Source organism: Hemiscyllium ocellatum, unplaced genomic scaffold, assembly GCF_020745735.1.
Source record: "Hemiscyllium ocellatum isolate sHemOce1 unplaced genomic scaffold, sHemOce1.pat.X.cur. scaffold_506_pat_ctg1, whole genome shotgun sequence".
In the NCBI taxonomy this organism is placed as follows: domain Eukaryota; kingdom Metazoa; phylum Chordata; class Chondrichthyes; order Orectolobiformes; family Hemiscylliidae; genus Hemiscyllium; species Hemiscyllium ocellatum.
The window spans coordinates 236,809-301,207 of record NW_026869089.1 but is presented as its reverse complement, the minus strand read 5'-3'; the positions used below and the strand labels follow the sequence as shown (position 1 = coordinate 301,207).

General features: G+C 43.1%; 1 long non-coding RNA gene across 2 annotated transcripts; it reads left to right on the top strand.

Moving 5' to 3' along the window:
- Positions 1-14,387: 14,387 nt before the first annotated feature.
- Positions 14,388-26,980, top strand: LOC132813871 (uncharacterized). Of its 2 annotated transcripts, none has more exons than XR_009644194.1 (2): positions 14,388-15,454; positions 25,626-26,980. It is a non-coding gene; the product is annotated as an uncharacterized LOC132813871 (long non-coding RNA). The 2 variants fall into 2 exon arrangements; XR_009644193.1 differs by having other exon boundaries at positions 14,388-16,925.
- Positions 26,981-64,399: the final 37,419 nt, after the last annotated feature.

The following is a 64,399-nucleotide window of genomic DNA, read 5'->3' as shown; positions in this document are numbered from 1 at the left end:
AAGCCAGCTTCTGTCTGAAATAATTACCTCCCTGACTTTTGTAAATCTTTTTCCTCACGCCTCAAAATATCCCTCAGTTTTGAATCCCCAACGCTCGGGAAAAGACATCAGCCCTTTAGCTTATCTGTAACCCTCATCATTTTATAAACCTCTGCAAAGTTACCCCTCCATCTCATACTCTCCAGTGAAAAATGTCCCAGCCTATTCAGCCTCTCCTTATAGCTCAATCCCTCCATTTCCAGCAACATCCAGGTTAACTCTTCTGAACCCTCTCCAGCTTAGTAATATCAAGATCAATAATATCAAAGTGAATAGTCAAGGTATTTGCTAAGGGTACGGGGGAGTCCAAAACTAGAGGACATAGGCTTAAGCTGAGAGGGTAACATTTAAAAGTGACCTAAGGGCAGCTTTTTCACCCAGAGGGTGGTGTGCCTATGGAATGAGCGGCAGGATGACCAGACTGGACACAGTATTCCAGGAGAGGTCTCACCAATGTCCTGTACAGCCACAACATGACGTCCCAATTCCGATACTCAAAGGTCTGACCTATGAAGACAAGTGTGTTAAACTCCTTCTTAGCCACTTTCTATATCAGATGCAAATTTTAAAGAATTAAACCTGACAGCCTAGGTTTCTGTACTACAACACCACCAAAAGACCCTACTTTTAATTGTATAGGTCCTGTTCTTGTTTGATTTACCAAATCCAATGCCTGGCATTAATCCAGACTATCCTCCATCTGCCACCCCTCAGCCCAGTGTGTGATATGACTGCCACCCCCCCCCCCCCCTTCAATTTAAAATGCCCACCCCTCTCCAGGAGGCCTGCACACTCCGGCCTTGATTTTCACAAAGACCCTGAGCTTGGGTTGCCTTGTGTGGTTAGAGGGAGGAGGGACAGATTGCAGACACAGTCAGTGGGGAGGAGAGGCTGGACAGTAATCAGCGGCCTGGTATCATTTCATGTTTTAGGAAGAGGGCAGACACACGTTAGAGGTGGGTAAGATTGATCGGTGTTTTGGGGTCAGAAATTAATCCCTTCCTTCGCCTCTGGTGTTCAGTAATAAACATCTATTTGAGACCCTTCATTGGGCAGAGTGTTTCTGCGGGATTTCTTTCCCTAATATTGCAGACTACAGATAATAGCGATTAAAGATGTTCATAGTTAATTTCAATATTCAGCAAGTACACTCAATATCCTACAGTTGAGACAAATATCTTGCATTTGTTTAATAATACAAAGTGTTTTTTGTAATTCAGTAATAGTAACCTGATTATAATCAATCCACACTGAGCTGGAAGCGGGCACTAAAATATGACCCAAAATCTGGTATGGTAGTATAGTGGGCAGTGTCCGTGTCTCTGAGCCAGAGCTCTGGATTGATTCCAATTCCTGAACTTGTGTGGTAGTGTTCCTAGCTCTGGATGAGAAGGTCTGGATTGAAGTCCTGCCTGTTGCAGAGGTATGTCACAGTATGACAGAACAGGCTGATGGACAAACACACAGGAGAATAATGTTACAGCTTTATGGGTATTGCCGAGTGGTGCTCGTGTCCCTACCTCTGGGCACAAAGGTCTAGGTGTAAATCCCACAGAAGTGTCTCCTAATATATCTGAACAAACTGATTAAACTGGTTTAGAATGTGACTTGATGGAGAAGAAGAGGTGTCAGTGTTGCATTTCAGAATTTAGGCCCGGGATGACTGAAAGTACAGCCATTCGTGTTGATTGAAGTCACATTTCGCAGCAGGAAAGGTTTATAAAATCAGAACGGTCATGGATAGGTTGAGTAGTCAGGGTTTTTCCCCGGTTAGGGGCGTCCAAAACTCGACGGCATTGGTGGAAAGTGAGAGGGAAAGGTTTTGATGAGGCCTAAAGGGCATCTTTTCACATAGAGGGTGGTGTGCGTATGGAATGAGCTGCCAGAGAAGTGGTGGAGGCTGGGTACAACTACATCATGTAAAAGGCATCTGGATGCTGACAGACCTGCGAGCTTTTCCAGCAATTTCTGTATTTCTTTTAAAAATGCATTCATTTTAACACACGTATTCTGAATAAATTAGACATTTTTATTTTTTAATGAAGCAGGAACATAAAAACATATCTTCAAATCGACCAAGACCATTTTCTGCTCAGGGTATGGCTCTGTGTATGACAGCAGCAATGATGCAACGACATGGAGCAGGGAATGTGATGGAGACATAGTTTGGACAATGTACATGGGATAATATCTGGACAAAGTTCTTTCAAGTAAAAATTGGCGAGTGTGTGTGTGAGTGTGTGTGTGTTATAGAAAGGGAAATATTGATTATATATTTGCAATACAAAAATAGTTTGCCATTCATCTTTCCACCATAGTTGGAGTAACATTGCTCTGGATCATAAACGTGCTATTTGAGCAGATAAAGATACTAGCCTGACTTGTTCCTAAAACTGACCCTGACCCAGTCTGAGACCGATATCATCGGCTATATCACCGACCTGGTTACATTTAACATTTGTTGTGAGCAGTGAGGAGTGGGACTAGAAAAGGAAACAGTGACCCAAAAAGCCGGGGAACTATAGACCGGTGAGCCTGATGTCAGTGGTGGGTAAGTTGTTGGAGGGGATTCTGGGGATAGCATTTACATACATTTGGGAAGGTAAGGGCTGATCAGGGTAGACAACGTGGCTTTCTGCATGGGAAATCATGTCTCATTAATTTGGTTGAGTTTTTTTGAAGAGATGACAAAGAAGATTGATGAAGGCAGTTTGGTTGACATTGTCTATGTGGACTTCAGCAAGGTGTTCTTTTAAAGAACAAAGAGCAAAGAAAATCTTACAGCCCAGGAACAGGCCCTTCGCCCTCCAAGCCTGAGCCGATCCAAATGTACTGTTTAAATCTGTCGGTCAATTCCTAAGCATCTGTATCCCTCTGCTCCCCACCTACTCCTCTGCTCCCACCTACTCATGCATCTGTCTAGACGCACCTTAAATGAATCTGCCGTGCCTGCCTCTACCACCTCTGCTAGCAACACGTTCCAAACGCCCCCCGCCCTCTGTGTAAAGTACTTACCGTGTGTATCCCCCTTAAACTGTCTACCTCTCACTTTGAAAGCACAACCTCTCGTTATTGAATCCTTCACCCTGGGAAAAAGCTTGTCTCTGTCCACCCTGTCTATAACCTTCATGATTTTGCAAACCTCAATAAGTTCCCCCCCAATCTTCTTTTACTAGTGAAAATAAACCTACCTACTCAGCCTCTCTTCATAGCTAGTATTTCATTCTGATTGGTAGACAGATTAGTAAGGTTCGGTCACATGGGATACAGAGGAAGCTAGTCACAATTGGCTTGAAGGAAGAGGGGTATTTTTCAGACTGGAGGCTTGTGAGCAGCAGTGTGCTGTAAGAATCAGGACTGAGTTCACTGCATTTCATCATTTATGTCAAGGATTTAGATGTGATATTGGGGCCATAGTTAGTAAGTTTACAGACGACATCAGAATGGTGGTGTAGTAGATTATCTCAGAGTACAACAAGACCACAAATAGATGGGACAAAGGGGCAAGGAGTGACAGATGAAGTTTTATTTAGATAAAGACGAGGTTTTGTATTTTGGGAAGGCAAATCAGGGCAGAAGTTATACACTTAATGGTCAGGTCCTGGGGAGTGTTGTGGAACAAAGGGACATAGGGCTGCAGGTACATTGTTCCTTGAAAGTGGAGTCGAATGCAGACAGTGCGGTACAGAACACATTTGGCACATTTGCCTTAATCAGTCAGAGCATTGAGTATAGGAGTTGTGGTGGCATGTTGTATCTGTACAGGATGTTGGTGAGGCCACTTTAAGAATACTACGTACAACTCGGTTTTCTGCAGAAATGACTTACACAGATGTCCCAGGACTGGAGGTTTGAGCTTTAGGGAGAGGTTGATTAGGTTGGGTGTTTCCCCCTGGAGTGTCAGAGGTTGAGGGGTCACATTATAGAGGTTTATAAAACCATCAGGGGCATGGATATTCTGAACAGCCATGCTCTGCTCCCCAGGATAGGGGAGTCCAGAACAGGAGAGTATAGGTTGGAGGGGAGAGGGGGAATGATTTAGAAGGACTGAAGATAAATGTTTCACACACAGAGTGGTGTGTGTTCAGAAAGTGCTGTCAGAGGAAGTGGTGAAGGCGGTTACAATCGCACATTTAAAAAGTATCTGAAAGACGAGGGATATCGGCCAAATGCTGGCAAATGGAACTGGATCAGATTTGATATCTGATCGGAGTGAACAGATTGGACTAACGGGTCTGTTTCCATTCTGCATGACACTTTGATTCTATCAGAGGAACGACGAATAATTCTGAATGGACCTTTCAAGTGGGAATCCTCTTCACTGGAAGTTTATCGTGCCTCTATGTTCACATTGATTGAAAGCTGCATTAGGTAAATATTTGACAGAGAAGTGAGTCATGGATAATGGGACACAGACAGGAAAGTGGGGCTGAGACCCCAACCTGATCAGCCACAATCTTAGTGCCTGGTGGAGAATTTTCAAAGTATCTAATGACTCACTCCTGTCCCTCAATCCGTGTTCCTGTGTTCCATTCAGCCCATTAAACCTGTTAGGCAGGAGCATTTAGAGGCTACTTACTTCTATAACCTGGTGCACAGAAACAGAGGAGATCATTCGGCCCTTCAAGACTGTCCCACACGCTTTGATGTGATTTGAGAAATGTAATTGTAAAACCCAGGCTGGGTATGAAAGAGGCCCCTCATCTCTCTTTACAGAGCTTCCCCTCTCTGAAACTTGTGCTCCATTTGTGGTCATGTTGTAGACCCAAATTCACTATGAATATAGCCGCCATACCTCACCCAGCGATGGCTCACAAAATCCTCTGTCTCCCTGACGGCAACATTCAAAAACAGAACATTCATGAAAATAACACCCACTAACTTTCCAATAACAGAATGTGAGAACATCAGACACAGGGGCAGGTCGTCACTCCCCAAGCCTGCCTTGCCCTTCACTAAGATCATGACTGATCTGTTCTCGGTCTGAAATCCTCTTTCATACCCAATTCCTCATCGCCCTCACTCTCTGACAGGTCAATATCCATCTACCTCCTCTTCAAATACTTTCAGTCATCGGCTCCCCGAACACTCTTGAGAAGAGAAATCTTGATATTCAATGCCACCTGTTTGAAGAAACCCCTTGCTGCTCCTATACCATGGCCTATTGATATGAACAAAAGAGGTTGACACAAGGGGTCAGGTAAAAATGACTGGCCCTGATATCAAGGCTTCTGTTGACATCAAGGAGCTTAACAAATCTGAACTTAATGGGAATCAGAGTAAACTCTCCAGTGTTTGGAGTCAAACATGGCACAAAGGAAGATGTTCATCATCTCAGTCCTGGGTCACCTCTGTGGGAGATCCTCAGGGTAGCTTCCTCTTCACAAACATCTTCAGCTGCTTCATCAATGTCTCCCCGCCCCCACCCTCCCCACCATAAGATCAGAAGTGGGGATGGTCACTGAAGATTCCACAATGTTCAGAACATTTTATCCCCCGTCAGCTCCTGAACTGGTCTGTGTCCATGTGCAGCAAGACCAGACTCCATTGAGGTGTGTGCTGTTAACGTGTCTGTAACATTCATGTAACAGCACTGCCTGACACTGCACATTGCCACAGTAAAACAAGAGTTCATTCCGCACCTCACACTGGTTTCACAGGGATATGAGGAAGTCGTTCAGCCCATTGACACTATTGGAGAAGAACAGGGACAGCCCATTCAGTGCCTCCAGCCTATTACTCAGGAAGAGAAGGATTCTAGTGTGATGGGCCACACCAGTTCCCTTGAAAATATTTGAAGGCAGTAGCCTAGATTCTAATGTTTTCTTATTTTAAAGGAAATGTAAAGTGTCTGTTCCAGATGCAATGTGACAGGTCAAACTACTCGGTGGTGAGCAAAGTACATTTATTTAAACACGAAAGATGAAATAAAACCAAAGAAAGAGAAATTTAGAATAACATAATTCTATTGGACAGCTTAACAGAATAATAGAACTAGGAACTATTACTAATGAACTAGTCCAACATAGAAAATTCCAATAACCACAAAAGGAAAATGCAGGAATAGAAAACAGCATCTAGAGAAAATTCAGAGAGTGTAGCAGCCAGGAGACATTCTGTGAAACTTCCAACTCTGTGGAGACCCCTATGTTACTGAGAAACCAAAACCCAGTGATCCTAATCTGTGAGAGCTGGCCACACCCATTCACTGCATTAAAATAAACCTAAGGCCTCCCTCGCTGTTTACTCAAGTGGTCTTAACTAGCCAGCTTCGTAACGATCGTTCAATATCTCTCTTGAAAGAAACCAGGATAAAAAAGCCTATTAAAGCTACAGCATCATCACACTTGTCAACACATCGAGCTGTCATACAGGAACCAGGGGCAACCCAATCAGGCCCTTGGCCTTGTCCAGTCGAACGAGGAAGAAGCCAGTCAGTCCCTTGAGTCACTTACACAGGATCAATAGGAGGCCATTCCCACCTCAATGCACTTACACAGGGGCAGAATGAGGTAATTGATGCTGATTCCTGATGAATGTCTTATGCCCAAAACGTCGGTTCTCCTGCTTCTCGGATGCTGCCTGACCTGCTGTACGTTTCCAACAATCGACTCTCTACTCTGATCTCCAGTATCGGCAGTCTGAGGTGTCTCCTAATTGATGCTCCAACATGATAAACAATTGAAGCAGAGGCTGCATAGACAGACTGCTCCACGTTGTTCCTCATGGCTCTGTTGCTCATGATACACATGTGGGACTTAACTTGGTTTTCTCGCGGTGAGGAGGGAAGCCATATGTGTGAAGTCTCAAGAAGGCACCTTCCATCTCCGAGAAGCCAGCCTGGTGTTCTCTGTGTAGAGCGGAAGCTGATGGGAATGGCTACCTGTTTCAGATGGAAGGTATTGTGGCTGCTGTTGGGGATTGTGAGTAACCTGACGTTCAGAACAGGTTCACACGTCGACTACACAATAACGTGGGGAGAGTTAATGTAGGTATATAAACTATTAGGAAATACACGTTGGACTGATGGATGGACTCTCTAAGTTCAAATAATGCTGATCTTGTTCATGTTGATCTTGTCCAGTGCACGTCCTGTTCAGTGTAACCTGTAATGCCTTACTCTGTCCTAGTCTATTTCCACCCTATGATCTGTCTGGCCATGCTTACTATAATCTGCCTCCACTGCTCATAAATAAAGTGTTTCCTTGTACTGAGGTACACGTGGCAATAAATCAAACCAATCAATCCTGGGTAAAGTATGAATTTCTCTCCCTGTCAATGTCTGTTTGGAAATAAGTGATCGCTGCCACTCTTCGTGTTTCAGCATCACTATTTTTTAATCTCTCACAGTTCTACAGATTAAACACTCAGCCTCTTCGCTCTATTCTATGATACCATCCCCCGTGTCTGTGGTAAGGAGATCATTCCTTACAAAGGTGATCAAATCTGTAGAGAGTGCCCCAAATACTCTCTCAGCAAGGCTCTACAACAGCAGGAAGATGGCTTTACTTATGTACTCGAATCATCTTACAATGAAGGACAGTATACCATTGACTGCACCCCTTACTTACACAGGGTTTGATTCGGAGCAGTCAGCATAGACTTGTGAGTGGGAGATCATGCTTCCAAATTTGTTAGAGTTCTTTGATGAAGTGACCAGGAAGGTTGATGAGGACAGAGCAGTAGACGTAGTCTCTATGGATTTCAGTCAGGCCTTTGATAAGGTCCCACACGGCAGGCTGCTCTGGAAGGTTATATCGCATGGAATGCTGGGGGAACAGGCCAATTGGATGCACAGTTGGCTTGATGGTAGGAAGCAGAGGGTTTAGTGGAAGGATGATAGTCAGACTGGAGGCTGGGTCCATTGCTGTTTGTTATCTATGATTTGGTTGAGAATGTACAAGGTATGATTAGTTAGTTTGCAGATGGCACTAAAATAAGTGGGAGCATGATCAGTGAGGAAGTTTATCAGAAATTGCAGCAGGATTTTAATCAGGTGGGGAAGCGGGCCGAGAAATGGAAAATGGAATGTGTGAGGTCTTGCCTTTTGGAAACTTAAATCAATGTAGGAGTTTCATGTTGAATGGGAGGGCCTTAAGGTGTGTCGTGGGAAGAATGACCATTGGGTTCAGGTGCACGGTTCTCTGCGAGTGGAGTCACAGGTAGACAGGGCAGCGAGGAAGTCTTTTGGCACACTGGCCTTCATCAGGCAGGACATTGAGTATAGAAGTTGGGAATTTATGTTGCAATTACACAGGACTTTGGTAAGGCCGCACTTGGAGTATTGTGATCAGTTTTGTCACCTTGTTATCGGGAGGATATTATTAAATAGAAAGAGTGCATAAGAAGTTTATAAGGATGTTGTCAGGACCCAGTGGTCTGAGTTATAGGGAGAGGTTGAACAAACTAGGACATTTTGTTTAGAGTGTAGGAGACTGAGGGGGGACCTTATAGAGCTGTATAAGATCATGAGGGATATGGATAGGGTGAATGCTCTCAGCTTTTTTCCAAGGTTTAGAGAATCGAGAATAGAGGGGATGAGTTTAAGGTTAGAGGGGAAGGAATAAAAGAGAAACTGAGGGGCCACTTCTTTACACAGAGGCTGGTACGTGGATGAGCTGCAAGCAGATGTAGTTGAGGGGGTACATTAACAACATTTCAAAAGCATTTGGATAAATATGTGGATAGGAAAGGACTAGAAGGATATGAGCCAACTGCAGGGAAATGGGGTGAGCGTGGATGGACATTTACAAGGTGGAGTCGCACCCCTCTGTTAATTAAAACCAAACACCCAGAAAAGCTCCCCTCACCTTGTAATCTGTTAAAATATGAGCGACACAGATCTCCTACATTCCACTATTTTTTTAAAAAAAACAGCCAGTCAGTTTCTTAACTTTAATAGCGAATACTAAACAACAACTATTCACAAATACAAGCCCCTCTGTTTCTTAACTACTTACTATCTGACTCCAACTCTGTAAAAATATGTTATTCCAACAACCCACACGTTAAACATTACAATCTCAAGACCACACAGTCTCCATCTTCCACGCTGTCTTCACTCTTCCAGCTGCTGATCTCCCTGGGTCATTTTTCTTACTGCAAGTAGGTTTTACATGAACATGTATCTTTGATAGAGAGTGTTTGAGTTGGCCAGTTAGCACTCCTGCTCTACAGCAGATACACTGCTGTTGGATTGCAGTGGCTCTCCCTCTAGTGCTCAAAATGCTGGGTTTATACACTCCCCATGATACAACAATTCTCATAATGTGATTGCTTTCCAGGTTCCAAACAATAATATTCAAATTCCATTGGCTTCTGGTATCCGGAGCGTTATTCAAACCCTTGCTTGTATTTGAATTGTTGTCAAAGTAGCAACCAAAACTCAGGATTGTCATTGTTGTCTACAACCATCTGCGACAATTTGTCATGTAACCATTCAAATGTTGTCAGGCCAGTACGAAATTCAATCATTCTTTTTCTATAATTGAAATTTTGTATTTTTTTTCTGGTGGATATTGAGTTTTTTGGACAAGTAGCCAATTAGCCACTCAATTCCATCATTAACTTTCTGTGTCAACACATCTCCACCCCTATATCCCAAGCATCATGCACAATTTTCAAAGGGTTTCAAAATATTTGGTGTAGCTAAATCTGGTGCGGGGTGATTAAACCTGCTTTAACATTCTCAAATACCTCCTGGCATTGTTCTGTCCACCACATTCTGTGACCTTCTTTCATAAATCCATCAGTGGTGCCAATACGCTGCTGAAGTTTGCAACAAACTTCCGATAGAATCCACTCAGTTGCAAAAATCGAACACCTCTTTCTTCGAGGATGGTCGTGGAAATTCCTCAAAGCCCTTTATCTTTGTGTTGCATTGGATCAACCTTCCATGTCCAATGTAATGTCCCAAGAACATCACCTCTGCCTTCGCGAATTCTGTTTTCTTTAAGTTTATTACCAGGTTTACTTCTTGTAATCCTTCAACATGCTCTGCCAAATGTCACATGTGGGCTTTCAATCACTTGCTGAAGATCACTACATCATACAGATAAGTTGCACAATTTGTTCATCTGGCCACAACTCTGTTCCTGAGTCTTAAATGTGGCTGGAGCATTATTCATTCACATGACATTCTGTAACATTTTTGTCATATTCGGTATCTTTACCAGATAGTTTAACTGACTCAACACTTTTTTAATTTGAAAGGGGCCACTAAACCTGGCTTTGAAGGGATTTCCTACCACTGGTGGCAATACTAATACGTCATCCCCACGGGAAATCGTTAAAGTTTCAGTGTTTTTATCTGCCACTTGCTTCACTCTACACTGTGCCCTTTTCAGGTGCTGTTTAGCTGACTCACCTACTTCATCCAATCTCTCCCTCACCTCAGATAAATAATCCAAGTGTGAGATCTCCGACTTTGGTCCTGTCAATTTATATTTCATTCATTTCAAAGGGCCTCTCACTTCATGTACGAATATTAACTCAAAGGAAGGAAAATGAGTAGATATATTTGGGGCATCTCTATGGCAAGCAATATAATGAGACGCCTTTATTCCAATAATTCGGGTAATTCTAACAGTACGCTATTAATATTGTCTTCAGCATCTGATGCCAACTTTCCAAGGCTCCCTGGGATTCGGGATTGGACGCACTTGATTCAAACTGCTGTATGCCAAAACTATCCATCAAACAGCTGAGCGGTAAAATGAGACCCTTGGTCTGACTGAATCACACACCGTAGCCCACAGTGAGTAAAGATAGCTCCCAACTCCTCTGCCTCCCTTTTTGCCTTCACACCCCAAAATGGAATTATCCCTGGAAATCGGGAAGACACGTCCATTATGATCAGCGGATGTTGGTTTCCACTTTTATTTCAGAAAGGGGAGCTCCACAATTAATCATAACCCACATGAAAGGTGTATTCGAATACAGGGTTTGGCAACAAAGGTGCTGGTTTATACTGCCTGGGACTTACCTACCATTTGGCAGGTATGAAATGTACAACAAAAAATAACCACGTCCTTGTGCATTCCAGCCACTAGAGATGCTTTAGCCTGAGTCTTCCGTACATCAACTCCTTTGGCTTTTATCTTTCGGTTTTCCTTCCTGTTGGAACTTATGAGAGTGGGATCTTGTTACTACACAGTCTGGAAAAATCCCTGGGTATTTTTCTTTTAATTCCCCAGTTCCCTAGTCTTACTTTGGCTTCTCCACCACAAGGGCTGCCTCTCCCACCTTGGATCCTGCTAAATCATTCCCAAGAACAAACTGTATTCCTGGAACTGACACTCTATCGTTCACTCTCGCTGTTACTTCCCCAACCTTGATTTGGCACTCCAACCTGATGTTACACAGGGAATGCTTAATTTCTGTCCCCATTCCACAAGTTATCACGCTGTTGAGTAACATGCCAGAAAGAGTGAAAATACTTTCATCTCTTACTATTAGAGGGGGAGGGAAAGTGAGGACTGCAGATGCTGGAGATCAGAGTTGAAAAGTGTGGGGCTGGAAAAGCACAGCAGGCCGGCAGCATCCGAGAGGCAGGGGAGTTGACATTTCAGGCATACGTCCTTCAGCAGAAAAGTGGGGGGTAAGGGAGAGGGAAAGCGGCTGAGAATTACATTGGAGGGTAGGGGTGGAGCTGGGTGGAAGGGAGCTTGAAAGGCGATCAGTAGATGCAGGTGATGACTGATGGTGAAAGGTCGGAGAGGAGGGTGAAGTGGATAGGTGGTAGGACAGCTGGAACCCTCAAACTATACAGCATCAACGTTGACTTCACTAATTTCCAAATCTCCCCTCCCCAACCTCAACCCAGATCCAACTTAGCACTGCCCTCTTGAACTGTGCTAACTGTCCATCTTCCTTTCCACCTACCCACTCCACCCTCCCCTCCGACATATCACAATAAATCCCATTTATATCTTCCTATCGCCCTCCCAGTGTCCCTCCCACCAGCCCATCTCCTACCCTCCGAATTCTCTTTCAGCCCCCTGTTCCCCCCGCCACATTCCTGACGATGAGTTGATTCCTGATGTGTCGATTGTCCTGCTCTTCGAATGCTGCCTGATCTGTTGTGCCTTTCCGGCCTCTCAGTTCTCAACTATTAGAGACTGAGCAGCTCCCGTATCTTGGAAAATTATAACTACTTGTATTTCCCCCACACCCCGTTTTTCCTTAGTAAGGTTTATCTACGGAGGCAAATTCTTTATACAGACCAGGCACTGCCTCCATACCCAGCCCCTGCCTGTGCAGTGCACTCTCCTGCAGCTCCTCGGCTCCACTTCGGGTCTCCTTTAACAGGTTCACTAATACCATTGGCTTAAACTCTTTTACCACATCTTTTCCCAAAGTGTCTTCCTTCAATGCCCAGCACTGTGTGTCCCAGCTTACTGCAGTGAAAACACCTTTTCACAGTGCCCTTCTTAAACCATCGGCACTGTAATTTTTATGTGTTCCACTACATTATTGTCAGAACAACTGAGGCCTTTCACTTCCTTTCAACCCCTTGGACTTGTTTTTTCATCTGTGGTAAACTATTGCCAGTGTGCCTTTCTCTATGTTTTGCAGTGCAGGATCTCCCCTTCTCTCAATTTTTATCACCCACAAGATGAAATCCTCCCAGAAGCTAAATTTCATCTCATGCACCAAAGCATCTCATCTGCCCTTTCTGCTACGCTTCTCACTTCTTGAACTTTTTGTTCATTCACATGAATTCTTACCATCTCTGGAAGTGAGTCTTTTAACTCCTCCCTTCGAGCCTCACAGGTCTTATCCATTTTTAAAGCCTGCATCCTTCTATCAAAATGACTGTGTTTAATTCTTTCAAACTCAATATAAGTCTGACCTGGTTCTGTCTCTATATTTCTGAACTGCTGTCTATATTCTTCTTGTACGAATTCATAAGCACTCAAAATAACCTGTTTGCATCTGCATAATCTCTTGCTCCCTCATGAGACAGCACGGCACATACCTTTCAAGCTGTACCCACCAGCTTAGTCTGAACTAGCATTAGCTACAGGTTCACTGGACATGCCATCTGCCGAGCCAGTTTTGCAAATGAAATAGAAGTGGTTTTGGCATTTTTCGCACCGAAATATGGCAATGTATTAACATAGTTGTATACATCCCTACATTATCCCTTCATCTTTATCCTGCTAATTTAACTTTCTTATCTAATTCCAAACTTCTGAATTTCAAATTCTCCCTCTCTTCCTTTTTCCTCTGTTTCTCTTTCTCTATCTTCTCTCTCTTTCTGTTTCTTTCTTTATCTTCTAACTCCAGTTGTCATATTTGCAATTTAAGTTTCTCGAACTCGACTGCAGTTTCCTGCTTCTCTGATGGACCAAAGTGCTTGACCAACTCCATTATGATGACAGCTTTCCTTTTGTCTCTGGTGAAACCTAATTCTAACCTACATGTTAATTCTAGAAGTATGCCCTTCCTTTGTCTTTCTACACTTTCTTGGCAAATTTGGGAACCACCTTCAAACCTCAGAACCTCTTTAGTAATATTAAAAACCATTTCTTTTAATTTAACCAACAACAAGGAAACAAAATTAAATGAATTTTCTCACCTGTTTTATTTGAAGATCTACGTCACTAACTGCCAAGTGATGGAATCTGCTGGGACCTTTTGTACGCCAAAGCTGTTCAAATCTGTCTAAATCCTATACGACAAGCCCTCAAACTGTTATGATGTCGATGTTGAACTCCTTGTTAATTAAAACCACACACCCAGAAAAGCTCATCTCACCTCGTAATCTGTTAAAACACGAGTGACAAAGTAGTCGCAAATTCCACTATTAAGAGAAAAAGAACAATTAATAAGTATGTATTTTAACTCGCTGAGCTTGATGGTTTGTTTTCAGATGTTTTGTCACCATGACTAGGTGATATCATTAGTGAGAGTCTCTGGTGACGCACTGGTGGTAAGTCTCGTCTTTGTATTTCTAGGTCTTGGTTTCTTAAGGTGCATGATGTCATTTCCAGTTTTTTGTTCAAGGCAAGGTAGATAGGATCTAAATTGATGCGTTTGTTGATGTACTTCTCGCTAGAATGTCATGTTTCTAAGAACTTTCGTGCGTGGCTTTGTCCTAGGAAGTGCGTGTTGTCACAGTCAACGTGGTGTCCTTCTTTTTCTGAATGAATGGAAACTAATGATAGTGGGTCGTGTCTTTTGGTGGCCAGTTGGTGTTCATATATCCTGCTAGCACGACAACAGGACAGTCGGAAATGGAAAAAACAGATTTTATATACACTGTTTAATCAGTGTGTGTTCAGATAAGTAACACTCTTCATATGTGTATAACGCATTCTGAATGAACAACTGAGACACAGTTAACAAAAAATGATGCACATAATGAATAAAATTTTTTAAGCATTAAAACATTATTTGATCCTCATCTGAAGTGATACCTTCCCTTTCTCTCAATGTTCCCCCTTTTCTGGGATTCCCAACTCTAGTCTCTCATTTTTATCAGAATGTGTGTTAGAAATTCTTGTTTCTGGTTTCCAACCTATTTCAGTTAATCCCCTTTCTACCAGGAATTAAATATATTGGTCTGTTGGGTTCTTTCCAAAACTAGTGTCTGTCATATTATTGGAGAGGAAAGTTATGGCATCAGACCCAGCGTTTGAACATATTGCTCTGTTGTACGTGCACTGTACAAAGGACCACAGCACACAGGAATTGCCAAAAGATTGAGGGAAGTACATCTACTTCTTTCGATAATATAGTTTTCTCATTTTCCACATCTCCATATCTATATCCTCTCTCTCGTTCTCCCTTTGTATCTAGTTAATAAATCCACCAATCTTCGTGGCCCATCTCACAAAACTCATTCTTTCATTTTATACGTAATGCTTTCTTCAAGATGTAATGTGGTTATAATGAAGCAATGTAACTACAAAGACAGGCGGGAGGAGCTGGTCAGAGTTAATTGGAAGGGGAGCTGAGCAGGAAAGACCATGGAGCAGCAATAGCAGGAGTTTCTGGGGATAATTCGGAAGATAATACCAGAAATGCAACCCCAAGCTGATGAAACATACTCATGGGAGGACAAGGCAGCCAAGAGTGATAAGGCATCAAACCAAAAGAGGAAACATGCAATGTGGTGAAGATGATTGGGAATCCAGAGAATTAACTGGCTCTGAAACTACATAACTCTGGTATCACTGACACTACAGAGCTCTTAATCATTGTCAGGGAGAGAAACAGAGGAAACACATTCACTTTAAACACAGAAGATGGCATTTCTCAAGGAATAAGATTCAGGTGAATTAAACATTTGAATTAACATCAGTTAAATGCTTTTGCAGAATGTGTCAGATTGGAGGCAAGACCCGGGGAGACAGACCCTCAGCAGAATGAGAGTTTGAAATTGAAGTATTACCACATCAGAAACCAGGTGAGGTCACTGAGTACAGGACTGATGGGTGAATGGCCTCAGTGAGAATTGGGGAACAGACAGCAGAATTGCATTGCAGATATTGCAGCTGGAAACTGTATTCATGTAGTGCTGGAGACCACAGCAGCAGGAGAAGCAGACCTGCATTCAGCCACAACCTGTAACTTTTTGCCAGGATAACACCTCAGTCTGTCATTACAATAAACACCATCTATGGCTCAGTGACGAGTGTGGGTGAACATGTCAGAGTCAGAATCACATGAACCTTAACCTGATGCTAACTCATTAAAGCTACCAGACTTGACCAACAGATCTGAACGAAGCCCTGCAGTCCTGCCACATTCAGTTATAAATGGTGATGGACGATTAAACAAATGACTGGAGGAGAGGGCTCCACAAACATCCCCATCCTAAATAATGGAACAGACCTGCACATCAGTGTAAAAGAGAAGGATGTTTTATCTGCACCATCCTCTGCCAGAAGTGTTGAGTCGATGATACAGCTCACCCTCATCATGATGCCCACAAAATCACAGACGCCAGTCTTCAAATATTTCGAATTGCTGCATGTGAGATGAATAAACAGCTGAACACAGTAGATACGACAAAGGCAATGGGTCCTGACCCCATTCCTGCAATAGGACTGAAGACTTGTGCTACACAACAAGCCGTGTCCCTGGGGAAGCTGTTTCATTCCAGCTCCAACTCTGACATCTCCCTGGCAATGTGGAAAATTACTCAGCTGTGTCCAGTCCCCTAAGAGGGGAATAATTACAATCTGACCAATTATCACTCCCTCATTCCCATCACGACCGTCAAATTGTTGGGAGTTCTTTTTGACAGAACTGTCAAGCAGCATAGAAATACCCTGCTCAGTGTGGTTTTCGACAGGTCCCCATGTGGAGATGGTGCTGTTGTGGAAATATCACTGGATTACTAATCCAGACCAGGATAATGCTCTGGCAGCGGTTGGAAGTTAAAAACAATTAATAAAATATCGAGATCTAAAACCTGGGGTCAGTAACAGTGACCTTGAAGCCAATATCGATTGTAAACAGAATTTCCTTCTCCAATGTACTTTTAGGAAGTGAATCTCCCATGATTTCCTGGGCTGGCCTAAAACAGACTCCAAAGACCCTGACGTGTGATAAACATTTCAATGGTCTCTGAAACGGCCAAGCAAGGCCACTCATTTGTATCAAACTGCTCCGAGGTCTGAAAGGATGAAACCGGACAGAACACCCGGCCTCAGCAGCAATGTGGGAAAAGGGAATGGGAACACAGTCCTGTCGACCCTGCAGAAACCTCCTTACTAACACCTGAGAGCTTGTGACAGCATTTTACAGAGCTTTTCCACAGACTGCACAGAAACATCGGGAATGGAAAACACATTTGGCCTCCCCATTCTAAGTTCATGGAAAAAAAAATCTCCTCAATATACTTACCCCACACGATATACATATCTGTTAATGTGAGTAACCTTGGGAAGCTATAAAATAGGCGGTGCAGTAGTATGTTTGGTTCATCGAGTTGCTAACCAATTCAATATAATTTCCATACCATACTCCTGCTCTCCCACCATCCCTTTACTGTCTCTAAATCCGTATTTATATTCAGTGACTCAGTTTCCAGGTGCGAACGAATTCCCCAGGTTCCCCAGTCAGTGAGTGCAGATATTTATTATCATCTCAATGCAGAGTGACTGCCTGTACCTAATACTGTGGCCCCTTGTTTTAGAAGTCCCAGCCAGGGGAATTATCATCCCTGCTTCCAATCTGTCTCACTTTGTCAGAGTTTTGTAAATTTCACTGAGATCTCCACTTATTTTCCTAAACCCCATGGAATACTGGCCCAGTCACCACCAAACTCTGCTCTCACAACAAGCCTGTCATCCCAGAGATCAGTCTGGTCATCCGTCACTGCTCTCCCTCAATGTCAGGTTTTCCTTTATTAGGTAAGGAGACCAAAACTGCACACAATACTGCACAATGTTCGAGATGATATCTTACCAAGGCCCTGTACAGCTGCACTGAGACACCCTTTCTCCTGGACTCGCATCCCCCTGAAATGAAGGTCAACACACCATTTATCTTCTTTACTGCTTTCTGTTTCTGCAATATTGCTTTCAGCGACATATGTACAATGAGATGCAGATCCTTTTCCGTGTTATAGCTCCCCACTTGGTGGGTCTGTGTACACTGGTCAGCGTGTCAATGCCATGCCCAGTATTGACTTCTGGTTACAGAACTCACTGCGCTGCAGGGACCTCAGAGGTTGATGCAAAAGGAAACAACAAAAAGGAGCATCTGTCCCTTTGTAAATCAACGTGTTTCAACCAATCCCTTTCAAATTGTAGGATTCCAGTTTATCATTTCCACCAAAGGGCACACTGTCACCTCTATCCACATTGTTCTCCATCTGTCACGTATTTACCCATTCACTCCATTTGTCTTAGTCTTCTTGGTGCTTTTTTATATCCTCCGCACCCACTCACAATCCCACATCCATTAGTGCTATCAGCAGGCTGGGATGTATTGTATCTGATTCCAGCAACCAAATATTTAAAGGACATTGTGAACAGCTGGGCCCCAAACACCGATCTCTGTGATACCTCAGCAACCGTCCTCTGTTAATTTCTATTTCTGTATTTCGTCAATCTGGGTGTCACTGGCTGGGCCAGCATTTATTGCCTGTCCCTAGTTGCTCTTGAGAAGGTGGTGGTGAGCTGCCTTGTTGAACACCGCAGTCCACCTGCTGTGGTTGACCTCCAGTGCCATTAGGGAGAGAATCCCAGGATTCTGACCCAGCGACTGTGAAGGAGCTGTGATATATTTCCAAGTCAGGATGGTGAATGGCTTGGAGGGGAACCTAAAGATGATGGTATTTCCATACATCTGGAGCCCTTGTCCTTCTAGATAGAAGTGTTCGTGAGTTGGGAAGATGGTTTCTGAGGATCTTTGGTGAATCATTTCATTGCAGCATGTGGATAGTAAAACACTGCTGCTGCTGCGTGTTGATGGTGGAGCATTGTGGGTGAAGGGCCAGTCAAACTGTCTGCTTTGTCCTGGATGGTATAAAGCTTCTGGAGTGTTGTTGGGGCTGCACTCATCCAGGCAAACTGGGAGTCTTCTATCGCACTTCTGACCTATATTGTATTGACATGCATTGTAGATGATGGACAGAATTTTGGAAGTCAGGATGTGAGTTACTCGCCGCAGCATTCCTAGCTTCAGACTTGCTCTTATAGTTACAGTGTTCATGTGGGGAGACCAGTGAGTTTCTAAGCAATGATTACCCACCAGGACTTTGATACTGGGGGATTCAGTGATAGTAACATCATTGAATGCCAAGGGGCAGGTTAGATTGTATTTTATTGGTGATGGTCATGGTCTGGCATTCGTGTGGGCTGAATATTACTTGCCACTTGCCAGCCTGGATACTGTCCATTTCTTGTCGTGTTTGAACATGGACTGCTTCAGTATCTGAGGAGCCACAAATGTTGCAGAACATTGTACAATCATTGGCGAACATCCCCACTTCTGACCTTAACATGGAGGGAAGGTCATTGATGAAGCAGCCCTGAAGAAGTTTCTGTTCACTGCTCGAGGGACTCCTACAGACATGGAGCTGAGTTGACTGACCTTCATCAACCACGACCATCTTCCTACGTGTCAGGTATGATTCTAAGCAGCGGGGTGTTTGCCTCTGATACCCATTGATTCCAGTGTTGCTAAGGCCCCTTGATACCACACTTGGTCGAAGGCAGCCTTGATTTAAAGGGCTGTCACTCTCACCCCACCTCTGTAATTCAGCTCTTTTGTCCATGTTTGAATCAAGGTAATGAGATCCGGAGCTGAGTGGTCCTGGGGGAGCCCAACCTGGTCATCATTGACCAGGGTATTGCTGAGCAGGTTGCTGCTTAAAAGCACTGAGACCTTCCACCACTTTACTGATGATCGAGAGTAGGCTGATGGAGTTGTAATTGGCCAGATTGGATTTGTTCTGCTTTTTATATACAGGAGATACTTGGGGTAATTTTCCACATAATCAGGAAAAGCCATTGTTGTAACTGTATTGAACGAGTTTGTTTAGGGGAGTGGCAAGGTATGGAGCACAAGTTTTCGGTACTATTGCCAGAATGCTGTCAGAGTATGGACCCTTTGAGTATTCAGTATCTCCAACTCGAATTGGTTGATGACTGGTAACTGAATCGCTGAGGACCACTGGAGGAGGCTGAAATGGATCATCCACTCAACATTTCTGACTGAAGGTTGTTACGAATGCATCAGCCTTATCTTATACACTGAAGTGCTGGGCTCTTCCATCATGGAGGAAGGGGTTATTTGTGAAACCTCTTCCTCCAGTGAATTGTTTAATTGTCTCCAACGTTTCTCGACTAGATGTGGAAGGACTGCAGAGCTTGGATCTGATCCTTTGCTTATGGGATCACTTAGCTCTGTTTATCACTTACTGCTTATGCTGTTTGGTGCACACAAGTAGTCCTGTTTGGTGGCTTCACCAGGCTGACACTTCATTGTCAGGTTTGCCTGGTGCTGCTCCTGCCATCCTGCACATCCATTGAACCAATGTTGATCCTCTGGATTGATGGTAATTGTTGCGAGGGGGGTATGCCAGGTCATGAGGTTGTGTGGCTGTACAATTCTGCTCCTATAGATGAACCACAGCACCTTATGGACACCCAGACTTGAACTGTTAGATCTGTTCGAAGTCTGCCCTATTTCGCACTGTGATAGTACCACCCAAAATGGTGAATGTTATTCTCAATGTGCAGGTGTGACTTTGTCTCCTCAATGACTATGCGGTGGTCACTCTTACCGATACTGTCATGGACAGATACTTCTGCAATTGGCAGTTTAGTAAGGCTGTGGTCAAGTGTATATTTTCCTCTTGTTGGTTCCTTCACTGCCTGCCGCAGAACCACTCTAGCAGTTATATCCTTGAGGACCCAGCCTTCTCGATCAATAATGCTGTAGCTGAGACACTGTTGGGGGTGAACATTGAAATACCCCACCCAGAATGCTACCCTCAGTGCTTCCTCCAAGTGTTGGTCAGCATGGAGGAGTACTGATACATCAGTTGAGAGATGCTGGTACTTGGTAATCAGCAGGAGGTTTCCTTTCCCAAATGCAAACTAATGCCATGGGATACGGAGTCACTGTTGAGGACTCCAAGAGCAATTCCCTTCTAACTGCATCCCACTGTGCCGCCACCTCTGCTGTGTCCATCCTGCTGATGAGACAGGACATATCCGGGGAAGGTGATGGGGTGTCTAGGTCATAGTCATACTCACAGAATCATACCTTACAGACAATGTCAGGCTGTTGATTGATGAGTCTGTTTATTTCTATTCACTGTTTACTGCCAGCTGTCCCATTCTCGAAACATGCCCATATATTCGCCCCAATCCACTCAGATTTGATATTGCAAATTGGGCTTGGAGCTTTACCAACATTTTCCTAAAAATCAAAATGTTTTACATCCATTGCTGCTCTTTCATTTGTCAGCCAGTCTGCTTCTCAAACATAATTCCCATTTCATAAATCTATGTTAGTGTTGTCTATGACTATTACTTTCAGCCACAATAATTTCTGCTAAACCATTTACTTACTATGTCCTATGTTCCACGTACTCTATCATTTTCCCACACCAGACTTGGTTTTCCTTATATTGTTAGAAAGTTTTGTGAAGACAGAACTGAAGTAGTGGCTTCATAGTTCTGCCATTTCCCTGTTCCCCATTCTCCATTCTCTGGTTCCAAACTGTAAGGAAACTACACTTGTTTTCTCATATTTCTCACATTGACATCATTTAACAAGCTATTACAGTTCACACTTATAACCCTTATGAATATAACTCTTCAGAAACCCATCAATTCCTGCCTTAAAATGCTCCAATAATTGACCTTCCACATGGTACACTCACAGGAGCGAAGACTCTGTGCCAACAGAAGGACAGCACGATCTATATTAGTCCCACTTTCTACAGCAGTCCCATAGCCTGGAATGTTATGACACTTCCAAGTGCTTGTCCAAGTACTTTTTAACGATTGTGAGGTTACTCGTGATAATTCCCCTCTCAGGAAGTAATCCCAGAAGCCCACACCTCGAGGTGAAAAAATGTTTGAATCATCTCTGAACCTCAAACTTTTCACTATAAAAGTGTGCTCCTTTGTTCTTGACCCTCTGACTAAAAGGAACAGTTGCTGTCTATCCCCCTGTCCGTGTCGCTTATAATCTTATCCTTCTGAATCACTGACCCCTCAGCTTTCTCTGCTCCAAAGTAAACAACCCGAGCTTATCCAGCCTCTCTCCATAGCTGATATGCTCTACCCCAGGGGACATCCTGGTGAATCACCTCTGCACCCTCTCCAGTACAATCACATCCTTCCTGGAATGTGGCTCCCAGAGCTACATACAGTATTCCATTTTGGCCGAACCAAAGCCCTGGAAGGTCTTATGTCTACACCCTGATTAGGAAACACAATACTCAAGGTCCAATTCTTAACTAGTCCATTAACCTGCCCAGCAGAAAGTGAGGACTGCAGATGCTGGAGATCAGTGCTTTAAAAATGTGTTGCTGGAAAAGCGCAGCAGGTCAGGCAGCATCAAAGGAGCAGAATCGCCGTTTCGAGCATAAGCCATTCTTCAGGAACCTGCCCTAAACATCGATTCTCCTGCTCCTTTGATGCTGCCTGACCGGCTGAGCTTTTCCAGCAACACATTTTTAAGCATTAACCTGTCCAGTCACATTCAGGGAAGTGTAGAGAAGCATAATCTGAGCTTCCCAGTGTGCTGCCATTCATTGAGTCCTCCCCTGCCTGGTTCCTTCTCCCAATGTTCATCACCTCATATTTATCAAGGTAACATTGTACCTGTTATTGATCTGCCCATCTGACCATTTCATCTGCATCTTCCTGTAACTTAAGGCCTTCCTCCTCACTGCGAACCAACCGGTCAATCTTTATGTCAAATGTCCACTTACTTATCACACCTCCCTGCCTCTCCACCTTGCCCCCTCCACATTCACATTTGTTTTTGTTATGAATAACACAAACAATAAGGGATGCAGCACTGCTCCCTGTGGTGCACCAGGTCTCCAGTCACACAAACAGCTTTCTCTCACTACCCTCTGCCTCCCGCCACTAAGACAATTTTCGTTGTAACTTGTCAAGTTATCATTTATATTGTGAGATTTTACATTATTTTTCAGTTTCCCAGCTGGAAATTTGTCAAAGGCTTTCCTACAAAGCTAAAGAATCGACCTCCTCAAACTAATTCAATCAAATCCATTAGGTGCCACTTCCTTCTGATAAAGTCATGATGATTATCCCTGATCAGACCTTTCGACTCTTATTGGAGTTCAATTTTCTCCTTCCCTATTTTCTCCAGTAGTTTCCTTAACAGTGACCTAGTACCCGCTCGTCTATAGTTCCCTGGTCTATCTCTCCAACCCGAACTGTGAAGTGGAATCGTGTTAGCAGTTCTCCAGTTCTCTGGCACCTCCCCTATGGTCAGAGCCTAATTAAAATATTTAGTCAGGGTCTTTCCTCCATTCACCCCAACAGCCGCCTGTGATAAAATTCATTCAGACATGGAGATAGGTCCAAATTTATACAGAACAAAGCCTCAAATCCTTTCTCGTATTTTACATCAATCTGTTCAAGAGTTTCCCCATCCATCTCCTTGAATTCTGTACTTGTCTTCTCCGTCTCTAAAGTAAAATAGATGTGAAGGTCTCATGTTACAATCCATCAATGTTCTCCAGCTTGACACACAGATTGCCCCTTTGGTTTCTAATGGACACTAACTGTTTGCTGATGATTCTGCTCTACTTGTCCGTGTAGAATATTGTGGGATTCTCCCAGATCTCGCCTACTTGTACTTCTCCATGTCCCTGTTATTCAGTCCCCTCTGTGTTTCTAAGTTTCACTGCAACCACCTCTCATGTTTCAAAACTCGAGATCACAGGGTGAGTTTCCACATCAGAAAATCTTGCCGTTTTAGGGATGAATCTGAATAATACCTTTTGCAGTTCCTCTGTAGTCAATATCTTATTTCTTAGATTGGGACTCCGAACAATACAAAATACTGTCATGAACACTCGATACAACGGTGCATGACGTCTTCTATATTCCAATTACAATCACCTGAATGTAAAACTAATTTTTTCTTTGCTATTTTCATATGTTCTTCCTAATACCTCTCGCTTTAACCTTTGTTATGAGCTTACTTTGTGAGTTTTTTAAAAAATCTCATGAATATTCAACTCTACGTTATCCATTGGTTCTTCATTGCCTATGTCCACAAGAATCATCTTCAAACCATTCCAAAAAAATGTTTGCCACTTCTGGTTTTCTTTTCATCGGTATATTCTCACACTCCCAAGTTATGTTATTACCTTCTACATATGTAGTCGCATGTTCTTTGTAATCGAGTCCAACAGACACCCGACTGCGGATGACAAGATAACTGCTCTGTAGTTCACCCCTCTCCATCTTCATCCTTTCTTAAACTGTTGGATAATATTTGTAACCTTTGCCTTATACAGATTGGCTAAATGACGTTCGAGAGTGTGTCAGAAGATAAAGTAAAAATCCGCGATGCAATGAACATGTCTATTGCTGCTTCCTCATAAATCCTTGTATGAAGTACATCTGGTCTGTCAGATTTATAAATACTCAATCCAGCTTTCTTTTCAAAGATGACCTCAACATTGATAAGAATAATCTTAGACGTTACTTACACAAGTCCCATGGTCACTTGGTATTTCTGGAAGAATTTCTGGACATTCTTGCAATGAAGATAGACGCAAATAAACTGTTTCTTTTCCGAGATTTCTCTGTTCTCTGCAATAAACTATCCTGAACGCATACCAACTGTTCCACATTTGACCTTGTTTTTATTTTTTTTCATACATTGATAGATGCTTTTTAGCAGTTTTTATGTTTTTCTTTCGTTTGCATGCTTTTTCTCTTTTCGATTTTCTTCTCAGTTTCTTGGCCATCCTTTGCTGGGTCCTACATTTCTCTGAATCCACTGGATTACAGCAACTTGGCATTTTTATAAGCTGCCTCCTTTCATCAAATAGGTAAGTGAAGGTGGGGTTGAAAGTGATACTCGGAGAGGAGGGTGGGCCAGATTGATAGCAAGGAAGGTGGACGCATAGGAATGTACAAAAGGGTGGTGCTGACTTGGAGGGTTGGAGTGGGATAGGGTGGGATTAGTGGAAATGGGGGAATCCACTATGATCCCCTGTGTTTGGAAGGTCCCAAGGCAGAAGAGGAGGCTTTCTTCCTGCAGGTTTCTGGTGGCTCAGGTTTGGCGATGGAGTAGGTCCAGGACCCTCATGTCCTTGGCAGAGTGGGAAGGGGAGTTAAAGTGCTCAGCCACAAGGCGATGGAATTGTTCAATGTGGCTGTCACAGAGATGTTCTCTGAAATGTTCCACAAGTTGACCTTCTGCCTCGCCAATGTAGAGAAGAACACATTGGGTTCAATGGATGCAGTAGATGAGGCGGTCTGTCTCCCTTCATCACTTATCACTTTCAACCCCACCTTCATCTACCTACCGCAATCCCTGCTAACCTCCCCCCTGTCTCACCCCCTTCTCATTTATCCCTCAGCCCCCTTGGCCCATAAGCTTCATTCCTGATGAAGGCCTTATGCCCGAAACATCGATTTATCTGCTCTTAGTATGCTGCCTGACTGTGCTTTTCCATCACCACACTCTTCGCCTCTGACCTCCAGCATCTGTAGTCCCGACTTTCTCCTCACACCTTGACGGCTTGCATGACTCATATTTATAACAGTTACTTCAAATTAAACAAAATCTGTCGTGTACTCAAACAGCATAAAAGAAAACCGATACATTGTGGTCACTGTTCCCAAAATGTCCTTTACAGCAAATTTTTCAATTAGCTCTTCTGATCACTCAACACCAATTCCTAAATCACCTGATCTCGAGCTCAGTGCTTAACATAATGCTCATGTAAACCATCTCACACGTGGTCTTGAAATCCATTTTTCCCAGCATTAGCATTCAATTGGGTTAACAAAGTTTAGATATAATTTAAACATATATCATACTGCAGTACCCACAAATGTACATATCTCATTTCCTGTTTTATAACATGCCCTGCATTTGTATTGCAGCTTTCACTTTGCTCCTCCTTGCTGGTTTTGCGATCCACCTTACTAGATTCTGCGGAATCTGAGCGATGTGGGCTCTGGGGAGATTGATGGTAGAGATCATCTCGCTACATCATTTATGATCTTCTCAAACTTTAAGTTCTCCAGATCTCCCGTTATGCTGATGGAGTAGAGAAGGACAATGATCTTCCAACAATGTTCTGTATTCCCCCAGAGAGCTGAGACTGCTCTAACCTGGGTCGGAACTTTACAATAGGCTGGTAAAGTGTTGCTGCTTCTGTACAGGAAGATTACATCTGGAGTAGTGTGTACAGATTTAGCCTCTTCTCTGAAGAAAGGATGTTGTTATATTGGAAGCAGCTCAGAGATGGTTCCCTCAACTGATTCCTGCAATGAAGGTGCTGGCTTATAACGAAAGGATGATCAAGTTGACCCAGTAGCCATTGGAGTTTACAAAAATTAAAGATGATCTTATTTGAACAAAGTTGACAGAAGGAGTTAACAAGTGAAGGGAATTACACAGATAGTGGAGGAATCCATTCCGTTCTCCAGCCTGTTACACAGGAACAACAGGAGGATATTCAGGCCTTTGACCCTGATACAACAAAACAGGATGAGGCTATTCAGCCCCTGGAGCCTGATATACATTTACAGAAGGAGGCCAATCAGCCCCTCGAGCCTATAACAGTAGGCCATGCTGCACCAGTATCCTGTTCAACAGCAACAGGAGCAGTCTATTCAGCCTCCTCAAGTCTGTAACATAGGAACTGGAAGAGGTCACACAGTGACTCGAGGTTGTTACACTGGGATAACAGGAGGCCATTCAGACCCACCGAGCCTATTGCAAGGGAATTGGATAAGGACAAAAACTATCTGAGACTTCTTTCATGAGAAACGAAGAGGTAATTTATACACGTGTTTGTTTTATGGGAATAAGAGACGACGAATCAATCCCTCGGTCCCATCTCCGGGATACATGAGGAGACCGTTCAGTATCTCCACCTGTTATGGAGAAGTATGAGAAAACCCATGAGCCCCTCAAATTGTTACACAGCAGCAGGAAGATTCCATAACCTCCCAATCCTCAAAAGCATCAACAGGAGGAGGTCATTCTGGCCTTGGAGATGGCAACATGGGAACACCAGAAAGACATCAGCCAATCGAGTTTGAATACCAGCAAGATGATGAGTCCATTCAGACATACATGGCTCTTACACAGCAATTGGAGCAGATCTCTTCAAGCCTTGTGCCCATAAAACAGGAATTCAAAGAAAACATGAAGGTTTTCGAAAGGGAAGAACTTGTAATAATGTAATACATGAGCGACTAAAGTTTAACAATAAACTATTGTAATTTAAGGCAAATTGCTAGAGTCCATTGTTCAGGACATATGCAAACTCAAACCACAATTCGTCAGAGTCAACATGGTTTCACGAAGTTCTGGACTAGTGGTGCTGGAAGAGAACAGCAGTTCAGGCCACAACCAAAGTGCAGCGAAATCGACATTTCGGGCAAAAGCCCTTCATCAGGAATAAAGGCAGAGAGCCTGAAGCGTGGAGAGATAAGCTAGAGGAGGGTGAGAATGGGCAGAAAGTAGCATAGAGTTAATGGGTGAGTGGAGGAGGGGATGAAGATGATAGGTCAGGGAGGAGAGGGTGGAGTGGATAGGTGGAAAAGGATATAGGCAGGTCGGACAAGTGCAGACAAGTCATGGGGACAGTGCTGAGCTGGAAGTTTGGAACTCGGGTGAGGTGGGAGAAGGGAAATGAGGAAACTGTTGAAGTCCACATTGATGCCCTGGGGTTGAAGTGTTCCGAGGCGAAGGTGAGGCGTTCTTCCTCCAGGCGTCTGGTGGCGAGGGAGCGGCGGTGGAAGAAGGCCCAGGACCTCCATGTCCTCGGCAGAGTGGGAGGGGGTGTTGAAATGCTGGGCCACGGTCTGGTATGGTTGATTGGTGCAGGTTTCCCCGAGATGTTCCCTAAAGCGCTCTGTTAGGAGGCGCCCAGTCTCCCCAATGTAGAGGAGACCGCATCGGGAGCAACGGATATAATAAATGATATTGGGGATGTGCAGGTAAAACTTTGATGGATGTGGAAGGCTCCTTTTGGGCCTTGGATAGAGGTGAGGGAGGAGGTGTGGGCACAGATTTTACAGTTCCTGCGGTGGCAGGGGAAAGTGCCAGGATGGGAGGGTGGGTTGTAGGGGGGCGTGGACCTGACCAGGTACTCACGGAGGGAATGGTCTTTGCAGAAGGCGGAAAGGGGTGGGGAGGGAAATATATCCCTGGTGCTGGGGTCTTTTTGGAGGTGGCGGAAAGTCAGCGGATGATTTGTCTTATGCGAAGGTTTGTAGGGTGGAAGGTGAGCACCAGGGGCGTTCTGTCCTTGTTATGGTTGGAGGGGTGGGATGTGGACGAGATGTGTTGGAGGGCATCTTTAAGCACCTGGGAAGGGAAATTGCGGTCTCTAAAGAAGGAGGTCATCTGGTGTGTTCTATGGTGGAACTGGTCCTCCTGGGAACAGATACGGCGGAGGCAGAGGAATTGGGAATACGGGATGGCATTTTTGCAAGAGGTAGGGTGGGAAGAGGGGTAATCCAGGTAGCTGTGGGAGTTGGTGGGTTTGTAAAAATGCCAGTGTCAAGACGGTCGTCATTAATGGAGATCTTCACCATGGATATCCAATCCCTCTACACCTTCATCTGCCATGACCAGGGCCTCCAAGCCTTCCGCTTTTTTCCTCTCCAGACGTCCCCAACACTACCCTTCCACCGACACTCTCATTCATTTGGCCGAACTGGTCCTCACCCTTAATAATTTCTCCTTTGAATCCTCCCACTTCCTCCAGAACAAAGGGGTAGCCATGGGCACACGTATGGAACCCAGCTATGCCTGTCTCTTTGTTGGCTACGTAGAACAGTTGATCTTCCGTAATTACACCGGCATCACTCCCCACCTCTTCCTCCGCTACATTGATGACTGCTTTGGCGCCACATCGTGCTCCCGCGAGGAAGTTGAGCAATTCATCATCTTCACAAACACATTCCACCCTGACCTTCAATTTACCTGGACCATCTCTGACACCTCCCTCACCTCTAGCCAAGGCCCTAAAGGAGCCTTTCACATTCACCAAAGTTTTATCTGCACTTCCACTAATATTATTTTTGTATCCTTTGCTCCCGATGCGGTCACATCTACATTGGGGAGACTGTGTGCCTCCTAGCAGAGCGCTTTATGGAACATTTCTGGGACACCTGCACCAATCAACCACACCACCCCATTGCCCAGCATTTCAACTCCCTCTCCTACTCCGCCGAGGACATGGAGGTCATGGGCCTCCTTCACCGCCACTCTCTCACCACTAGACGCCTGGAGGAAGAACGCCTCATCTTCAGCCTCGGAACACTTCAACCCCAGGGCATCAATGTGGACTTCAACAGTTTCCTCATTTCCCCTTCCCCCAACCTCACCCGACTTCCAAACTTCCAGCTCAGCACTGTCCCCATGACTTGTCCGGACTTGTCCAACCTGCCTGTCTCCTTTTCGACCTATCCACTCCACCCTCTCCTCTCTGACCTATCACCTTCATCCCCTCCCCCACTCATCCATTGTACTCTATGCTACTTTCTCTCCACCCCCACCCCCACTCTAGCCAATCTCGCCACGCCTCAGGCTCACTGCCTTTGTTCCTGATGAAGGGCTTTTGCCAGAAACGTCGATTTCGCTGCACGTTGAATGTTGCCTGAACTGCTGTGATTTTCCAGCGCCACTAATCCAGAATCTGGTTTCCAGCATCTGCAGTCATTGTTTTTACCCCATGGTTTTACTAAGGCTAAATTGTGTTTGAATTGATTGCTTGAGTTACTTGAAGTTGTCACAAACAAGGTGGATTGTGGGAATCCTGGAGATGGAACATATCTGGTCTTCCTGAAGGCATCGGATATGTCGCTTCTCCAAAGAGTAAATGGTAAGATCAGACAACATGAGTTTAGGAGTAGTTTATTAGCTTGGATGGAGGATTGGTTAACCAACAAAATGTAGTCAGATGGAAAAAATGTGTCATTTTCTTTTGGCAAATGCAACTTGTGGGTTGCCTTGGATTTCAGTAATCACGCCTCAACCATTTGCAATCGTTGGTATTATGGTACTAGGTTGACGGGATAGAAAATACAATGCCGCTTTTTCAGATGACACTGACATTGGTGGGAAATTAATTCAGAATGATGATGCAAGAGATTTAAAACATATGGATAGGTTGGTTGAATGGGTCAAAATTTGGCAAGGAAAATTAAAGTGTATAAATATGGGGCTATTCAAGTTGGCCAGTATAATAGAAAGATAAATTATTATCGAAACGGAGAGAAAGGTCAAAGTGTTTAGGTGCAGAGGGATCTGGGTGCCAGCTTGCATATCACAGAAAACCTGCATGCGGGTACTGCTAGTAATGAGAAATGCAAGCATTAATTTAGTATTTATTTATGTGACGATAGAGTAGAAAGGTAGGGAGTGTTGGTGTAGCTATGCAAGGCATTAGTGAGGCTGCAACTGGAGTACAGTTTGGGTGTTCTGCAGAATGAGGTATTTCCACCGGAGACAATTCAGAAGAGCTTCAATAGATTGATTCCATATTTGAAGTGTTTGTCTTATGAAGGGAAATTGACCAGTTTAGGCCTATACTCTCGAGTTTATAAGAATGAAAGGAGATCTCACTGAGATCTGTAAAATGCTAAAAGTAATTGCAAGTGTAGATGTGGAGTGGACTTTTTTTTTCATGTGGCGCAATCTACAACAAGAGACTAGAGTTTTAGGATGGAGAGATTACAGGAATGTAGAACAGAGGCTGCGATGACATCAGCCTCATCGAGGGGTTGGATTCCTCACAGATGCTCCTTGTTCTTCTTCAACTATTTGACTGTGTTTCCCAGGAATGGTGGAGGACTGGGTATCATACAGGAAACAGGCACTCAGGATAAATCAGTTAGAGAGAACGTAACCAGTTGGGTCACACGGTGACCAGCGCTGAGTTCTCAAATATTTACAGTCTATATTAATGATCAGGCGGATGGAATAGATATACAGATGCTGAATTTGGTGATGTCCATAAGACCATAAGACATAGGAGTGGCAGTAAGGCCATTCAGCCCATCGAGTCCACTCCGCCATTTAGTAATGGCTGATGGACATTTCAACTCCACTTACCCGCATTCTCCCCATAGCCCTTAATTCCTTGTAACATCAAGACTTTATCAATCTCTGCCTTGAAGACATTTAGCGGCCCGGCCTCCACTGCACTCCACGGCAATGCATTCCATTGGCCCACACTCTCTGGCTGAAGAAATGTCTCCGCATTTCTGTTCTGAATTGACCCCCTCTAATTCTAACGCTGTGCCAACGGGTCCTAGTCTCCTCACCTAATGGAAGCAACTTCCTAGCGTCCACCTTTTCCAAGCCATGTATTATCTTATAAGTTTCTATTAGATCTCCCCTTAACATTCTAAACTCCAATGAATACAATCCCAGGATCCTCAGCTGTTCCTCGTATGTTAGACCTACCATTTCAGGGATCATCCGTGAACCTCCACTGGACACACTCCAGTGTCTATATGTCCTTCCTGAGGCGTCGTGCTCAAAACTGGATACAGTACTCCAAATGGGCCTAACCAGAGCTTTATAAAGTCTCAGTAGAACATCACTGCTTTTATATTCCAACCCTCTTGAGATAAATGACAACATTGCATTCGCTTTTTTAATCACGGACTCAACCTGTATGTTTACCTTTAGAGAATCCTCGACTAGCACTCCCAGATCCCTTTGTACTTCGGCTTAATTAATTTTATAACCGCTTAGAAAGTAGTCCATGCTTGTATTCTCTTTTTTTTCCAAAGTGCAGGACCTCGCATTTGCTCACATTGAATTCCATCAGCCATTTCCTGGACCACTCTCCCAAACTGTCTCGATCCTTCTACAGCCTCCCCACTCCCTCTTCATTAATATATAACGTGAACAACTGTGGCCCCAACACTGAACCCTGCGGGACTCTGCTTGTCACCGGCTGCCATTCTGAAAAAGAACCTTTTATCCCAACTCTCTGCCTTCTGTCAGACAGCCAATCCTCAATCCATTCCAGTAGCTCACCTCGAACAACATGGGCCCTCACCTTACTTAGCAGCCTCCCATCTGGCACCTTATTAAAGGCCTTTTGGAAGTCTAGATAGACCACATCCACTGAGTTTCCCTGGTGTAAACTACTTGTCACCTTTTCAAAGAATTCTTATGTCGCTGTAATAAGCAACAGATTAAATTATCAAGAGAGGGTGGAGAGTCTGCAAATAGATTCAGAGAGTTCAAGACAATAGGTAATTGTTTTGCAGGTGGAATTTAACATGATATAACCTGTCATTCCATTTGCAGGAATAATGGAAGGCAGCATGTTACTGAAATGGAGAGGGATTACAGGACTTAATGATACTGTGTAGTGGGGGGGGGGGGGTTCACTCAGAGCCGTTTAGACACGGGAGGTTTTGCTCAATCCCAGATCGTCAGCTCCCAGACACTCCAAGTGACCCCATTGCTCTCTGTACACATGGAATACTTTGATGTGGTTCATTGGTGGTGGGGATGGTGTTTTGAAATGTGCGTCAAGGGGAGGCCTTTATCCAAGAGATATTAATTTCTTTCCACGTGGAGACCCGATGACGATGGGAATGGCTGACTGCTTCTGAATGAGGAGGCCGTGACTGCTGCCAGGACAGCGGGTATTCACCAACATGATGTACTGTTCATGGGTACACTGTAACATTAATAGAGGGAGAGCTCCTTCAGTTCCTCTACCTCTCCGCATTTACATGGGTACTCTGCAGATGCAACTTTCAACATCGGGAATCCCACTATCCTGGATACACACGGCAGCTCCCTGCTGAGGGAGAAACAATCTATTAACCTCATCCACCACATATATACGCCATCACCGAATGGTGACATTGATGTTGAGATGCTGGGAAATGATGAACATGTCACCTAGCCCTACCTGGAAAGTTCTGGATCATAAAAGCTGAATGAAACTGTGACCCATCAGCCACTGGCAGCACCATCTTCCCCCTGGTGTGAAGCTGCAGGTCGTGTTGAAGGAGGTGACACCGCTCTGTGACCAGCTCCTTGTTCAATCAGTGTTCCCTCACACTCCTGTGTTAAGTTAAGCTTGGTAAGCTGTTCCTGGAAAATCCGATGTGGATACAGCAGATCCCTTTCCCCACACATTCACTGCGGGGTTTCAGAGCTTCCCCTCTCTGAAGCCTCTGCTCTATTTGGTGTTCATGTTACACACCCAGAAAGTCTAACTACAGTCCCCAGGCTCCATCCAGAATTGGGTCACCAAATCCTCAGAGGTCTCCCAGAATGTCTGAGGCAGCTCGCAGCACATCCTCCAGCAAACCATCCCCCATCCCTCCAGTAAATTTTCCATTACAGGCGTCAGCCACAAACCCATTCGGCTACAAATGTTGTGGACTAGACCAGATCCCCTAAAAATGTTTCAAGAAGGCTGTTTAGACCCAAACCTTTCCTTATTTTGAATATAGATGGGAAATGTGCCTTACAGATATGTTGTGTCTGGTCAAACCATGCAACATTAAGTAAGATATAATCTATTAAAATGCTTTAGTTAAAATACAATCAAAGAAAATATTATTTTGGGATAGCTTATATGTTGGAACACTTACACAAACAATAGATACTGTACCGTCTTGGTTTACACCGCTTGGCACAAAGATATATTCAAATACAGATCCTTACAGCAGTTTTACAGTCCAGGAGGAAACAATGTCAACAGAGATCTCAGAGAGAAAAGCAGTTGAGGATCATGTATTGAAACTTCCAAACCTTTTGGTATCCCCAGCAGCTTCTGAATGCTGCATCTAAAAACAAAACGAGAAACCCTGATCTGGGAGAGTAGGCTACTGCCCTTCCATTGTTACCACCGTTTTAATGAAACCTAAAGTCTTTATTAGTTATTTATTTAAACTGTTTTCAGACAGCAGTTCTGCACCTCTGCCTTTAAAACCTGTCTTCAAAAAAAAAACCAAGAGAAAATAACCTTTTTACAGACAGTATTCTCACGACTCCATCTTTAATAAAATAATCCATCAATATACAAAGGTGGACTCATTTTAGGCCTCCTAAACTTCCTCTATCAGTAATCTGCAATGCATATACATTACATTGACTGTGAGAATACAAATGTTCACAAATAATTTCGACTTCAGGCATTTTGCTCCTGCCACAGAATGCCTTTGTCTTTCTTCATCCAAGTCTCCACAACGTGTCAAAACGTAGTTTTTCTCGCCCTGTCAACTGTATAATTTCAAACTGAATGGCAGCAATAATAAGCTCAATCGAAACAGACTGGTATTTTTCTCCCTAAACTTCTCCAAGACCTTAAAGGGTTACGGTCAGTGATAAAGATTTGTCTCACATATGTTATTCACAATTTAAATGTTGAATGTTGTAACGCCAACACCAAGCTCAAGGCCTCCTTCCCCATTGTGGAATAAATCTGTTGATGTTTGCACTGGACACTCCAACCACACGTTACATAATGGAGCACTCCTCATCTCTCCAATAGTCCCTCTGAATAACATAGCTCCTCATATCTCAGCACAAAAAGAAGTTACATACTTCTGTACCTCTTAATTCTCTAATCTCTTTACCTGCTACTCCCGGCCTATGTCAGTAAATCTTACTCTCACAGGGATATGTTTTAAGAAGATCTCACACATTCTTCTCAATCCCTCACAGAAACCAAACTTTGATTTCTGAACTCAATCATCATCATCAGCCATTTCAGCTTCTAACCTTGCCATTGTTACTCTCTGCTCTTCCACCCGAGTTCTCACGACTGCAGGAAGTGAATTGCTGAACGTCTCCAAAATAAAAATCTCTCTAAGAGTTTCATAGGGTTGCTCTGTTTTAATACCCTTCCCCACCTTTCAAAATTACTTTGTTTGATCCTTTAAAACTCAATATGCATTTAACTAGGGAACCATTGTTTAGATTCCTGGAATGCTGTCTCTCGGCTTCTGGCCCAAGCTCATATGCACTTCATGGTGCATGCTTTCTTCACCATCCCATACTGGCCAGATACCTCCTCTGATAGGGATGCAAATACCTACCAGCTTTGTTTGATCAACTAAATCCACATGGTCACTGGTCACTGCATTTGTTCAGCCACTTTCTCAAACGAAGTTCAAAAGGCTTCCCCATTCTTCTCATCAAATTTAGATAATGTCGAGATGCATTTAAACAGAACTCCATCAGGCCATTGGTTACAATTGGGTTGTTCAACCTCACTAACCTTCACATCCAGCCGACCATCTATCTTTATCTCCGCCCTCTATGTCAACTTTCCTCTCTAATTGCTAACTGTTTAAGTTGCAACTCTCTGCTTTTCTTTTGTCCTTTTCTCTCTTTCTTCTACATCCCCTTTTCTTTTATTTCTACTTTTCATCATAATTCAAATTGTTTCAATTCCTTGTCATGTTCAAAGTGCCTCATTTGAAATTGAATTCCAGCCATTTCCAAAGAATCTGATGGCAGTTCCACCAAATGGAATTGCCGAGCTATAGCTGTAATTATCTCTCGTTTTCTCACAGACAAACACAACCCCAACTCCAGCTTGTCTGTCACTTCGTAGAGCTTTGCCTTCATGACCTTCTGTAAAATCCCCAACTTCACTTTTTCCACACCCAGAGAACTCTTAGTGACTGAAAGAATCTTTACACACAAAACACTGTTTAAACCAACCGAATTCAACACCAGAACAAAAGACACTAACAACTATCATACGCGACCTTTGAACCCAATAGCCTCCTGGTTCAGAATCTCTAGTGTCTGCATGAGCTTATTCTGGATACTCTGGTTCCTCCCACAACCCAAAGATGTGCATGTCAGGTGTATTGGCCATGATGCATTGTTTGTAGTTTTCAGGGATGTGTGCGTTAGGTGCCTTAGTAGGGGTAAATGTGTAATAATAGGGTAAAGGAATGGGTCTGGGTAGGTTACTCCTCGGAGGGTCGGTGTGGACTTGTTCGTTCGAATAGACTGTTTGCATACTGTAGGGATTGTAATTCTAAACCCAATTTGGTGTTACCGATTTAGAACAAGACAGAAGTCTCCAGTTTACTATAGACCAAGCAGACTGTCTCAAACTATTTTAAGAAGGTAGCTTGGATGCCAACCTTTTCTTATTTTAAAGGTAGATGTGAGTTGGGAGTTTCAGATGTAATGCTACTAGTAAAACCACTCACCAATAAGCAAATCACAACATATTTAAACACTCTAATGAAAATCCATACAAAAATGAAGATTAATTTAGAATAACTTAACTATTGGAAACCTTAACTGAATGATGGATACAGTACCTTCTACAAAGGCACTGTTCCAATTTATTAACTTCACCTAAACACAGGATGGCACGGTGGGTGGCATGGTGGCATAGTGGTTAGCACGGCTGCTTCACTGCGCCAGAGACCCGGGTTCAATTCCCACCTCAGGCAACAGACTGTGTGGAGTTTGCACATTGTCCCCGTGTCCACACGGGTGCTCCGGTCTCCTCCCACAATCCAAAAATGTGCCAATTAGTTGAATTGGTCATGCTAAATTCACCTAGTGTTAGGTGAAGGGATAAATATAGGGGAATGGGTCTGGATGGGTTGCTCTTCCACGGGTCGGTGTGGACTTCTTCGGCAGAAGGACGTGTTTCCACACTGTAGGTAATCCAATCTAATCTGAACATCCGCTCCCCCCCCCCCCCCCCGCCTTGGCAAAAAGGAGCATTCAGACATACATTCTTGCATACAGTTCCGCAATCCAGCAGGAAACGGTATCAAGTGAGGTTTCAGAGAGAATAGCATCGAGGGATAAGTTACTAAAACTTCCAACCCTTCTGTGACCCCAAGCAGCTGTTAACTGTTACATCTACAAGAACAAAAAACTGAAAAGCCTGTCTGTGCGAGCAGCCATTGTTACTACTATTTACTAAAAACACTAAGTTGTTTACTTGAGCCGTTTTCAGTAGGCAGTTTGGCCTTTAAGATCTCTAACTAAAAAAAAGGAGAAAATAACTTTTTTTAAAAAAAAAGTGACAGCATTGTCATACAATTTAGATGCCTGGTCCTTTACCCAAGGGGCTTCCTCGTGTTACTGATAGTAAGATGATCTGAGAGGGGCAAACACAGGTTCAGACCAAGTTACAAGGATGTGTCTCATGACTTCTGAAACACACCTGTTCACGGACTATCACATGGGGCATACCGGGAAGTGAACAACTGCTTGACACATCCCATTTCATTTTTTCTGAGCTACACAATTCTAGCACTCGATACACTAGGGAGCCAAATCCCAAGGCCAGGGAAAGATACAGAGGGACAGAGAGATTCATAGTAAAGACAGAAACAGACAATTAATTAACTGAAAAAGATGTTGTGGAAATATAGGGGAAAGACAGGGCAGTGGGACTAACTGCAGAAGTGAGATGTTCGAGAGTAAAATTACAAGAATTAGAACATTGAACAAAGGCATTGTCAGATCAGCGGAAATGGTTTGTTACATCAAATTCTGAACCTGCTTCATAGAACACCATAGACAACATAAACTGGGACAAGATGACAGCCCAGCATGGAGAGCTGTGCAGACCAAGCTAGTGTGTTGCTCAGTAAACTGCACCATCTGCGCAGTATGAGAGTATTGCAAACGTTACTATCATATGCTAACTATACTCGCAACAGATTACTCCCTACAATGGGAAGATTTGCTCTCTCTGCGTGTGTGTGTGTGTGTGTCTGTGTGTCTGTGTGTGTATGTGTTCATCAGAGACTGAAAGAGAGAGTGTGTGCGTGAGCAATTGGAGTGGTTGAATGCGAAACTCATTATTTGAGAAGGAACGCACATGGAGGAAACTATTTTAATTATGAACAACTGGCAGGCTTTTTGTTAATCAACAGAGAGAACGAGAGAAGTTTCATGAACAGATGAGGTAAAGTGTATGAGAATGCTTAAATAAAGTCATTGCCAGACATAACAGCAATATACATCGGCGTGCACATGAATGACAGATGGATGGGTGTTTGGTGTGAGTTCAAATCAGATTTGCTTCGGCAGGATTGAAACCAGGAGTATCAGCAGCAGATTATTGGCTTCGCTAAGACTGTACTTCATAGCTCAAGGTTCAAACAGCAGATGCAATAAACCAGAGAGATATATCCTGGAGTAGTGAGCATTTCAAGTTAGAAATGGTCAGGGAATGGTGTCAAGGTTCAGCTCATGGTCAAAGGGATGTCCCACAGTTGTGACTTGTATGCTTCAGCCTCAGATATTGGCCAGGGATGGGATGGAAACAGTGGTAGGAAGTGGAATTTGGAACCAGAACAGCAGACAGTGACTTCCACGCTCTTAATATTTAAATAACAAAGGCAATGATACAATGCATTGTGGTTCTCCGCTGGAACTGAGTAGGTCAACATAGAGACCCGTGAATAATACTGCCAGAGCATAGAGCGAGACAGTAACCGAACACGTTCATCGATGTAGTTAGTAGTGGTCTGGAGAGTGAATATCTGGATTCAGAGTTTCAACAGGAACAATAATAGTGGCAAGAAGTTTAGACTATATGAAAGAATAACAATACAGTCATAATTGGTTTATAGAAAATAACATCTGGACAGTGACGCTTACCAGGAACACCAACGATAGCCAGGAAGGGATAATAAAAGTATTGAATAATGAGAAGAGCGTAATAGATCCGCCATGAAAATGACAACCAATCAAATGCAGAAAGATACCAAACATAATCGGATAAACTCCTGTCTATTGTTGGAACATTCCAGTCTAATATTCTCAGTATCTGATCCATTGCTGGAACATTTCAGTCTAATGTTCTCAGATTCTGATCTCTCCTCCCCCTTTCTCTGGATCTGCTGATCCCTGTCAGTCTTGTCGGTGATGCTCCCGCTCATGTTATGGGATAACATGATGAACGGTGCCCATTTATCATTAAAAGATGGAAACCCTCCACTTGGATAATTAGAATCCATCGAGACTGGCATTAATCACAGTCACTGAACAAATAGGCTCAGTTAACCAGTTCCATACATCACTTTTCATATCACTGTACTGGGTTTGGATGGAATGGATGAGTGTTGCTGGGGGTTGGACCATAAACCTTTCAATCTTTTTTATCTTTTTTGCCTTAAATATGAGAGTATTAACAGAACACTGCAGGGGTCTATATATGTTCTACTCTGTTTATGAAAGGAAGCAGTTAGAAAATAACAGATCGGCTGCAGAAAAAAAAAGGCGGTTGGGCAAGTTTCTAGATACCTGAATACAAAGTATGGTACTTATTGACCAGTGAGAGGCTACTCCTGGTTTTAATGTCCTGCTATCAAATCCTTTCATAACGTTGACACAGAGCATTGAGACTGCTGCTCAGCAACAGGCCGAAACCATTCTGTCCCTATGGATCGCTTACAGAGGGATAAGAGAAGACAATTCAGCTCATATTAGCCTGTTGCTACTTGAAAGGTGGAAAGCTGGAATATTGGCACATTTTGTCAAAAGAATCATTCGGAACAAAGAGCTGTGTCGCTGCAGCTGTATGAGGTTGTTACTGAGAGGGCACCTGGAGTACATTGTGTTGTTTGTGTTTCTGTAACTGAGACGGAATGGGCCTATATCAGATACAGTTTATCGGCTGCTCATAATCCACGGGTTGCTGTGTCATTTAATGTCTCGTGTCTGTTATACAAAGACAGGAGGAGGTCATTCAGCCTCTCGAGTGTGTTATAGAAGAACAGCAGGAGGCCATTAAGCCTCTTGAGTCTATTACAGAGGAAAAGGAGGAGGCCATTCAGCCTCTCAAGCCTGTTCCAGAGGGCCAGGAAGTGTCTATTTAACTTTTCAAGCCTGTTACGCATAAATATTAGTTTTACACTAGTTGTAAAATAGGAAAGACCTGATGTAAACATTAAAGTTCCAACTTTGACTAAGGCCAATTTTGAAAGTGTTTAGGCGAGCCCTGTGAAAGGCTGACTGGGATACCCTATTCACAGGTAAAGGGATGGTTGGAAAATGCAAGGCCATCAAAACATATTTTCAGAGAGTCCAGAGCCAACGTGTTCCTATTGGTGAGATGGGCAAGGCTGGTAGGTGCAGGGAGTGCTGGATGGCTAGATATATTGATTTTATGGTCAAGGGAAGGAAGGAGGCATTTGTCAGGTAAACAGAGCTGAGATCAAGTGGATCCCCAAAGGAGTATAATGGCAGTAAGTGTATAGTCAATGGGGAAATCGGGTCAGAAAAATGTGGACGTGAGATGGCTTTAGAAATAGGGTTAACGAGGCATTGAAGAAATTCTGCAAATCCTTTAATGGCAAAAGATTAACTCGGGAGAGAATAGGGCCTCTTAAGAATCAGTAAGCCTATCTATGTGTGGAACCACAAGAGATCGAAGGGATTAGAAACAAGTATTTCTCCTCAGTATTTAATGTGGAGGGGGTTAGAAGAGCCAGAGAATTAAGAAATATTTAGTGATATCTTGAAAAGTATCAATATTACAAAGCAATGTAGGACATTTCAAAATATATAAAGATGAGCAACTTCCAGAAACCTGACCAGTTGTATCCCAAAAGTATGTGGGAAGCTAGGAAAGAGATTGCTCAGCATTTTGCTGATATATTTGTATCATTGTTTTCCACAGGTGATATATCAAAAGACTGGAGGGCTGCTAACATAGTGTCATTATTTAAGAAAGTAAGGAAAAAGCAGTTAACTATAGATCAGTGAGCCTGAGGTCAATGGTGACTAAATTGTTGGAGGGGGTTTTGAGGGAAAGGATGTACATGCATTTGGAAAGACAAGGACTGAAGAGGGGTTTATACATTTGAGATCACGTCTCACTTACTCGGTGGAATGTTTTGAGGAAGTGATGAAGATGATTGATGAAGCCAGGACAGTGGATGTTGTCTTTATGGAATTCAGTAAAAAAACCAAAATGTTCTACATGGTAGACTGGTTAGCAAGGTCAGACTGCCTGGGATCCAGAGAGAGCTCGCCATTTAGATCCAACATTTTCTTTACAATTGGAGACAGGGCGTGACAGTGGATGTTTGTCCATTGAACTGTGACCAGTGGTGTGCTGCAAAGATCAATAGTGAGTCCATTGCCTTTTGTTAATTATACAAAATATTTGCACTTGAGTATATGAAGTATGGTCAGTAAGTTTGTAGATAATTCCAAATTTGATGGTGTAGTCGACAGTGAAGAATGATCTCTGAGACTATAATGGGACCTTGATTAGGTGAGCCAAAGGATGGCAGATGGAGTTAAATTTAGATAAATGTGAGGTGTTGCATTTTGGCAAGACAAATCAGGGCAAGAAATGAAGGTAGGTTTCTGTCGAAAGTTGCCACTCAAAGAGAACTCCATTGAAATTATAGAATCCCTACAGTGAGGAAACAGGCTATTCGGCCCATCGAGGCCACCCCTCTAAACAGTACCCTACTGGACAAACCCCTACCCTATCCCTCTGAGCCTGCATTTCCCATGGCTAATCCACCTCGCCCACACATCCTTGGGTTATTGGGGCAATTTAGCATGACCAATATACACTTGCCTGTATATCTTTGTACTGTAGCACCCGGAAGAAACGCACGCAGACACGGGGAGAATGTGAAAACTCCACACAGACAGTCATTCAAGGATGGAATTAAACCCAGATTGCTGTGCTCTGAGGTAGCAATGCAAGCCACGGAGATACTGTGTCACCTTGTGGTGCAGGTTCTCCTTTCCTTGAAAGTGCCGTCACAGGTAGACAACATAGTGAAGAAGGCACTTGGTGATCTTCCCTTTATTGGTGCGTGCTTTGAGTCTATGCGCTTGCATGACATGTTGCATCTGTACAGGACATTGGTTTGGCCACTTTTGTAATATTGCCTTTAAATCTGGTCTCCCTGCTGTCAGAAAGATGTTGTCAAACGTGACAGGGTACAGAAGAGATTTAAAAGAATGTTGCAGGTGTTGGAGGGTTAGAGTTACAGGGAGAGTTTGAATAGGCTGGGACTATTTTCAAATGTTGAGGCTGAGGGGTGACCTTAAAGAGGTTTATAAAATCATGAGGGGCACAGATAAGGTAAACAGTCAATGTCTTTATCCCAGGATAGGCGAGTCCAAAATTACAGGACAAAGGTTTCAGGTGAGAGGGAAAAGATTTATAAAGGGAAATGAGGTATACCACTTTCAAAGAGAGACTGCAGTGTTTATAGACTGAGCACCCAAAAGAGCTGGTGGAGGCAGGCACGGTTATACCATTTAAAAGACATTTGAATGGGTACGTGCATAGGAAGGGTTTAGACGGGTATATGCCAAGTGCTGGCAAGGGGGACGAGATTAATTTAGGATATTTGGTCAGATGGACAACTGGATCGAAGGGTCGTTTTCCGTGCTGTACATCACTGAGAAACTGTTGACTCTTGAGTGTATAACACAGGAACAGGAAGAGGCTATTCAGGTTCTGAATTCAGTCAGTCAGCTTGTTTGCTCAATTACTGAGAGTCGAATACAAAAATACATCATTCTGAATTTGATGGTATTTTACAGAAACAGGAGAAAGGCTTTTAGTCAAGAGAAGCTGTAAGGAATGTGAAGAGGCCATTCAGTCCCTCAACCCCATTCCACAGGAGCAGCAGGTGAGCACAGAGAGATTGGAGCCTGGTAGTCAGTACCAGGAGGAGGACATCTACTTTCACAAACTTGGGATCACTCAGTTGCTCAAGACTGGGACAGGAACAGGAGGTAGTCACTCAACTGCTCGAGACTGGGGCACAGGAATAGGATGCAGTCGCTCAACTGCTCGAGACTGGGACTCAGGATCCAGAGGCAGTCACTCAACTGCTCGAGACTGGGACACAGGAACAGGACGCAGTCACTCAGAGCTCGAGATTGGGACGCAGGAACAGGAGGCAGTCACTCAACCACTCGAGAATGGCACTGAGAAATCTGGAGGCTTGTGAGGCCCCAGGATCCTGTTACACGGGGACAGCAGGAGGTGACTCACTCCTCACCAGCTTTGGACAATGGGAGAGGAGGGGAGTTTGCCTGTTACAAACAGAAAGAGATGAATAAGTTGCATTCATGGGTCCACACAATCCTGCCCCACCATTCACTCAGAGCACGGCTCTTTTGATTGTGATTCCCTCATTCCATTTTACGGAGACTCCCCTCTCTGCAGCCTCTGCTCCATTTGTTGGTCATGTTGCAGACACAGATGCCATAGCAACAGTCGCCATCACTCATCCAGAGGGTCGGGTCTAATCAGATGAGTCAGGATTTGAAGGGACCAATCACAAGAATGAAAACACAAAATAAAGGCACTGCCAGATGTTTAGTTCTCTCACATTTGCAATCCAACTCACATAACCAGCCCATCCATTGTACGTTCAAGATGGAGCACTGTATAGATCCAGCCAGCGTACTGCTGAATGCAACCCAGCAATGTCCAGAGTGGAACTCTGTGCAGCCCACACCAATGCCTGATCCATAATCAGTTGCTAAATGTCCAGCATAGGGAGCTGTGCAGACCGCACTGATTCATTCATATATAACCACAGGCTTTTGCATTGTTCGGTAACACTGTGTTAGCCCAGTGTGGGGAAACTTGCAGCCAATGCTGGCAGTGACAGGATGTGCAGCTCCCATCCATTTACAGCTTTATATCTCCATTGCACCTTGATGAGGGAACATCACTGGAAGGGAGAGATGTAAATTGAAACAGTTTCAATACCAATAGTTCCGACTCAGGTGCATAATACTCTAGTATTTAAAGATGAAATAACAGATAATGTTGAGTGAGGTTTTGTGGATGGTGCAAAGAAGTAAGAGGGGGTTGGTGCTGTTATCGTGGTTGCACTATAAGCCTCCAAATAATCAATGGGAATTAGAGAAACAAATATTCAGGGAGGCTGGGGAGGCTTGCAGGAGCAATAGGATTGTCATAATAGGTGATTTTAATTATACTAACATAGACTGGGACTTCCAAAGGATTCAGGACTTAGATGGAAAGGAATTAGATAAGTGTGTTTAGGAAAGTTTCCACAAGTAGCATATAGAGGGTCCTACTCGGGAAGGGACAGACTCGACCTACTGTTGGGACATAGGGCAGGATAGGTGACAGAGGTAAAGTGGGGGAGCATTTTGGGACCGGTGACTAGAATTGTATTAATTTTCAAATAGTTATGGGAGGGACAGAATTGGTCCACAGATTCAAGTTCTAAATTGGGACGAGGCAAATTTTGTTGGAATTAGACAGCGACTTGCAAACGTTGATTGGAGTAGCTTGTTTCCAGGCAAAAGGACCTCTGGTATGTGGAAGGCCTTTAAAAGTGAGATAGCTCGAGTTCAAAGTCTATGTTTCTGTGAGGGTGAAGGGAAAGTGAGGCAGGAAGAGAGAACCCTGGATGACAAGAGATAATCAGGCTCTAACCAGCAAAAAGGAGGGCTCAGGTTCAGGCAGCTGAAATCAATGGAATTTCTGGAGAGACACAGGGATACAGGAGTATACTGAAGAAGGAAATCAGGAGGGCAAAAAGGGGGTATGACATAGCCTTGGCTGAGAAAGTTAGGGTGAATCCAAAGATGTGCTTTCAGTATAGTAAAGAAAAAGAACGAGAGAGAAAAATAAAGAGAAAATAGGACGCCTTCATGTGTAAAACCACAACAGATGGGTGAGGTCCTCAATTTCCCCTCTGTGTTTACCATGAAGAAAGACATGAAGATCTGTGATCTTTTGGGGGGTTAGTTGTCGTATCCTGGTTCCGTTCATATCACAGTAGAGATGCTGTTGGACATATTAGAATGCATAAAGTCAGATAAATCTCTTGGTCCTGACCAGATATATCCAAGAGCACTGCAAGAGGCGGGAGAAGACAGTTCAGGGGCCAAGGTCCCGGAAGTTGGGGCAGTAGCAAATGTAGTGCCCTTATTCAAGAAGGGCTGCAAAGAAAAGCCTGGAAATATAGACCAGTAAGCTTCACCTCAGTTTTCGGTAAACCACTTGACAAGCTTCTGAGTGATAAGATGTGCATGCATTTGGAAAGACAGAGTTTGACTTGGAGCAGTCAGCATAGCTTTGTGCATGGCAGATCATGCCTTACACATTTTATTAGAGATTTTTGAGGAAGCGACTCGGAAGGTTGACGAGGGCAGGGTTGTGGACATAGTCTATATGGATTTCAGTCAAGCCTTTGGTAAGGTTCCAGATGGTAGGCCGCTCAAGAAGGTTAGATCGCATGGACTCCAAGGTAATCTGACAAATTGGCGACACAGTTGACTTGACGTTAGGAAGCAAATGGCTCTGGTGGAGGTATGCTTGTCGGACTGGAGGCCTGTGACTAGTGGAGTGCCTCAGGGCTCAGTGCTGGGCCCATTGCTGTTTGTTATCTATATCAACTGTTTGGACGAGAGTGCGCAACGCAACATTAGGTCGGATTTTAATGATGAATGAGAAGGCCTTAAGGAGTGTAAGTGGAACAAAGGACATTAGAGATTAGGTGCACGGTTGTCTGAAATTTGTGTCACAGATACACAGGACAGTGAAGGAGGCTGTTGGCACACAGGTCTTCATCAGGGCGTTGAGTATAGAAGTTGGGACGTTATGTTGCAATTACACAGAATGTTGGTAAGGCTGCAGTTGGAGTATTGGGTTCAGTTTTGTTCTCCTTGCTCTAGAAAAGATATTATTGAATTAGAAAGAGTGTAGAAGGAATTTCAGAGATGTTTCCTGGGCTAAAGGGTTTAAGTTATATGGAGAAGTTGGACAGGTTAGGACTTATTTCTTTACAGCCTAGGAAACTGAAGGGGGTTCTTATATAAGTGTAGATAGTTTGTGAGAATATTTGTAGCTCGAGTGTTCATTGTTGTGGTTCTGTTCGCCAAGCTGGGGATTTGTGATGCAGACGTTACAGCCGACAGCTGGAACTGACAACTGGAAGCGGCTGATACAAACCATTATAAATGCCAGAGGAAACATCACAGAAGCGCTTCACAGGAGACCCCCAAGTACAGAGGATGTCACCTAGGCAGTGGACAAAACGTCTGCAACACCAATTCCCAGCTCGGCGAACAGAACCACAACAAGAAGTGTATAGGGTGAATACTTCTTTTTTTTTCCGCAAGGTTGGAGAATCGAGGACTAGAGGAAATCTGTCAATGCTTCGAGAGGAATAAAATAAAAATTAACCCGTAGGGGCAACTTTTTTACAGAGAGCATGGTACACATATGGACTGAGCTGCCATTGGAAGTGGTTGAAGTGCATGCAATAACAACATTGAAAACGTAGTTGAACAAGTACACAGATAGGAAAATATTAAAGGATACAAAGCAAGGGCAGAGAAATTGGATGAGTGTGGATGGACATTTTGTTCGGCATGGAACAGCTGGGCAGAAGGGCCTGTTTCCGTCTGTAGAACTATATGACAGTAAATACGTGTGTTTGGTATAGAGACAGGGAGGGGGAGACTGAGAAAAAATGTCATGGAAAGATATGTTCACTGTTTCCAGAATGCTGAAATGAAGACATTTTGATAGTATCATGCAATACGGGTTAGTATTATGAAGAATTATGAGTGAACGGTATATTGGTATGAGTTCAGGCGATGGAGTGTTATGAATGAGCATTTGTCCTGCAGCTTTGTAACTGGGAGGGAGGACTGCAGAGTCTTCGACACATTGAGCTGTATAAATCAGTAATTTGTCTCAGTTTCATTTTCGTTAAGTGTGACAGAGGGATTGTCTGTACAAAGCTGAGCTAGTTTTGTGGTGCTATTGTATCGAATTCACCTCATTAGCTACCCATCCCACCCCATGGTGTCCCTCTCATTCAATACCAGCCCGATTCTCCCACCCATCATGATTGACCAGACGGCACTCCGGCACTTTTACCCCAGTTTTCTTCAAGTGCCTGTTTAAGGGCATTTCGCATGGACTGCACTCTCCTAACAATATATTCCATCTGCTTTATATTTTCATACGATAGTCAGCATGCTTTACACAGACCAAACAAAAAATCTACATTATTTTATGGTTATAGATGTCCAATCACACTTAGTAATTCTGGTTACTTCACTTGACTCACCTTAATGATAATAAATCAAAGACAGCTTCTTAACACGTCTTGTTATAAAATATAATTTCGAGCAGAGAACGTTTTTACCCTCAGCCGTTTTGTTGACCGTTATCTGAATTGTACCATTTTCATTGTTATGAAAGTTTCTCTTGCCCTTTCCCTGTGACTGTTTCTGTCTGTGACAGTTGCACTGTCTCTCACATAGTTAGTTGGACGGCAGGTTTGTGATGTAGAGGGAAGCCAATAGCGCAGGTTCAGTTCCTCACACTGACAGAGGTTACCATGAAGAGGACGCTCTCTCAACCTCAACCTCACCCCATCACCCAAGATGTGGTGACCCTCAGGGTAAACCAGCATGAGTGGTCTCTCCAATGGGAGTTCTTTGGGTCTCTATTCTATCAATGTTAGCATTTTATTTTTTTTAAAAAGTAATCTTATTGAAAACAGATTTTTTATATTATAATAACCGAATAACAACACAACTCAAATAACTGAACAAAATTACACTCATGTGCATGTACTTACAAAACAAGTTAAAAACACAAAATGGACAGAAGAAAAACAAAAATAAACAATAAGTAATGAATAAATAGTACAGCTCAGCATAACAAAGCAATAGCTCTCGTTCTTCAAGAGCATTAACTGATACGCATTTTTAAGTTCATAATTGTTCCTTGCTGGATTTTAGATTCATTAGACAATATAGTCATGGCTATATAAAAGCCATTCTTAATGTGACAGATAAACCTGCATCATGGTAATCCAAAAAGGGATGCCATGTCTTATATGAATCTCTGTTTTTTTTGATGCACCATACTGGTGAGAAATTTCAGAGATATTCTCCATGAAGAACTTACGACGACACAACAGACCCAGGGTTTTCAGACATCCAACACAACAGAACATGTTTTCTAGCACAGAAAGTAAGGATATAATTTTTTCATCATGTGCATCTGTGTAAGGTACCCTGAGCAGGCCCAGGAGAAGAAAAACCGGGTCCATCTCCAATTCAGTCCCCAATACCTACTCTATCACAGCTACCACAGTGCTCCAATATATTTGAAGCCTGCAGCAGGACAACAAGTAATGAGTAAGCGTACCTGTGCTCATTCTGCATTTATGACAGGCTGAAGATAATCCGACTTCACATTTTGAAGGTCAATCTGGGGTCAGATAGACCTTATGAAGAATTTTCAACTGATTGGAATGGGTCCTATTACAGATAAAAATCCTTTGAGAATTTTCACAAATATCGTCCCATCTCTCCGAGGTGGTCTGAACCCCAATATCTCTCTCTCGCAGACATTACAAAGCTGCACAGTCTCGTCTAAGGGTACACACTCCAACTAATGATAAAGGGTACTGGCAGAGAGTGTATTCTAAGCAATAAGCACCCATTTCTCTCTATCCGATCTGTGAGAGTCTGTTAAAGGTGTATTTTTTTTAAAATCAAATCACTGATCTGGATAAAAAAACAGAAGAGGTCTCTACTAAGTAGTCCATACTTACGAGTTATTTGATCAAATGATGTCATTCTTTCTCCCTCAAATAACACGTGGTGGCTCAGCAGTTAGCACTGCGGCCTCACAGCACCAGGATCCACAGATATGCAGGTTAGATGAATTGGCTATTGATAAATCACCCATAGTGTTCAGGGATATATAGGTTGGAGCATTAGTCAGGGTAAATATAGGATACTAGGGGAATGGGTCTGTGTGGATCGAAGTCGACTTGTTGACCCCAAAGGCTTGTTTCCACACTGTAGGGATTCTATTAATTCTAAACCACTCAAGCAAGTTACCCCCCTGGCTTCCCACAGTTTAAACATGGAATCCATTATCCCCGGTTGACAACTCGTTATACCAATTATAGGGGTAAGCAGCATAGTTTTGGCGATATTGCCCTCGACCTGACATATTGGCATTCATGCTTTAACTTTATTGATAATTATTGGGTTATGACAATACTTCATAAATGTTGCCATTTTGCCTAAGAACAACAGACTAATAAGGGTTCACTTTGTCTGAGAGGGTTCAATATCTAACCGTATTAACACCGAGTCCTCAGTGGCCCAGACATTAACATAGGATAAAAAAGAGCTTAATTGATAGCTTTTAATCTGGGAGATCGACTCCCCACACTCTGTGGGGTAGTTGTAATTTGGTTAGCTTGATAAAGAGTCGCTTATGGTGCCAAATAGAAGAGCTAAACCAGCCATTACGTCTCCTAAATATCTGTCTGGGAAACATCAAAGGAAGCATTCACATGGGGTATAGCAAATAAGGAAGGACATTCATTTGAAGAACAGCTAACGGACCTAGCCAGGATATTGGAAGTGCATCCCAGCTTTGAAGGTCTTGTTTAATTTTGTCAAACAAATGGACATAGTTCACGTTAAATAAATGATCAAAGACCGATGTAATGAATATACTGAAATAGGGAAACCACCCTCGTGACCATTTAAAAGGAAACCAGGATTTGCCTTCAACATCAGGTATTTCCCTGAGACCTCCCATAAGGATGGACACAAACTTTGTAAAATTAATCTTATAGCCCGAAAAGGTGATAAGCGAATTAATGCATTGCATCACGTGAGCTGCCGAAACTGTGGGACTTGACAAAAACATAAGACCCTCATCTGCATACAACATAGTCTTATGTTACTTCTATCTTACTTCCGAGGCAGGAATGTTGGGATAATATTCCCAATTCCGCAGGATGCCACCATATCTAAGATTGTTGCAGGGATGGGGAAAAGATCAATCCTCGTGTGCCATTTGTGCGGCTTAAAGGAGATAATAAAATCTCTGCAAAATTGTGAGGTAGATCTGCCTCCAGACTTCCATCAGCTCTAATTCAGCTAGAGAACCAATTGCTTCCATTATAACGAGGGTATTGGGGGACATTTGGGCACTGTCCACCGTGGGTCCATAAGACAGTTGAAATCTCCTTCGACAGTTATGTGCCACGATGCAAGATAACTGAATTTGGAAAATGCATCTTCCAGGATTTTAAGATGGTGCAACGGGGGGCAAGAAACATTCAAAATACTGTATTACTTCCCATAGTTCAAGATTTTGGGGATGATGATCCTCCCGTGTCTAATGCAATCTAGTAATTTAAATGGAAGATTCTTCTTCACAAGGATGGCTTCTCCCCTACTCCTTGTACTAAAAGACGAGAGAAAAAAACGATCAAACTGCCCTTCTTTAACGTCAAATGTTCCTTGCCATAAAGGTGCATCTCCTGCAATAGGACAACATTCACCCTCTCTTTTTGAAGACTAGAAAGTACATTTTTCCTCTTGACTGACAGATGGCTCCCCTTAATGTTCCAGGTACAACATTTCAGCACATCATTATCCATAACTCATTGTAGCAACATTTTAACTCTAGAGTTTCACATCGAATTACACATCGCTGATGATTAATGAAAAAAAGACTCATTGAGCCTAAAAACTGTACAACCTAAAACTACTACAACTAAAAAGGTCTTAAAACTTTCCCAAGCTAAACACATTAAAAAAAACCACAAAGAATGAAATAAAATCCAAAATGCCAATCACGCTCGATTGGGGAATTTACCGCCTACTGGGGACGCTAACATATCTCAAAACTTTATCTTGTATCCGCTACCAATATGGAAACCTGGGCAATTAACAACAAAAATCGGGCTTGAACTGCCCTTCGGTCGGCACTTAGACATCACAACTACCTTTGTAACTCCCTTCATCTTGAGCCACACCCCAGACACAAACAAAGAAAGAGAAAAAGAGTAGTAATACTAATGAAGAAGTTAAAAATGAGTACTCAACCCAGTCCCGGCTATAATTTAATACTGCTTAATACCAGAAAAATCAACAAAATGTCTTTAGGAGAAATATGATTATCTAAATATCCAGCTTTCTTTAAAATGTCCATAAAATTTTCGCTTTCTCTGGACAGTCAGACGAGTTCATGAATCTACTGAAAGCAATACGGAGCACCGCTGGGTAGCGTAAGGAATACTGAATCCAGAGTTCCCTTACTCTTCTTTTGATCTCAGCAAAACATTTTCTTTCCTGAATCACCGCCGCTGAAAAGTCCTGAAAGAACATAATCCTGGGGCTCTCGTGAATTAAACCCATCGGATCTTTCCCCGAGTTCTGAAAGCTTCCATCAGTCTTTGTTTGTCCCCATAACTATGTAACTGCGCAAGGACAGGATGAAGGCGTTGGTCTGAGTCTGACTTCTATGTCGTAACCGGATGAACTGTCTCAGTCTTCACCCGTCCCTCCTCAGTTTCCAAGTGAAGGAATCGCTGCAGCCAGTTGTTGAAAAAACTCACCAGCTGACCACCTTCTGTCCGCTCCAGCAAACCGACGATGTGAATATTCTTCATCCTACCCCTGTTCCCGTGGTCGTCATCTTGTTTAGTTAAGGTGCAGACCTGTTTTTCAAGGACGAGGATCCTCTCCCGAGAGGAATCGATCACGGTCTCTGCCACTGCAGTTCGGTGCTTGGCATCGTCTGTTCTTTTTCCAAGGCTGTCAAGTTGCTGCTCATGTTTTTGGAGCACGGCTGTGAGCGGCTCTAGCCACGGCTGAACTGTTCTTCAATCATGGCTTCAATCATTTCACGTAACTTGATGAACTCAGTGAACAAGGCCTGGTGAGCAACTTGGTCCATCGAACGAGCAGAATGGGTAGCAGATATCGCCTCAGTATGCTCGATTCTTCTGACTGGTGCACCACTTGTTGGGAGTACTCGATCCTTTCCTCATGTTTTGTCATTTCCCTTTGACAAATCTGGATCAGTAAAGATTCTATCGCTCTTTTAGTGTTGGAATTTAAGTAAATGGCTGGGATGGGGTAGGTTAGCGAACCACTTTGCCCGTGTGTTGATGCAGAGCCCAGCAAAGCAGACCTTCTGGATCTTGTATTCCCCCTTAACATTTTATCGATATTATCATTTCATTTTGCATTATGTTCCTGGAGGTTCTGAATCCGTGTTATTTGATACCACTGTCTACATGTCCGCCCACCCTGCACATTGCTGCCCATTCCTCGACAATCCTTGACTGTGTTGTTATTTATGAACCTTACATCTGTGCCTCAAAAATATTCAATATCTCTGCCTGAAATGCTCTGTGGGGAAGAATGTTCCAAACACTCTCAGCACTTTGAGAAAACAATTATAAGCATTATGATCTGAGTGTGAGATTAGTCTTTTGTGTCTCCTTATCTGAGAAAGGATATAATTACATTGGAAGCAGTTCAGAGATATTTCATTTCACGTATTCCTGGGGTAAAGGGCTTATATTATGAAGGCTTTAACAGGTTACTCTTGGAATGAGATTGAAACAGACAAGTCCTTGATAAGTGTGGATTAGTATGTATCCACGGGGTGTTTGTAAAGTCCAAATTTATTATCATTGTCATAGAACCTCTACAGTGTGGAGGCAGGGCATTCCGTGCCCCAATCTTATCCATGTAACCCTGCATTTCCCATAACTAACCCATCTAACCTACACATTCCTGGGCACTATGGGCAATCCACTTTAAACTGCACATCTTTGGACTGTGGCAGGAAACTGAAGCACTGGGAGGAAACCCACACAGGCATGGGGAGAATGTTCAACCTCCACACACAGGGTCGCCCGAGGTTGGAATTGAACCCAGCTCCTTGGTGATGTGAGGCAGCAGTGCTACACACAGATCCAACATATCCCTCTGTTAGTTCTGTTAGTAAGTTGTGGCTGACTAAAGAAATCTGCCTGACTTGTTCTTATCACTGAACCTGACCCAGTCTGAGACCTTTATCATCGGCCAAGTCACCCAACCTGGTTAAATTGAAAATTTGTTGTGAGCAGTGGAGGAGTGGGACTAGAAAAGGAAAGAGTGACACCCTCCATCCTCAGTCACAGCTGGAGTGTGAAAAAAAATCAGAAAGTGGGAATTCCTTCAAGTGGGAATTCTCTTTCCTAGAAAATGGATGGCTGAATCTTTATATTATATCGAAGCATGCTTTGTCTGATTTTCCATAGACAGGTAAATCAGGGATAATGGTGCATGGAGAGAAAAGTCTAGCTGGGACCACAATGGGATGAACCACGAGTTTATTTACTGGTTGAGTAGTGTCAAAGGCCGAATTGCCCACTCGTGTCCCTCAGTCCTGTGTTCTGATGTTCCTTTCAGCCCTTGAGACTTGCTACACAGGGGCAGATCAAGGCCACTCCGATGGTTCGGTGCAGTTTTGGAAATATACTTGGAAAATCGAGGCTGGGTCTGGAAGTGATACTCACCCCCATCCCTGTTTCCAGGCTTCCCCTCTTGGCGACGTCTGCTCCAGATGTGGGTCGTGTTACAGGCCCAGATTTACTGTGAATACAGCCCCCATACCCCACCCAGCGTTAACTCAAACAAATCCTCTGCTCACCCGAATGTAGCATTACACAACACAACTTTCAGGATAATAACCTGTTACTTCGCAAAAGCATAACATGTGAAATTAATAAATAGGAACAAGAGCAGGCTATTCGGCCCCTCAAGCTTGCCCTGTCATTTAATATGAACATGACTGATCGACTCCATGTCTAACACCACTTTCTTGCCGACTCCTTGTATCCCTCCATACCTCTCCGGGTTAGGGACTCCCAGACATTCACTACCTTCTGAGAGAAGGCATCACTCTGTGTCTCAGATAGAAATCGATGTTCCATATTCGGTATCCATGTCCTCGAGTTCGAGACTCCACTCAGGTATGGTAACAACATCTCAACATCGACCTTCTCAAGTCCCTTCTGTGTCTTGTAATTTTGAGCAGTATCACTCCTCATTTATTTAAACCCTAATGAATTATCACCTCACCATTTTAGAGATTCTCAATAACACAACCCTTTCATCCCTGGAAGCCGCCTAATGAACCAACCTAGTTACTTGCTGCATCAGCATGCTGACGTTATGTTTCAGCCACAGGAGCACTCCAATCCCTTTGTACTGTTCTTTTTCTGGAAATGTTCTCCATTAAATAACAACCTGCTTTTGATGCTCAGTGTCATCCTCAAACTCGGATGTATATTGCACTCAGCTCCCTCCTTCAGACTATCAGTATAGAGTGTAAATAACTGATGCCATCGGACTGATAGCTGTAGTCCTCCAACAGATACACCTTTATCACGAAGATTCATTTATCCTGACTCTCCAATTTCTATACGCTAACCAATCATTGTCCCATGTTAATACATTATCCATCATCCTACCAGCTTCTGTCTTGTGTAAGAACTTTTACTTTGTAATACGTTGTGGAAAATCTCTGGAAAGCCTGTTGTCTACCAGATCTCCTTTATCAAGTCCACTTGTTACATTCTCAGGCACCTCCTGAAATACTTTGCATGATTTTACAGGGCAAAGTATAATTTCACTTTCACAAAATCACACTGATTCTGCGTGAAGCTTTTCGAAATGTCCATGCTGGCTAGGTTTTCCAAATTAAGCTCATCCCATCTGCTTTCATATGGCCCCATATGCCTCGAACTGTTTCCCATTGATATGTTTGTACAAATGAGTTTTAAATGTTTTAGCTATACATCCATCTACCACTCTTCCTCTGGTAGCTCATTCCATACCCACACCACCCTCTGGGTAAATATACTGCCCCTGCGTCCCTTGTAAATTTTCCCTGTGTCACCTTAAACCTATGCCTTGTATGGCTGAACTCCCCCATCCTGTGGAAAAGATCTTGGCTATTCATGCTATCCATACACCTCATGATTTTAGAAACTTCTATAATGTCATCCCTCAACCTTCTACACTTCATCCAATAATAACTTCAAGAACAAGCAGTTAAAGATAAATACTGCAAATTTGAAACTAGAGTAAACATGACAGGTAAACAATACTCAGCCCAAACTTCATACTGTGATTTGTGTTTTTTCTCCCTATTACAAAACTAAGGCAACATGAAACGCTTACTAGTGCCAGTAAGAAGGCAAGCACCTGATATCCTTTGGCTAAAGGAGGTGATGATCTCGACAGTGAAAATCTATTTATGGCCAGATCTTTATATGCCACATAGTCAACATTCTCCCTCCTGGCCTCCCTATGACGTTGTGTGATTGTGTCTTCTTTATCTTGCACTCAATAAAGAGAACCCCTTTCCCCATTCACACTTTAATTTAAACCCATTTTATATCATCCTCTCGTTCACCACTGTGAAAAGCCGGTTTATCTTTGCCACGCCCTCTTTGCCCTGTCACAAATCTCCCACCTCTGGCCAGGTATTAAAAAGCCAAGTTTCCAATGATTTTCAGTTACGAAGACGTGTCACACTGCGCTCCAAATGCTAACGCCGTTTCTCTGTCTCTGCAGATGCTGACAGACCTGCTTAGCTCCTCCAGAAATGAATAGGCACAGAACACCTTTTCGCAAAACATATAACTATGGATACTGGTAATAAAAATACCAAAATTGCTTGAGAAACTGGGAGCTTTGTCTAGGGTCACTGGACCTGAAAGATTAACACTACATTCATTCCAGAAGATGCTGCAACATCTTCATCAATTTCTTCAGCAATTTCTGTTTTTGAACAATTTCCAATGACGTATGTCAAAGATGCCCAAACATCCTGTCCAACATGGAGAGCCATACACTGGGAACTGAACAATAATGCATGGTGCAGAAATTCCTTGATTCTGAAATTGCATAAGGTTAGCATCACTGACACTGCAGAGCTCTTAATAATTGTCAGGGAGAAAAACAGAGGGAAACACATTCTCTTCAAATACAGAAGTTGACATTGTGGAAGAGAAACGATTTAGATCACTAGTTTAAATGGATTGAGTTAAAATAACAAATTGGAGGTGTGACATCAGGGAGAATGAGAATATGAAAATACAAGTGTTACCGCACCAGAAACCAGGTTAGGTATAGAATACAGGGCTGATGGGTGAATGGGTCCCGGTGTGAACTGTGGGACAGTCAGTAGAATTGAGTTGTAGATATTGCAACTCAAACTGGGTTATCATTTGATTTTGTAGATCACAGCAGCAGCAGAAACAGAATTGTATTGAACAACAATCTGTAACATTTTCCAGACGATAATTCATCAGTCTACCATTACCATTAAGCCAGTCCGTGGTTCAGTGATGAGTGTGGGTGAACATGCCAGGGTCGGAATCACGTGGATCTAAACCTGTTGACAACCCATTAAAGCTACCACAATTAAATAGTTACATTCCAACCAGCAGAACTAATGCCTGATGGAGAGGGGAAATGATCCCAAGACTAACAGATCAGATCTAAGCTCTGTCGTCCTGCCAAATCCAAACATAAATATCGATGGACTATTAAACGATTTACTGGAGCAGAGTACTCCATAAATATCCTCATCCTAAATATCGGAACAGCTCTGTACGTCAGTGAAAAAAGTCAAGGATGTGGTGTCTGCACTATCCTCAGCCAGACGTGTTGAGTGGATGATCCACCTCACACTTACCATGCTTCCCACAGAATCACAGATGCCAGTCTTCAAGCAATTCGATTTGCTGTACGGTCTTGAGGAAACACCTGAACACTATAGATGTGACAAAGGCAATAGGCCTTGACCCCATTCTTGCAACCAGACTGAAGACATGTGCTGCACAACAAGCCGTGTCCCTGGGGAAGCTGTTTCATTCCAGCTCCAACTCTGACATCTCCCTGGCAATGTGGAAAATTAGCTGAAAATGTGTTGCTGGAAAAAGCGCAGCACGTCAGACAACATCCAAGGAGCAGGAGAATTGACGTTTCGAGTATGAGCCCTTCTTCAGGCTCATGCCCGAAACGTCGATTCTCCTGCTCCTTATATGCTGCCTGACCTGCTGCGCTTTTCCAGCAAAACATTTTCAGCTCTGGTCTCCAGCATCTGCAGTCCTCACTTTCTCTAGTGTGGAAAAATACTCAACTATGAGTCCCTGAATAGGAGAATAATTACAATCTGACCAATTACCACACCCTCAGTCCCATCACGATAGTTAAATTGGTGGGAATTCTTTTTGATAGAGCTGTCAAGTAGCACCGAAATAATCAGGACATTGTGGTTTCCGATAGGTCCCCATGTGGAGATCGTGCTGCAGTGGACACATCACTGGATTACGAATCCAGACCAGGCCAATGCTCTGGCAGCTGGTGGAAGTTAGAAATAATTAATAATATATCGAGACCTAAAATCTGGTGACGGTAATAGTGATCTTGTGTCTAATGTTGATTGTAAACATCGAAATCCTTCACCAATGTACTTTCAGGAAGTGAACCTCCCGTGCTTTCTTGGTCTGGCCTAAAAGAGACTCCAGACGCACAGACATGGTCTCTGAATCGGCCACGTGAGACACTCAGTTGTATCAAACTACTCTGAGGTCTTAAAGGATAAAACCTGACAGAACATCCGGCATCAACCCTCGTTATCAGAAAAGGGAATGGGAAACAAAGTCCTGTTGACCCTGCATAGACAGCCTTCCTAACATCTGAGAGCTTGTGACAACATTTACAGAGCTTTCTCACAGACTACACAGAAACATCGGGAAAGGAGGAGGTCAATCAGCACAGTGAGCTTTCCCCATGTTATTTCATGGCCAAACATCTCCTCAATGCAGTTTTCCCCACACAATGTGCATATCCCAAAATATGTTTAAACATTATGAAATATAGTGCCTTAGGTCCATCAATATATCGGGAGTTCTCTGATAACACTTGTTTATTAACTACGATGTGACTGCAATGCGATTTGTGAACTGTTTTCTACAAAGTGAACTATCATCCCTGCTCCCAATCTGTCATACCCTGTCAGAGTTTTATATATCTCACTGATATCTCCACTCATTTTCCTAAAGCCCATGGAATACAGGCCCAGTCACCCCAAACTCTGCTCCCACAACTAACCTGTCATCCCAGAGATCAGTCTGGTCATCCTTCACTGCACTCCCACAATGTCAGGTTTGCCCTTTATTAGGGAAGGACACCAAAACTGCGCAATGTTAGAGATGGGGTCCCACCAAGGCCTGTACATTTGCAGTAAATTACCCTTACTCCTGTATTCTAAAACCCCATGAAATGAAGGTAAATAAACCATTTATCTTCCTACCTACTTTCTGCTCCTGCAATATTGCTTTCAGTGACTGGTGTACAGGGAGATCCAGATTCTGTTCATTGTTACAGCTCCCCACATGCTGGGTCTATGTTAACACTATGTAAGCGTGCCAATGCCATTCCCAGTATTGACTTCCCTGTTCAGAACTCACTGCCCTACATGGACTCTGAAGGCTGCGTAGAAATAAACAAAAATGCAGCTTAAGTTCATCTACAGATCAACATTTTTTAACCAATCCCTTTTCAAATGATAGGCTGCCATTCAATTGATCCCATCAAAGTACACAACCTCTCATCTCTGCCATTGCTCTCCATCTGCCAGGTATTTGCCTAGTCACTCCACTTGTCTCAATCACCTTGGAGCCTTTTTTCCATCCTCCCCATCCACTCACAAGCTGACATCGTTTAGTGTTGTCAGCAGAATTGGGAATATTGCAACTGAGCCCCTCAACCAAAGATATGATGTGTATGGGAATAGCTGGATGCCAAATCTCGATCCTTGCTATATCCTCCAAGCCTTCCATTCAAAAAAACATGGTTTTATTCCTACTCACTGTTTCCTGCCAGCTCTCCCATTCTAAAACAATGACCATATATTAACCCTAGTGCCATAGAATTCGAATTTGCACAAACTGGGGCTTAATCAAAACTCTTTCTGAGATTCCAATCCAATGGGTTGCGTTGATACCTTCTCCATAATTTTGCTAAAAGCCACTTTCTCAAATATGAATCCTATTTCATAAACTCCTGTTGACTTTATCTATGCCTACTAATTTCAGTCCAATATTTTCTCTAAAACATTTTAGTTGCTAATTTCATTCTATTCCCTTTTTCTCACCAGACTCAAGTTCCCTAGTATTGCGAGGAAATTTTATTTTTGTTTTGCTTCCTTCTGTGAAGGCATAACTGAAGTATTTGCTCCATTGATCTGCTATTTCCCTGTCCTCAATTATCTGGTATCAGACTTTAAGAAAGCTGTACCTTTTTTCTCTTAATTTTGCCATTGACGTATTTTCAGAAGATATTACAAGTTCACTCATATACATTTTGATGAGATATTCTTCAGAAACCCATCAATTCCTACCTTGAGCTACTAAATGATTGACCTTCCTCAGCCATGCAATCACGGAAGCACAGACTCTGTACTATCAGAAATACAGCACGGTCTACATTAGCCGAACCTTCCAACACAAAACCCGTCGCTGTGAATCCTATGGCAGTTCAAGTGCACAACCATGTATTTTTTTAATGGTTTTGAGGTTACCATGACAATTCCCCTCTCCCGAAATGCATCCCAGACCCCAACACACTTTGGATGAAGAACAGTCCTCGAATCCTCACTAAGCCTCAAACCCTTCACTTTAAAAGTGTGTCCCTTTGACTAAAGGACCAGCTGCTGTCTATCCCCCCCCCCCCGTCCATATCCCTCGTAATCTTATCCTCCTGATTCATTTCCCCCTCAGCCTTCTCTGCTCCAAAGTAAACAACCCGAGCTTATCCTGCCTCTCTCCATAGCTGATATGCTCCATCCCAGGGAACATCCTGGTAAATCTCTTCTGCAACCCCTCCAGTGCAATCACATCCTTCCTGTAATGTAGCTCCCAGAAATACACACAGTATCTTGGCATAACGAAAGTTCTGCATTGCTCTTTTAATCTATACTTCTATATGTGAAGGCTGTGTTTACGCTCCCGTACGCTTTCTCAAAATGTGTGTTACCCTGTCCAGCCACATTCAGGGATGTGTGAAGAAGCACCCTCTGAGCTTCCTATTGTGCTGCCATTCATTGAGTCCTCCCTGCCTGGTTTATTCTTCCAAAGTGCATGACCTCATGTTTATCAGGGTTACATTCCATCTGCTATTGATGTGACCATCTGACCATTCCATCGTATCTTCCTGTAACATAAGACCTTCCTCCTCACTGCCAACTACCCGGCTAATCTTTGTATCAGACACAAACTTACTTATGACACCCCCCCCCCCCCCCACCCCTCGTTCATATTCACAGCTGCATCCTTTATGATAAGGTTTAAAATCAGAAAACATCAGATTATAGTCAAAAGGTTTATTTGGATGCACGAGTTTTCGAAGCGCTGCTTCTTCATCAGGTGTTTGTGCACTTTGATGAAGAACTTCAAAAGCTAATGTCGTGGAATAAAACTTTTGGAGTATAACCTGGTGTTATGCAATGTTTAGCTTTGTCCACCCCAGTCCAACACCAACACTTCCGAATCACAAATATTAAGAGACACAGCACTGATCCCTGTGGTACACCACTGGACACGAGCCTCCAATCACACAAACAGCCTTCTACCACCACCGCCTGTCTCCGACCACTAAAGTTGATTTGGATGCAACTTGGCAAGTCACTAATGAGTCCTACCTGTTCCCTGGTTATTCTGTTCCGCTGGACACACTTGGAGAATATCTGGAGATTCTCACTAATCTTGCCTGCCAGTAGGTTGCCATGCCCCTGTGTTAGTTAGTCCCCTCCAAGTGAAGTTTTTCCACCTTATTGCAGCCTTAACTGGCCTGTCCCAGATCCTGCCATTATTTGCCTTGAATGTGGAATAGACAGCGAGGGAAGCATTCTGTTATTTTCCAACATGTCATATGTTTTATGCATTTTCTAAATTTCACTGTGACCCACCTGTCTTTCTTTGAAACTCTAGAGAACACAGGCCGAGTTTCCTCATCAGGCAATCTCACCATCTGAGGGATTAATCTGGAGAGTGTCCATTGCACTTCCTCTGTTGTCAGTATATTCTTTCAGAGTTTTGGCCACCAAAAATGTACACAATACTCCAGGTACAGTGCCACCAACACGCTGTGAAACTGCTTCAACATGTCTTTACATCAATGTTCTGACTCTCTTAAATGAAGGCGAACCAAACTTTAACTTTCCACTTACATATATTCCTCCAAATTCCCTTCACATTCATTGCATTTACGATCTCACTGAGATCTTATAGAAACCCTCCCGAAAATCCAATATATGCCACTTCTACTGGTTCCCCATTATTGATGCTGTAAGAAACAACTTCAAACAATTCCGAAGTTTATCAAGTATGTTTTCTCTCTTAGAAAAGCATGCTAATTCTCTCCATTGTCGCTGTTACTTTCTAAATAGCAAAAATGTCATCCTGTGTAATAGCTTCCAACAGTTTCCCTACAAATGTCAAGTTAACTGGTCTGCAGTTTTCCACACTATGTCTTTTTCCCTTTGTAGCTGTTTGGATCCCTTCCATTCATTTATAGTGCTTGATTCACGTTTATCCACAATAGTTTCCGGTCTCTGCAGAATGTGCAGGAAAATAAAACACAGTCATCGACAGTGCAATTAATACTACTATTGGTGATTTATTTCTGACATTTTGATACGACGTACATCTGTTTCGTCAGACTTAGCAATGCTCAATCCAGCTCCATGTTCAATTTCTACCTTGTTACTGATACGAATTGACTTTATGTTTTTAGCTCCAGGAGTCCGATATGATCACTTGGTATTACTGGGTGATTTTCTGGATCTTCCTCCATGAAGACAGATGTAAAGTAACTGGTTGTTTTCTTGGCCATTTCCCTGTTCTCCACAATGACCTCTCCTCTCCCGATTACAAATTTCCACGTTTGACCTTGCTTTTTTCCTTTGTAATATAGATCGTAGATTGATGCAGTCTTTTTGTTCCTGTTTGTTAGCATGTATGTTCTCTTCTTGATTTCCTTTTCAGTTTCATGGCCTTCCTTTTTGGGATGATTAATTTCTGAGAATTCTCAGGTTTCCACAATAGCTGGAATTCTTCTGAACTCACTATGATTAACACATTTTCCAATTTGTTATGTTAACCATCATTGAGTCACTTTCTCACACTTTGGTGTTTGTACTTGAAATAAATGGACGCATGTTTTAGACTTTGTAGTATTTCTAAAAACTCCTGGTCCTGACCAGATATATTCAGGAACACCGCAGGAGGATAGAGAAGAAAATGCGGGAGCACTGCTTGGCTCTTTTCTATCATCGCTGACCAAAGAGTGAATCAAACTAAACATCATGGCATAGACAAAGAACACAGGGGGCTAACACCTTCAACATATTGTCTAGCTATCACCATTGTTAACAGCTAACCCGAGAATGCAACTTAACAAAAGGTTTTGTGATTTAAACATGAAAGAAGTGAAACTATCACTGTATTCTAACTGAGGAAAGGCTTAACAGACAATCAATTTTTCAATGTAAACTTTCAGTTACATCACACTGTAAATTTTTGCTATCAATTCTGAGTTACGATCGAGCCCTCCACTATCACCTGATGAAGGAGCGTCGCTCCGAAAGCTAGTGTGCTTCCAATTAAACCTGTTGGAATATAACCTGGTGTTGTGTGATTTGTAACTTTGTACAAGAAGATACGTATACATACACGTATAAACACACAAATACATATACAGTTACATACAAATCGACATAAATACAGATGGAAACACAGGCTGAGACACAGACAGACAGATGCAGACACGCAAACACACAGAGAAAAAGCACATGGACACATACACGCACACACACAGGCACACACACACACATACACATGCACAAACACTTACTCTCATACAGATACACAGAGACACAGACACTAGTGTTATTAAGACACAAATCGATATGTTTTTGATTTGTAAGGGGATCAAGAATTATAGGGAGAAGGCAGAAGAATGAGGTCGCGTTACACATAAGAAATTATTGAATGGATTTCCCGACTTGATTGGCTGAAAGGCCTCAATCTGCTCATTTCCTTAATGCTCCTGCAGTATTATGCTATCAAGCATTCTCTTCCTGAGAAAGCAGCAGAGGCTGGGTGTGATACATAGTTGATTGGAAAAGGTCAGTGGGAGTGTCGGATAGGTTTGGAGTCCGGAATAGATTATGTTCCTAATTATTCCTAACTTTTCTGTCCTTGTGTCTGAAAAGAGGTGGTGATTTGATACAGTTTTAAAATAACAGGCTCACAATGAAGTAAGGATGTCCCTTTCACTTTAGTGTTGTGCTACCTGTGGTGTCCTCATCCACAGGGAGCAGTGAAGACTCGATTATTGAAAATATTCAAGGCTCAGCTCGACTCATCTTTACTGGACAGAAGGGTCAGTGTTTATTGGGAACAGACAGGAAATGGATGGTCAGACACAGATGGTCGGATCAGCCATGGACATTCTGTATGATGCAGCCGAATGGGTAACTTCTGCCCCTATCCCATGTATTGTTCCCTTAATCCACTCTTCGAGGATCAAACAGAGATGTACTGCTGGCCCTATTCCATGTGTTGTTTTCTCAATCTACCCTCGAGACTGTAACAGGGTTGGGGACCACTCCATTCAGTCAGACACGATCGTTTCAATCACACAGGAGGAGACCATTCTGTCCCTCTAGGTAATTACACATAGTATAGAATGAAGTCATTCAGCTCATTCAGTACACTACACAGTCCAGGAGGAGGCCATTCAACCCACCTGAGCCGCTACACAGGAATAGGGAAGCTGTCACTAACAGGAAATAGAAAGTAGAGATAAATGTTTATTTTCAGGCTGCAAAGCTGTAACTGATGGAGTGCCTCAGAAATCATTGTGGGGACATCAATGATCAACAAACTGTATCAAAGATCTGGAGGAAGGGAAGGGAATGACTTGGAGCTCAATTAGCTCATACACCAAGATGGTCATTCAATGTGTCATCAAATGGAGGTAGTGAGTCTGCAATGTGATATAGGCAGGGAAGGTTAGTGAGCAAACCTTCAGCAGAAATGTCTATTTTGGCATGAAGGATGAAACAATAGTAAACAATTTAAATGGAGAGAGATTGCCGAACTCTGTGATACAGGAGGTTTCCATGTTCTTGCGACATGAATCATATGAAGTCAGATGCAGCAAGTGATTTGGAAGGTAAGTGGAATGATGCTGTTTTTGGCAAAAGGTATCAGGTTTAATTACAGGAATGTTTTACTGCATCTGTACAGGGCATTGCTGAGACCACACCTGATGTACTGTGCGCAGAATTGATCCCCTAAACTAAAATAAAAAGATATAATTATTTTCGAAGATTTTCAAAGAGGTTTCCCTTTACTCATTCCTGGAATGCCGGGCATTTGTTATGGGGGATTAGCAGTTTCGATCTGAGCTGAGAAATAGTATTGAACCATCCATGTCTTTCTGAAAAGTGTATCAGCTGGATGCTTATTATCTCCTATGAGCGAGACTAAAACTAGAGAATAAACTTTAAGAAAAAGATGTATTTATATTAACACACATACTATGAAGACACCTACCAATATTTACAAATTACACAGACACGTGTAAGCATGTCACCAAATTATAAAGTGGGGACTTTTTTTTGCGATTGGAAGGAATTGTGTACAACAAGAGCAATGACACACCTGCATATAATCCATCACCAGGTTTTCCAGAGAATGTTCCAGGAGATCGCACATGGCCCAGTTTGGTGCTCAGTGACAAAATTTTATGTTCCAAC